At 46.6% G+C, this 72,089-nt stretch overlaps 1 protein-coding gene and 1 pseudogene across 1 annotated transcript; both read right to left on the bottom strand.

Moving 5' to 3' along the window:
- Positions 1–4,726: 4,726 nt before the first annotated feature.
- LOC138349536 (DNA-directed RNA polymerase II subunit RPB2-like) lies at positions 4,727–14,320 on the bottom strand (annotated as a pseudogene).
- Positions 14,321–18,140: 3,820 nt separating this feature from the next.
- Positions 18,141–23,475, bottom strand: LOC138363531 (protein NYNRIN-like). The gene is made up of 3 exons (XM_069322886.1): positions 22,771–23,475; positions 22,407–22,600; positions 18,141–18,639 (listed from the first exon to the last, which is right to left on the bottom strand). Exons 1-3 carry the CDS (start codon positions 23,473–23,475, stop codon positions 18,141–18,143), a joined length of 1,398 nt encoding a protein of 465 aa, XP_069178987.1.
- Between the last annotated feature and the right edge of the window lie 48,614 nt (positions 23,476–72,089).

Raw genomic sequence — 72,089 nt, forward strand, 5'->3', positions numbered from 1 at the left:
ATTAGTTCCCATGGGAAACTGAGTACACAAAGAAATAAAACAATCATTCCCACGATACGTTGGGCCTAACACCAACAATGTAACATGAAATTATTTTACATAGAACATATAAGTATATCAATATACATACATGTAATTTATACACAATTATAAAGGTACATATTCATTTATTTAATTACGTATCTTATAGGGGTACGTAACACTGGCCACATCCAAATATGGTCATCCCCCCCACACGGAGAAACCAACATAAAAATACTTGCACAAAAAAGCCTCATACAATATAATGCAACTCAGGCACACTACAGCCTGCTACACTAATTAACATACCGTATTCTATCATCATACAACTGGATACTATATTAATTATAGAACAAGACAGTAGAGTATATAAGCATCAGGAGTAATGTTAGAATCCTAGTAAGATTCGTAACATCCCTCCCGTCCCCTAAGAAAAAAATGAAATTAACTGAAGGTTGATCTCATTTTTTGACTGCATGAAATATAACATGAAAATACAACATGAAAATACTTCAACTAAAATCAAAGTACAAAGCAATGAAATTTCACACAGTAAAAAAATACAAAATTTACATACATCTTATGAATAAAGAACAATACATATTATGGCAGTGCAACAGGAAATCCTCTGGATAAGGCATCAGCAATAACATTTTGCCTCCCAGGAATATGACGAATTACAATATTGAATTCTTGTAGAATCAATGACCATCTAAGTATTCCCTGGTTTTTACACTTCGTAGAGTTGATAAATGTCAATGGATTATGATCTTTATATACTACCACTTGATTTCCTGACAAATATGTCTCAAATTTCTTCACTGCCAATATTAAACAAAGTGCTTCTTTCTCAACTACAGAGTAATTAATTTGTGTCCTGTCAAACTTACGAGAGAAATAATAAACAGGATGTTCTAACTCATCTGGTCCTACTTGGAACAAAACAGCACCTGCTCCTAGATCTGAAGCGTCTATGTGAAGAATAAAAGGTTTATCATACTGTGGACTAGCTAGCACAGGTGAAGTAGAGAGAATGCCTTTCAACTTCTGAAAAGAGTTCTGACACTCCTGCGTCCACTTAAATTTTACCTGTTTCCTTAGAAGATTTGTTATGGGTGCAGCAACAATGGAAAAGTTTTTACAATATCTCCTATAATATGCACACATTCCAATAAATCTCTGCACAGACTTCTTATTTGTTAGTACTGGGTACTCCACAATTGCCTGGATCTTGTCTTGCAATGGGACTATCCTTCCTTGTCCGACCTCATGTCCTAAGTACACTATAGTTCCTTTACCCCAACTACATTTCTTCATCTTGACAGTCAAATTAGCATGTTGTAACACATTAAACAATTTCTTTAAACTAGTCATATGATCTACCCAATTCTTACTGAAAATCACAATGTCATCCAAATATGCCCTACAATGTGGCACATCCTTCAACAAAGAAATCATTAATTTCTGAAAAGTGGCTGGAGCATTCCTTAATCCAAAAGGCATTACATTAAACTCGTAAGCTCTACCAAGAGTGATAAATGCTGTCACTCCCCTTGCAAAATCTGTAAGAGGTATCTGGTGATATCCCTTAGATAAGTCCAATTTCGATACAAACTTAGCATGACCAATAGTATCGACACAGTCCTCCAACAAAGGTAAAGGATATACATCAACTACAGTACCTGGTTGAGTTTTCTATAATCCACTACTAATCTCCACTTACCTTCTGGTTTTGGTAGTAATAGACACGGTGAACTCCAGGAACTCTGACTGGGTCTAATGAACCCATGTCGAAGAAGATTATCAACCTCATCCTGGATTATACGACGTTTCTCGGGTGTCACTCGATAAGGGTGCAGCCGAATTGGAGTTACATTTGTCAGGTTAATGTCGTGAGTAATGAGAGACGTCTGAGTGGGACCTCCCCAAACAAGTTAGAAGACATCTCCGAAAGGTCCTGGAACTCTGCTCTCTCCTCATCCTGCAAATGACACAACAATTCTTCCCCGGAACTGCTGGAATTAGAGAAACAAGAATTACCATCTTCCTCTACAACACTCAACTCTTCAGGATTTACCTCCTCAGCAACACAACGAGCCACAATACTAGGCACACAATAAGCCTTCAATCGGTTTACATGTACACTCATGGTCTGTCGTTTCTGCTTGGAATGGCAAACTTTGTAAGTAACTTCCCCAAGACGTTTTACTACTTGGTACGGTCCTGCAAATTTATGAGACGGACGTAACCATACGAAGCTTCAAGACCAATACCAAATCTCCTGGCTCAAAAACTCTGAGTTTGGCTTTGAACCTCTGGTCATGTTTCTGCTTCATTACCTGTTGTTGTTCACTTAGATGTCGTAAGGCCAACTCCCTTGTTCTGGACAGCTCTTTACATCCGTCAGGTAACGCTCACTCTGCCTGGCTGTAACATCTAACATTTTCTCATGTAACATTTTTAAAGGTCCTCTCACCTGATGTCCGAATACAAGCTCGAATGGAGAACAGCCTAGGGCACTGTGCAATCCATCTCTAGTCGCAAACAAAACAAATGGTAAATACCAATGTCTGGGTGAATCTTCCCCAGTTGCCTTCAACATTTTCTTGAGAGTTTGGTGGAACCGCTCGATTCCCCCTTGACTCTGAGGATGGTAAGGACTGGAAAAATTGTGCTTTATACCAAATGAATTACAAAAATGTTTAAAGGTGGTGGAACAAAAATTACTCCCATTATCAGTTTGAATTATACGGGGCATACCAAATAAGAAAAATCGTTCCAACTGCCTTATAATGGTAGAAGCTCTAATGTTACGTAATGCATATGCTTCAGGAAACCTGGTGGTCATACATAAAATTGTAAACATATACATATTTCCGGATTTCGTAAGGGGTAAAGGTCCGACACAATCCAGTACCACATGAGTAAAAGGCTCCTCTGGCACTACAATAGGGTATAATGGTGCTTGTGGCCCTGTCTGATTAGGCTTACCAACAGTTTGACACACAACACAATTGTGGCAATATCTGACCACATCTTTTTTAAGTTTTGGCCAATAGAAAAGTTTACAGATCTTATGATACATACTAGTAATGCCGTGGTGACCTCCCTTCAAGTCATCATGGGCAGCTTGCAATACCTGCTCCCTATACTCTGTTGGCACAACGAGCTAGATTTTAGACTCACAATTATCTGATAAGGGAGTTCCTGATGGTCTCCATCTTCTCATCAGACATCGATCCTTGAAATAACAACCCGTACTCTCCTCCAAAGTATCAATGGAGTCAGCTGCTTCTGCATAACACTCAGCTAGACTGGGATCAGTACTTTGCAACTCACTCAAGGTCTGGAACTCAACAGCTGGAGCGAGCGGGCAAGGAACTGGTACCTGGGCCACATCTTCCAGACCATCTGGGTCAGAATAAATTAGGGCTTTGGCACCGGTCTCACTCTTGACATCCACGTGAGCTAAAAATGTATCTTCAAGGTCCACCTCCACCTCCCTGTCTGAAGGGGTCATGGCCTCGAGAACATCCACCTTGGTAGAGGCAGGACTTACCACATTCTGGTTACCCATGGATCTGGTCGCAACACAGGCTCGATAAATGACACCATCATCCGCATCTGGTTGAGCCAGTACTGCACTAGGTTTAGTATACATAACAGCACAATCGGTCCCACTAACTTGACACTTGTTAAAATCATTACCTACAATGATATCTATCCCAGGAATGGGCAACTGCTCAGTGACTGCTACAGTGCACCAACCTGGTGTAATAGAAGAATTCAGGTTAGCCTTAATTAATGGTACACGTTGGATATGCCCTCCAAGTCCCTGCAATAACACTACCTCTCCAGTGTCTTCTGTGCATTTGTTTCCGCCACCACCGCGGATCGAACCCGGAACCTCAGGACTACGAATTCCGAGCACTGTCCACTTAGCTGTCAGGCCCCTACTAGCTACATTACTTCATCAGGTAATAAATGTTTTCTGTTTTAATAATTAGTGCACACATACATATGACTTTCATACACCATTAAGAAGCTGCTTATCACCCAAACTTGATCAAGATCATATTGTGATGTATATTCATAAGCCTATGAAATAATACAGGGTACAATACACCAATATTAAATAGTAAATACAAAAACAAGTACAGTACCATTCTGTATAATAATGTACAAAAGGATGTACTGTACTTTACTCCATTACAAAGAAAACACCATGTAAGAGTTTGCTAACTTTAATACCGTAAGCCACTGAAATAAATATTTTTCTCATAAATCTAAAAAAATATGCAAACTGTACTGTATAATTTTGTGTACTGTACCACTGTACTGTATAATTTTGTGTACAGTACCATTGTACTGTATAATTTTGTGTACAGTACCACTGTACTGTATAATTTTGTGTACAGTACCACTGTACTGGATAATTTTGTGTACAGTACCACTGTACTGGATAATTTTGTGTACAGTACCACTGTACTGGATAATTTTGTGTACAGTACCACTGTACTGGATAATTCTGTGTACAGTACCACTGTACTGGATAATTTTGTGTACAGTACCACTGTACTGTATAATTTTGTGTACAGTACCACTGTACTGGATAATTTTGTGTACAGTACCACTGTACTGGATAATTTTGTGTACAGTACCACTGTACTGGATAATTTTGTGTACAGTACCACTGTACTGGATAATTTTGTGTACAGTACCACTGTACTGGATAATTTTGTGTACAGTACCACTGTACTGTACCATGCCTTACTGTACTGTACTTCCAAAATTAAAACATGTTCACTTCATCACCATCATCCTGGGAGCAATGTTCATCGTAATCAATTCTTGGAAAAGTAATTGACATGCATAGGGACATAGGAAAGACGCATCTGGGATATCTGAGTTTTATTGCGGCATCCCTTACATTCAAAGGCATTGTTGCGTACAGTAGCAATAAGATCACACAAGTTGCACACATGAACAGAATATGGGTCACTGACTTCAGACAAACGCACACGGAGAAACTGTGCGGCGCCATGAGCAATATGGCAATCTTGTTCCATCTTACCGAATCGCAAGCTACCTTCCCTTGCACGACCTCCCATAGGCTACATAACCAAGACCTGCACAGGCCCTCTTGCACGGGAATGGATTTTATCATCTACCTTATGCTTCAAGTAAGTAATTATCAAAAGAAGGCACCAAACCGGGAAGGCTATGTAGCACCATCAAATACGCAAAATAATCAGAGGGCGCTAAAGATCACCAAGGATGCCAATACAAGAACAAAAACGCATAAGGCGAACGATATCAAAAGTATCCGAGTCACCAAGAATTCTATCGAGGGACAGGTGACCGCGAGGGGCGGTCGGAAAGCAAGACACACGCTCGTCCTGGAAGTCAGGACATTCAAGAAGGACATGCACGACCGTAAGAGGGACAATGCAACTAGGACAATAAGGAGCAGGGCGGCGCTCCATCAAGTGACCATGGGTTAAGCGAGTATGACCAATACGCAACCTCGCCAGAGCTGTTTCCCACCGCCGGTTACGGTGGAAGGAGGACGGCCACGAGGAAACACAACATTTAAGAGTACGTAGCTTGTTACCAGTAACAGACAACCAAGAAGCCTGCCAACAGGTAAGGACTGAGGAATGGATAACCGGGTAAAAGTCGGAATACGGAATGCCTTTACGAGAGATGGGACAAGAGCGGACAGCTTCCTTGGCGGCAGCATCCGCACGCTCATTTAAAGACACACCAATATGGCTGGGAACCCAACAAAACTCAACCGACTTAAATTTACTGTCAACGAGAAACAGCCAATGCTGGATCTCGACAACTACTGGATGAACCGGATTAAAGGACCCGAGAGCCATTAGGGCACTACGAGAGTCAACAACAACTACAAAGGAAGACTGACAACGAGAAAGCAGGAGACGAAGAGCATAGAGAATAGCATAAAGTTCCGCTGTAAAGATGCTAGTCTCCGGAGGCAAGCGACACATATAAGTGCGATCAGGAAAAACAACAGAGTAGCCAACACCGTCCGCTGACTTAGACCCATCGGTGAAGACAGAAACGGAGTGGGAGTGAGAAGAAAACTGCTCGAGGAAAAGGCGTTATAGAACCGTAGGAGGGGTAAAAGCTTTAGTGATTCGGGTCAAGGATGTACAAAACCGTGGAAGAGGGACCCTCCACGGGGGCAAAGATGGAACAACACGAGGAGAAACATCAGAAATACGAACGGAAAGAGAATCCTGTAGGCGAGATAACCAGACAGAAAGAGGGAGGTGGTAAAGAGGAACAGGAACCGCAGGAGGGGTAAAAGTTAAAGCACGACAGAGGCGAGAGGAAGGATGTTGCAAGGACCGCGCAAGATAGCGAAGACAGTAGCGATCACGGCGGTCCTGGAGAGACAGGAAGCCAGTGTCAACATACAAGCTAAGGATGGGAGTCGAACGAAAGGCACCAGAACTGAGGCGCAACCCAGTATGGTGCAAAGCATCAAGACGGCGAAGAGTAGAAGGAGAAGCAGACGAGTAAGCAGGGCAACCATAATCGAGCTTAGACAGGACGAGAGAGGAATGTAAAGCAAGGAGAGTTCGCCTATCTGCCCCTAAGAAGTATGGGACAAGACCCGAAGGAGGGTAAGGGCCTTAGAGCACTCAACACGGAGGTAAGAGATATGGGGAGACCAAGACAAATGAGTGTCAAGGAATAACCCCAAAAGCTTCGCGGAATCTTTGTATTCAAGGGGATGACCATAAAGGGACAAAGAGGGACGAAGAACAACCCGTTTCCGCGTAAAAGTCATGGCACAAGTCTTAGAAGTAGAGAACTTGAAGCCATGATCGGTGGCCCAAGACGACACGGCATCAATTACAAGTTGAAGCCGGCGTTGAAGGAGCGGCGAATCATCACCCTGACAACAAAGGGTATGATCATCGACATAGAGAGCGGAGAAGACACCAGAAGGAAGAGAGGAAAAGAAGACCATTGAGGGCAACCAGAAAAAGAGTAGTGCTCAGAACACTACCCTGGGGCACACCTTCGTATTGCTGAAAAGAGGGAGAGAGAGCGGTACCAAGGCGCACCCGAAAGGAACGACGAGAGAGGAAGCTGCGGAGAAAGAGAGGGAGATGACCACGAAGGCCAAAAGAATGAAGTTGAGATAGGATATGATATTGCCAAGTGGTGTCGTAAGCCTTTTCCAGGTCAAAAAGGACGGCAACAATGGAGGTCTTCGCAGCAAAAGCAGTACGAATATAGACCTCCAAGTTCACCAGGACATCTGTCGTGCTGCGGCACTTGCGGAAACCAAATTGAGAAGGGAAGAGGAGGTGATGGTGTTCCAGGAACCACATCAGACGAACGTTAACCATACGTTCAAAGAGTTTGCAGACACAACTTGTGAGAGCAATAGGGCGAAAGTCCTTAGGGGAAGTACCCAGAGACCCCGGTTTGCGAACAGGGAGGACAACGGCATCGAGCCAGTCCTCAGGGACTGACGACGACTCCCAGATCCGATTATACAGACTCAGTAAATACCTGAGACGTGCTCGGAGGGAGATGGCGAAGCATCTCATAATGAATACCATCGGAGCCCGCCGCCGTAGAACCGCAGAGGGCCAGGGCAGAACGAAGTTCAGAGAGAGAGAAGGGATCATTATAGGGAAGCTGAAGATGAGTGCAGAAATCTAAAGGACGAGACTCAAGGACAGGTTTACGAAGAAGGAAAGATTGGGGAAGATGAAGACCAGAGCTAACAGAAGAAAAGTGGGAACCCAGTTCGGAAGCGACCTGCAACGGGTCCGCCACAAGAGTATCATGGAGGTGAAGGATCGGTGAAACATCGGGAACGAACTTACCCGCTATCTTGCGGATACGCTTACAGATCTGGGCCAGAGGGGTTTCGGACGTAATCGTTGAGACATAAGATGCCCAACATTCACGTTTAGCCGTACGGATGGCCCTACGGGCCACCGCACTCGCTTTCCGAAAGAAAAGAAAAGAATCGGTCGTCTGCCTACGGCGGTGCCTCTTCCAGCTGCACGCTTACAGCGGACAGCCCGAGCATGGTCCGCATTCCACCAGGGAACGCACTTCCGTGGACCCCGGGAGGAAGAGCGAGGGATAGAGCAGAGGGCAGCGTTGAAGACAGTGTCATGAAAAAGGAGGAGAGCGCGAGAGAGAGGCAGAAGGGAGAGGTCAGAGAGAGTAGCACTGAGGGAAAATAGGGTCCAGTCCGCCTTAGCAAACTGCCACCTAGGGAAAGAGAGGGAAGGGCGAAAAGAGAAAAAGGAAACAAGGATGGGGAAATGATCACTTCCATGGAGGTCATCAAGAACCTGCCACGTGAAATCTAAGTAAAGAGAAGAAGAGCAGAGAGAAAGATCACAACAAGAAAGGGTGCGAGTCCGAGAGTCCAAATGAGTGGGCTCACCAGAATTCAGAAGAGACAGGGAAGAAGAGAGGAGAAACGGCTCAAGAAGGCGACCCCGGGTATTCATCAGAACGTCACCTCAAAGAGAATGACGACAATTGAAGTCACCCAGCAGGAGCACAGGCTCCGGCAAGGAGTCTAGGAGGTGTTTCAAATCAGGAAGAGAAAGCGGGACACTCGAGGGGAGATAAATGGAACAAACAGTGTACCATTTCCCCACAAAGACACGAGCAGCAGAACAATGGAGAGGTGAAGGAAAAAGTAAAGGAACAAAGGGAACATCAGTACGAATCAAAAGAGCAGAAGAATTAGAAGCCCCAGCAACAGCTGGGGGTGGGAGAGAAAGGAATAGCCACGAAAACGACCAGGACGAGCACCAAGCATCGGCTCCTAGAGACAGACACAAAGGGGCAAAAACCGCGAAATCAGAAGTTGGAGTTCGAGGAAATTAGCATAATAACCTCGAATGTTCCATTGAAGAATGGACAACGACGAGAAGAGAAAGGACAAAAACAGAGAACAAGGAAGAAACAAAGGCGAAAGAGCAACAGAGCACGTTAAAGAATATCAGGGTCGGGATCAGGGTCAGCAAAGTCAGGGTTAGGGGGCATGGGTAAACTGAGCAAAGACGGAGGGAAGGAAACGGGAGAACAGATCAGAGGTGGGCGGGCGGGGTCCGGAGGAGGAGGAGGAGGAAGAGGAGGAGACAATGGAGAGGAGCAGGCAAGGACAGCAGCAGGAAGAGGAGGGGTAGAAAGAGGGGAGCGCACCTCAGCAAGGGCAGCAACTGAGAGGGAAGCGGGGGCTAAAGAAACCTCCATAGCAGGAACAGGGGGCGCAACCACCGAAATGGGAGGGGAAGGAGCGAGAGAGGCAGAAGTAGGGGCCGAGGAAGAAAGCGAAACCTTCTTACCCGCCGGGGAGGAGGAAGGAGAGGAGCCAGGTTTACGCTTCTGACGTAAAGAGACAGGTGTTCCAGCAACCACGTACTGGGCAACGGATTCTAGCGTCTCAACATGAGAAGCTGAACGAGAGCACACATGACGGCCGTTTGGAGAGCGATGGACATCAGCCCGCACCAACAGGCGGCGGGGAGAGTCAAGAGACGGAGGGGAAGGATGGGAAGGAGGAACGGAGGGAGACGAGGAAGAAGACACAGGAGACACGACAGACCGGGTAGAAGGAAGGGGAACCCCAGACAGAAGACCAGGAGGAGGATCCTTCGGGAGAGAACCCAAAGGAACAGAGGAGGGGGCAGTGGGCGCATCAGGATCCAAGGCCCGGAAACGGTTGTGAGTCTGAGGAAGGCGGGAAGGACGAGGAGAGGAAGAGCGCAACACGCGAGCATAAGAGATATTAGCATAAGGCGGGAGCCGGCGAACCTGGCGTCTCGCCTCAGGAAAAGATAAACGCTCCCGGTGCTTCAAGTTGAGGACGGCTGCCTCAAGCTTGTAATGGACACACGCACGGGAGAAGGCAGGATGGGCTTCACCGCAGTTGAGGCAACGAGCCTGGGGAGAAGTGCACTCCGACTTAGAGTGACCTTCGCCACCACACAAAGGACAGAGAGAGACAGTCCCGGAACAGCGGAGGGCACCATGCCCAAACCTCCAGCACTTGTTGCAGAGCCGAGGAGAAGGAATGTACTCCTGGACAGAGCACCTGGCACCAGCAAGAATGACAGAGGGTGGAAGGGTCCTACCATCAAAGGTAATCTTCACAACCCAGAGGGGTTGACGGCGACTACCACGAGGGGGACGAGTAAACGTGTCCACCTGGAGAATAGAATGGCCCTGGGCAGCAAGGATATGTCGAATATCGTCGTGGCAGTCGCGCAGGTCCCGAACACCGGTCGCAACATGGGGCGGGAGCAAAATAGTGCCAACACTGTCATTCAACTGAGCGTTCTCCGAGACCCGAACAGGGGTCTCGCCAAGGCAGGATAAGGCAGCCAAGCGGGAAGCAGCATCCTGAGAAGGAGCAGCAACGACACGTGTACCGAGACGAGTGGGGTTGAAAGTAATGGAGGCATCCACGGAATCAACGAGATGTTGATGGAGGGAGAAATCGTCAGGAGGCGCAGAATCAAGAGGGAGGAGATCAAAATATTTGGCCCACGAAGTGGGACCAAACAAGGCTTGATAGGTATCAGAACTGGAAGGAATCGAGCGAGGGCGGCCGTGACGAGGACGGCGGTGAGAATCCCCAGAGAGAGAGGGGTTAAAAGGCGCAGTAGTTACAACTAGAGAAGGAGCCGCGCCAGGGGACGAGGTAGTCACCACTGGGGGCTTGGGGCTCGACCCAACCACAGAGGAGGGAGGGGAGCCAGGGGAAGGAGTCAGAGAGGCCAAAGGAGGAGCAAGGTCGGGGCCCAATGCAGCGGAGGCTACAGAGCCCGGTCTTCCAATACGGACCGACTCGGGGGCTTGGTCGCCCACCCCACGAGCCTGAGAAGGTAAACCAGAAGCAGCCGAAACAGGGGTTATCATCATTACGAAAAGAAGAATTCATTCACGAATGTGCCCCCACACCCACCATGGAGCCACAATTAAAGGCAGGACACCCAACAAGAAGCTATCGCCGATCTTGCCGGGGCCTCCTAGGGGTGCGTCGTGAGTATACGCCCCACAAACGCCACCTTAAGAAACCGACAGTCCGTCGAGATTGGGTTCAGTGACGAAAGGGGGATTGACAATAAAAGGTTCCCCTCGCTCTCGACGTCGGGTACTACAGTTCTACGGGTGCAAGAGTATGTCCTCCTCAAGCACCCGGGCGTGAAAATATAAGAAGTCCAAGTGAAGAACCAGAACGAGCAAAAGGTCGGCAGGAAACGGCAAGCAGATAGGAGAAGAGGGGGAAGAAAAACGAAACAGAAGAAAAAGGAAAAGATGCCCAGCAGAATTGGAGAGGACGACAGCAGGAGCACAAGGCTAGAAAAGGACAGAGGACTGTCCCAAGGAGCATCACACCATATGCTTCAAACGATGATAATATGTAGGAGTCAGGAAAATCTGAGCATTCATCTTCCGTCCAGTGTGACCACAATACATAATCTCATTGCCTCTTAATTGGTAGCCATACCCTTGTAACAAATTGTATTTTTCTGTACATTCACGGCATCACTGAAGGGCGTAGCATCACCAATTTCACCCTTGTTGGCACCAAGCTTTCCTCGTAAAGCTTCAATTAAATGGTCAATTGTCATTCGGGAGAGAATGGCATGAGGATTAATAATGGTGTCAGGAGTTATACCTTCTGCTGTAAAAGGCATATCCTCCACCCTGTACTGAATACTACAGATACCTTTTTGTCCATGACGGGAGGCAAATTAATCACCAATCTGGGGAATACGTACAGACCTTACACGAATCTTGATAAAATGATCACCATCTACGTTCACAGTCAGCATGACATGGTCCACAATGCCAGTTTCCGAGCCCCTCAAAAATACACTGGCATCTCTCTTCCTGAACCGTCTTGGATGACCATCTAATTCATCCTCATTTTCTGGCAGTGATGGTTTTGTCCAGTTACCCGTGGCCAGAGAATATCGCAGTCCATCAGAAATCAGCTTAGGCTTAACTGCAACATCCAACCTATACTCTTGACCTTTATCTAAGAGTTTCTGAGCGTGCATACGAACTTCTTTCATCAAGTTCCGGAATAATCCTCGGGAAAGTAAGGTCATGAGAGGACCGGCCAAATCTAGCCTCTTGTTTCCATAGTGATCATGATCATCTAGCTCTCGTCGACCTAAAGCGGCAAGCAAAAGCCAGTGAACCATGTACTCTAGAATGTATGCCTTCTTTGTCTCACAAAAATCTGATACACCAACGTGAGGTAACATTTCTTTCTGCAAAATCTCACGGGCAAATTTATGCGCTTCTCTTTTGTTACACCAAGTCGAATACCGAGTAAACCAATAAAGTTCAATGCAACATTCTGTTCCTGAATTATAAAGGCTTCGTCCATAGATGGCTTTACCATTTCCATCATCTCAGGATCATCAAAATCATAGACGATATGTTCAAAAATATCTCGATCTGCTACAAAGCCCAAAGCACGAAACACAACAAACAAAGCAGATTTATTAGCACTACTTCCACCCCTAGCCATCATGTTGATCCAAAGAGTGGGTACAGGTAGTGCAGAGTGCTCAATACACGAGCGGGTTTCGCACTTGTAAGCATATTTACTTTCCTTCATACTGGACACGTACACGGTGTTTGTCGCCATCTTCTCCTGGGTAATCAGCATTTTCTCTGAGCCGTTGATAATGAATTAAGGATCAAGAGGACATTCGTTAACCTCGTGAAGTTATACAAGAGTATAACATATATTGTGTATAACATAAAAGAAGTATGCATATTTAGGATGCAGTAGGTTGTGAACTGAGGAGTGAGCAGCAACCTAGTACGATTATAGGATGAAGACTAAAGGGGAATATTGGGCTGCTACCAACTGATAAGCAGCCTAAGGAGTTGCATAGTAATATAACTGTTCTTGTATATGTGTGCATTAAATGTCTCTTATGTTGGCTGGTTTTTACTCTAGTTCTGGTGAGGCTTCCTGGCAAGTGAGAGAGAGAAAGACACGGCTATAACTTGGGTGATAGTGGACTATAACTACTAAGGGGGATTGAGAGATCATCCCACAGTAAGGAGAGTGCTGGGAATCACGGCTTCTTGAGAGCGGGTGTGTACTCATGACAACTAGGCAGTGTGAGCCGAACCCCTGTATAAAGGTGCCGTTGAACCCCCTCTCCCTGAACCAGACGCTTACCACTGTGATCCCCCAAATAATTGCAAGCCCTCCAGTGTCCATTGCTGGTCGACTGACGGCAGCAGAAGCGAGGCTGTCGTGGTCGGTCATTTATCTGTCAGGGCGTGGTTGGGTTTCTCTGTTCGACGATAAGACAGTATCAGGAGGGGTCAAATAGCCAAGATTCATTATATAAAACACCCAACACCCCCCACACGCTCTGATACTGAACAAAATGTTATCGTGGTGCACTAAACAATGCTCTCAAGATATTACATCCAATGATCTCATGGTACTGTATAATTTGTTTTAATAGTGTTGTATACAATGTTCTTAATTTAAGGTGGTGTAAGTAAGTAAGTAATTATCAAAAGAAGGCACCAAACCGGGAAGGCTATGTAGCACCATCAAATGCGCAGAATAATCAGAGGGTGCTAAATATCACCAAGGATGCCAATACGAGAACAAAAACGCACAAGGCGAACGATATCAAAAGTATCCGAGTCACCAAGAATTCTATTGAGGGACAGGTGATCGTGAGGGGCGGTCGGAAAGTAAGACATGCGCTCGTCCAGGAAGTCAGGACATTCACGAAGGACATGCACGACCATAAGAAGGACAATGCAATTAAGTAAGTAATTATCAAAAGAAGGCACCAAACCAGGAAGGCTATGTAGCACCATCAAATATGCAAAATAATCAGAGGGCGCTAAATATCACCAAGGATGCCAATACGAGAACAAAAACGCATAAGGCGAACGATATCAAAAGTATCCGAGTCACTAAGAATTCTATCGAGGGACAGGCGACCGCGAGGGGCGGTCGGAAAGCAAGACACACGCTCGTCCTGGAAGTCAGGACATTCAAGAAGGACATGCACGACCGTAAGAGGGACAATGTTACTAGGACAATAAGGAGGAGGGCGGCGCTCCATCAAGTGACCATGGGTTAAGCGAGTATGGCCAATACGCAACCTCGCCAGAGCTGTTTCCCACCGCTGGTTACGGTGGAAGGAGGACGGCCACGAGGAAACACAACATTTAAGAGTACGTAGCTTGTTACCAGTAACAGACAACCAAGAAGCCTGCCAACGGGTAAGGACTGAGGAATGGATAACCGGGTAAAAGTCGGAATACGGAATGCCTTTACGAGAGATGGGACAAGAGCGGACAGCTTCCTTGGTGGCAGCATCCGCACGCTCATTTAAAGACACACCAATATGGCTGGGAACCCAACAAAACTCAACCGACTTAAATTTACTGTGAACGAGAAACAGCCAATGCTGGATCTCGACAACTACTGGATGAACCGGATTAAAAGACCCGAGAGCCATTAGGGCACTACGAGAGTCAACAACAACTACAAAGGAAGACTGACAACGAGAAAGCAGGAGACGAAGAGCATAGAGAATAGCATAAAGTTCCGCTGTAAAGATGCTAGTCTCCGGAGGGAAGCGACACATATAAGTGCGATCAGGAAAAACAACAGAGTAGCCAACACCGTCCGCTGACTTAGACCCATCGGTGAAGACAGAAACGGAGCGGGAGTGAGAAGAAAAGTGCTCGAGGAAAAGGCGTTTTAGAACCGTAGGAGGGGTAAAAGCTTTAGTGATAAGGGTCAAGGATGTACAAAACCGCGGAAGAGGGACCCTCCATGGGGGCAAAGAAGGAACAACACGAGGAGAAACATCAGAAATACGAACGGAAAGAGAATCCTGTAGGCGAGATAACCGTGTGAGATTTTCTTCCTTGACAGGTTATCAAAAGAATTAAGTCCTATTGATGTTACGTTAATTGCAACTACCTCGCAAGAGAGGCAGACATTAAACAGCAAGAGCTGCCAGTGGCAGATATTTAATCTTAAAGCCTAAGATCATAGGACCGCGGGAGCAAACCGCCAGGCGAAACCACTCGGGTAACACCTGTCAATTAGGTCGCTGGCTCCTCCTAGTTAACAAACTAATAAAGGATAGCCGACGGATTCTCACCTCTTATTTATAGAAGTGTGGTGCTGTGCAATGGACTCGAGCTTTAGATACAGACTTGATATGAACATAAGCAGGCAAAGCATTGCAGAACATGAAATGTGGGGCAGTAATATTGGAAGGTTTAACGTAAACGACCGTTTCTATAACAAAACAATTTATTCACAAAACAAAACTAAAACTACTACACAGTGAATTTACGTTACTTTACTGTCACTCCAGTGGCACATTAAAGGACAGCTAATCAACAGCCTGATGGACCCACGGTCTCCTTATCCTGTCGTCGCTGACTGAACAATGACACTAACTGAACAAAGTGGTGCCCACTGGTGACGCAAGCTTGCAATCAATATTGTCACGGCTTCACGGTGACCAATACTATAATCACAAAGACTTGACTGGCGCTCGCTGCCCACAACGAGATACCAAGTAACAAGGCGGTTAATCCAAGAATGATAACCCCTTATAAAAAATCTTACGTTAACACTTCTCTCAGGACAATCAAAACAAAAGTTACTCTAATTGAATTTAAACAATTACGTTAACACACACGTGTCACAACGACACTCAAATGGCAGCAATAACTCGTAAATCAATTAATTACATCAACTTGAAAGTCAAGCATTCGGTGAGTAATTCCCAATTAATTACTGAATACAATAGCCTATTAATACAGACGAGTATTGACAAAGCCTACTGTCTCTCAACTGACAGTTCACTTCCGGTCTTACGACAAGATTACCTTAACGAGGGTAGACTACTGTACCACACACAATGTTCCAATACTCCGTGTAAACAACAACATCAACACCTGGTGAATTCACTAAGTGGTGATTACTAATTATCTTTAATTAGCTACGAGTGCTTAATAACTCTGTCCGCCGACAGAGCTGATCAGTCCTACGAATTACGGAAGCTTAATTACAGCGCAATTGACTCCGATCATAGCAGACCGTCAACCCCTTACGTTAATCCCTCAATTAACGAAGGCTCGTTAAATCGTTAGTCTTCACTTGACAATTCCTCCACTGCGTGAACTTCACTGTGACTGTTGCCTTTACACGTCCCTACGTTAATCACAACAATGTTCAACGAACAAGTGACCTCGTTAAGTAAATCGTGACCCCCGGTGACGTTAACTTACTTTAATTCTCACGGAATCCTTCACAGTACACAACGCCTTCCACCAAGGTCAAACTTGTCTACGGTGTACAACACAGTACAACACAGTACATCACAGTACAACACAGTACATCCTTGCCACTCACGGCAAAACTTGTAAATGACTTCCCCCAGTAAATTATCCACCAATAATTCACACTTTACCACAACACAACAGTAAAATATATAACCAAGGGAAATCTCCCTGTTACCACTTTTCACTGCTGAAAAAGGGAATCAAATTACAGCGAATACATACACGACACGTAGAAAAATAATAGAAGTAAATAACTCACTTTACCCTACCTCTGAATGTGCCACTAGGTGTCTTCACACACGTCAAAAATCACAGTTGGGCCCAATCCTCAACTTGATGACAAACAGGGTAGACTCACACGTCTCCAATTCCCATTCACCTCCCCAGGTGGTCCCAGGGACAGAGGACAGACGGAACACTGGGGGCGAACCCAGCTTCAGAGTTTTATTACCCAAACGGAAACAGTGTACTTACATTAATGATGTGGGGCCCCTCTTTCACTCACACATACACGTCAATCACACTCCCACTGCTGCTGCTGGATGATGACGTAGGCGTCCTCACTTTCTACACGTGGTCAGGTGGAGCACAGGGTCCTAGACCACGGGGTGTTAGCTCTACACACACACAGAGACCAGGATAGCGCAGACACACCGGCACAGGCAGGCACAGTTGCGCACAACAGCAAGGATGCGGTACCACGCCCCTTCCACTTGACACGGTACCCCAGGATACGATGGTACACGGTGTTATGACGGTATACGAGACCCGAGATGAAGTCCTTCACTGTTCCTCCGAATTATAACATTTAAGGTTTCTCTCATAACACTGAAACCTTTTCTGGCACGTCTCACAGCAGTATCTTCAAGCACAGATACGATCGACGGCGGATGTCGTTTTTGTAGCCCGATAATTAACGCCTCACACTCAGTCCAGTTCCTCTAAGATGGCGTCCCACAATTACGCGGCTAGATGACAAGTTCACACGGCTCGATACAAGCCCCTTTCCGATTACCGGATTCTTACGCACGGCACACGGAAAGATAGCAAGATGTAGGCGTGACTTTAGTAACGTTGCAGGCGGTATTTCCCGATGCTTGGCCTAGCACGGGAAATGTCGGCCTCACTATGCAGCGTCTTAGGTAAGAATGTCGTTCCCGCCAATACTATGCCTGGAGGTACCATGCGGTACCCCTCAGCGTCTTGGCCAATCACGGTTCAGCATTTCTGAGGCCCCAGACCCTCAGCCAATCGCGCACCTGCCCCATGACGCTACCCCCCCTCACACGAGGTGGACACGTGATAGGGGGGGTGGTCTACGGCCGTTAATCCCCCATACCTCCCTCTCTACACTTGACTTGTACAAAAATTTCTCTGAAATCAACTCCCTCCTGTAATTTCCTTCACAGACCTGATACAGCGATCAGAATGACATCAATGGCTAGCAAATGTCATGGGCTGTCCAACGACACCCAACACGACTGTGGAAAAGTTATATTCAGAAAGTTGAATCACGGTGCACTATGCAATTTCGTACTTAATTCAGTGCACGAGAGAGCAGGGAAAATATGTCTCCTGACATCAACCTCCCACTAAGGGTTTATTTCACTGGAAGCGAAATACACCCCACCATTTTACCAGCTCGATGGTGCACTGTGCACGAGCTGTCACACACACTGACAGCTCACTTCCGGCTGGGTAGTGGTGGGTGGAGACTCCGTTTTCTATGCGTCGTCGCCCTGAGAGACTTGGGGTGACTCCTCCGATTCGTCCTGGGTAGTGTTACCTGACTTAGGCGCAGAGTGCTCGGCTCCAGGGCCAGGCTCTAGCCGGCTCGACGCCTCGAAGCTAGGCTGAACCCCAAGCTCTGCAGCTCCGGCTTCAGTCTGTGTCATACCGGACACACTAGCAACACCCTGGGATGGACTACCCGGAGAGACACTATCTTCACTCTCCTCCGACCTTGATGACGCATCATCGCGTTCCTCATAGCGTTTTAACATGTTAACATGGTACTTCTTATTGACCCCCCTTATGCATACGACGTACGTCAATGAGTGACTGCACTCAGTGATGGTGAAGGGTCCCTTCCACTGTAGCAGGAGCTTGTTCCTGCTTGTAGGGAGGAGTAGGAGTACTTTATCTCCCACCTTAAACTTCCTCTCCCTGGCCTTCTGGTCGTACCTGCTCTTCTGGTACTCCTTAGCCTTGGCGAGTTCCTCCCTGGCCAACAATTGAGTGCATAAATAGTTCTTCAGGTCTTATTAATTATACAGTCATAACTGAACTATTTATAGTTAATAATCATTAGCTTAAATTTGCCTATGCTTATTATTCAACTTTTCTTTGATTCCATTTATTACCTAGGTTGCCTAGCCTCGCCATGCTCCCTTACTCCATTGTACCCCTGGCTTTGCCTGCATCTCAAATTGCAAATTGTTACTTACAGTGTACCTGAGAGTACTTGTAAGCAATCTACCTCATTTTTCATTTTTGCTCAATTTGTTTTTGTATTGCTTAGTCTTGTTTATATTTTTGTTTTGTATTTCTATATCTTGTGTTTTGTATAGTCCATGTTTATATGTTTTTTCGTTAATCTCATTTATTACCTAGGTTGCCTAGCCTAGCCATACTCCCTTACTCCATTGTACCCCTGTAAGCCCCTTTTGAGTTTGCTTTGTACTGTATTGTGTACATTTTTTCCCCTATTTTATAGCTTATTTCTACCTTGTTATTTGCCTTTCTTCCCTTGTTTTTCCTGCAATCAGCTTTTTTTATGCAGACAAGTATAGACCCTGAACTTAACCTCTTATCCACTATCTATGACAATTATCACTTTAATGATCTAAATTGCAGATATTTTGCAGCACATGATGTAAACAATGTATTAACTCATAATCACAATATCTCTGTAATCAATTTGAACGTTAGATCCCTAGGTAAACACTTCGATGATGTTAGTGCCTTGATTGAAGCTATTGACAACAAATTCTCTTTTATTATACTTACTGAAACATGGTTGAAAGAGGATACTACTCAGCTCTTTAACATGCCTAACTACTCAGCAATTCACAACTGTCGTCAACTTCAGAGAGGTGGTGGCACTGCTCTTTACTACCACCAAGAACTAACATGCTTAAAAGAAATTAGAACCAGAGACTGCTAAGGGGAGTATATCTTCGCCAGCTTCAGAGTCAAGGGTGCCGAGTCTGTCCTGACTGTGGGTGCAGTTTATAGAATTCCTAACACTGATGTGTCCGAATTCGACTCAAACCTTAGAAATCTAATACTTGATAACAGACTGAACAAAAACCACCTAATTATCGCAGGGGACTTTAATATTGACCTCTGCGAGCCTGAACACCCCACTGCTGTTAGCTTCCTCAACTGTATGAATTCCTGCTTCCTCATACCCTTAATCACTAGACCTATTAGAATCACTGATAGCACTGCCACGACGCTCGATCACATCTGGACAAACATAACCTCTCCGCTTACTTCAGGTATAATCACCGATAGCACTACAGATCATTACCCCACATTTCTCTTAACTAACATTAGCAAACCACCTTTTGAGTCAAGAGTGATACGTTTTAGACTACACAATGAAACTGCTATAGACAATTTTATAACTGCTGCTGATAATGTCAACTGGGAGTCCGAGTTAGGTAACATAGTGGACATCAACCTAGCAGTGCAATCTTTTCTTCAAAAAACTCTTAGCCTTTATAATACCCACTGTCCTATGCTTACAAAACAAGTCACAACCAAAAGGCTTAACAATCCCTGGCTTACAAAGGGAATACTTAAATCTATTAATAAAAAACATGACCTTGAGAAGAAGTATAGGTTAGGAATTGTCTCCAAAGAATTCTCAAAGAATTACTCATTATTGCTGTCCAAGATAATTAGACGAGCCAAAACTAAATACTACGAAGATAAATTTACCCAAATAAAGAGCAACATTAAACAAACTTGGAGAACAATTTCTCAAATATTGGGATCAAAGAAGTCTTTAAATAACAAACCGACTCTCCTGTCTAATAACGATGGTCAGCTTTCAGCCTCTGATTCTGCTATTGAGTTCAATAGGTTCTTCTCTTCCATTGGTTCATCCCTTGCAAATGATATTCCATCTTCCAGTACAGACATTAATGACTATCTTTCAGGTAACTATCCACAGTCTCTGTACCTAAAGCCTATTAATTCCACTGACGTCAATGAGATAATCCTTTCCCTTAAAACCAAGTCTGGTGCCCTTGAGGAGATACCAACTTTAATTTACAAAAAAGCCTCCAGATCTTTAGCCCCTGCTATTGCTTTGCTCTTCAACAAGTCACTTGAACTCCAAACCTTCCCAGATATTCTAAAAAAAGCGAGAGTAACGCCTGTCCACAAATGTGGTAATCTCACAGATGTTAACAACTACAGACCTATATCTATCCTGCCAAACTTGTCAAAAATTTTTGAAAAACTAATCTATAAGCAGCTTTACTCATATCTAGCCAAACTCAATATACTTAGCCCTTGCCAATATGGCTTCAGACCCAAAAAAAGCACTAACGATGCACTTATTAGTATGCTTAACTCGATTCATACAGCTCTTGATAAAAATGAGTTCCCTGTTGGTTTGTTTGTGGACCTGCGTAAAGCTTTTGATACTGTCAACCACCAAAACTTTCTACGTAAATTACATCATTATGGAGTCAGAGGACACTCCCTACAATACCTCAAATCCTACCTTACTGACAGGCTCCAATATGTTTCTGTGAATAATACAATTTCTCCCACCCTACCCATCAACATTGGTGTTCCCCAGGGCAGCATACTTGGCCCTCTCCTCTTTCTCATCTACATTAATGACCTTCCAAATGCCTCCCAACACCTCAAACCAATTCTATTTGCTGACGACACAACCTTCATTTACTCCAGTCCTGATCCCCTTGCTCTAAATGCCACAGTAAATACTGAGCTAAATAAAGTCCATCTGTGGCTAACTGCCAACAAACTCACCCTTAACATTGACAAAACCTTCTATATTCTGTTTGGCAATAAATCCTCTAATCAAATAAATCTCAAAATAAACAATACCCAAATTTGTAACAAATTAGATGGCAAATTCCTTGGCATTCTCATTGACCACAAGCTGAATTTCCAGGGACACATTCTAAACATATCAAAAAAAGTTTCAAAAACTGTGGGCATTCTTTCTAAGATCAGATATTATGTACCACGCCCTGCCCTGGTGACTCTCTATTACTCCCTTATCTATCCATATCTCAACTATGGTATTTGTGCTTGGGGCTCTACTACCCAAAATCACTTACGTCCTCTAATTACTCAACACAAAGCTGCTATTAGGACAATATCCAATTCTGGCCCCAGACATCACTCGGTACCCCTACTTAAATCTCTGAATATGTTAGACATTAAGTCACTGCACATTCTCTCATGTGTATTATACATATATAAAACGCTAAACTATAATGCCAATCCTGATCTCAAAAGCTTCATAGAAGGTTGTATCAGAACCCATGAGCATCACACCAGAAATAAATACAGTTTTGATATTCCTAGAGTACGACTTAATCAAACTAGAAATGCTCTACAAATCAAGGGGCCCAGAATGTGGAATGACCTTCCCAACCATGTTAAAGACTGTACCTCTCTCAACCAGTTTAAGTTAAAAGTGAAGCTATACCTAATAAATTCCCTGTAACCTACCTTACCCTTCTATTGTCAACCAATGTCTGTTTTTTTCTTTAAAAAGCGCTGTTTGTCGACATAATTGTATTTGTGCTGCTTTTTCATCTATGTTTTCATTTCTTGTTTTCATTCTACTCATTATGCTCAATTAGTATTAAGCTTGTCATTTAAGTTTATCATGCCCGAAACGCTTTGCGTAATAGTGGCTTTAGGCATTGTATGTACTAGCTCTACCTATAAGTCAAACAATCCTTGTAAAAATTTATTGTATGCATGTACCTTACCTAAATAAAATTGTATTGTATTGTATTGTATTGTATAACTGACACGTCTCTTCTAGACGGTTCCTCAAATCTATGACGTACTCATACGTCGTCTTGGTTTCTGGGGTACAGTCTTCCTCCTCCCATAGATTCTTCAACACATGCAGCGGAGGAGCTCGAACGGTGAGAACCGGGTACTTGCCTGGGGTACTTCCCTGTAGGCAAACAGTACCGGGTTAATGTACTTTGGCCACTCTTTGGGTTGCTCTATGCACATCTTCCTGAGCATTCTCTTTAGGGTACCATTAAACCGTTCTACCAACCCATTTCCCATAGCATGATAAGGTGTGGTGAATTATGGCTGCAACATGAGTAGCCTAGCTACTTCCGCCATCATCTCACTGGTGAACTGTGCCCCCCTGTCGCTGTGTATCTTCTCCAGTATACCTAAGCGACTGAAGAATCCAACCAATGCTTCCGCCACTGTGACGGTCTCGATATTCTTCAAAGGTGCCGCCTCTGGATACCGAGTAGCATGATCTACCATGGTCAGGATATATCTACTGCCGTCTGATGCCCTCGGCTCAATCGGGCCAATTATATCTACACTGACCATCTTAAATGGTTGATCAATGATGGGGAAAGGCTTCAGCTTCCCTGGCTGCACCTTACCTCTGTCAGCGGTGCGTTGACAGGCGTCACACGACCGAGTGTACCGCTGTATGTCCCCAGTCATCCCTGGCCAATAGAACGATGACTGAATTCGTTCACTGGTCTTAGCATGTCCCATGTGGCCCCCCATTACTCCCTCATGACCGAGAGTAAACACAGCTAGGCGATGCTCTTTGGGGACCAGTAATTGTTCCCAAGTGTCCTGGGGTGTTTCCACCCTGCGCACTAGCTTACCCTTAACCTCCAAGTATTTATACTTGCGCTTATTCATGGTGAAGACCCTACCCTCTGCGGCATGTTCTCTCATCTTCCTGAGTGTGGGGTCTTTCCTTTGGGCTTCCTGGAATTCTTTAGTGCTTACTCCTTTCAAAGAATGTAGTTTCAGCGGCTTGACCACTTTGGTGGGTTGCGCACTCATTGCGCGTGTGGTCACCGCGGCTACTAAAGCCTTGTTCCCCCTTGGAGCAGCAGTGACACCTACAGTCACCAGGGGTCTTCCCCCTCTCCTCTTATCTACCTCCGAGGCGGTGACCCTTGCCCACCCCCGGGGTTGGCGGGACCTGGCTGGATCAGCTAATCGAGCCCCCACCCACCTCCTTGAGTTTCTTCCCGTTTTCTGTTGGCAGAAAGGAGCAGGCTTTCCCCGTTTTCCTTGCGCCTGCTGCCTCTGTTCCTTAGCTGGGGAGGCAGCCATGGCTTGGCTACCAGCTGACTGGCGCGTGACGTCACCTCCAGCTGGTGTGAGTCCCGTTCTCTGTGAGTCACTTCCACAGGACCGACTCTTACTATTTGACACTCCAGGGGCGTTTCCCAACAACAACCCGTATACAGCGTCCTTGCATTTCACCGCTCGTATTTTACCTTTTACATATGGTGTGTCAACAGTCAGGGATACCTCGATCATATTCATCTGTGTACCATCAGGGTATCTTACATGAATGGTTCTGCCTGTCTCGTTCCCAGGCTCGACAAGGCTCTCTCGGACCATATGAGTAGTAGCTCCCCTGTCTCGAAAGACCTTGGTCCACTTACCATTAACTAAACCTTTTGCTGTCTCCAGGGTGTGCTCCAGAGGATCACCTCCCTCGTGGGCACCCAGACCAGCAATTTGTGCGTGTGTTCCCCCCTTTTCTGCACGCTTGCTCTTCTTACACTGTGCTGCCTTGTGACCTGGCTGGCCGCAAGTAAAACAGCGGGGTCCACTGACCTTGTGTGGCTTATGGCTTACTCTAGACTTACTGTCTTTAGGCCTATCCCCGCTCCCTGAGGCTTGGTCATGACGTCGGTTCACTGCACAACTATATTCTACCCACTTCAAGACTCCGCTCCAATATAAAAGCATCAAGAAATATGGGCCAATAGGCCCTCTGCAATTACTTCCATTCTTACCTTCAATACCCATTGTTTCGTGTTCTGTCTTGTGTTGAAAGTTTGTTTTCACCTCATCCAAAACTGTTGTAACATCACCTCACCCAAATGCAGGTATAAAAAATCGAAGATGTTTAAGCTCTATTCAGTTATTGTTGTGTGTGTGTAAACTAAAGACTTTGAAAATGTAATAAGTTTTACGAAACTCGCTCAAGTGTCGTGTCAAACTAGAAATAAAATGAATTTTGGAGAATTGATTTTTCAATTACCATCAACAGTGAAAAGAAACATAAGAAAGATCGAGAAAATTTGTGTTAGAATTATTAATCTTACTTTTTCGGTCATATTGAATAAAATATGTCTACAGGAAAGACTGCTAAGACAATAATATATGTCTACAGGAAAGACTATATTTTTCTTCACTGTTGATAGTAACTGAAAAATCAATTCTCCAAAATTCATTTTTATTTCTAGTCTGACGCGACACTTGAGCGCGTTTCGTAAAACTTATTACATTTTCAAAGACTTTAGTTTACAGAGACACAACTATAACTGAACAGGGCTTAAACATCTTCGATTTTATATCTGCATTTGGGTGAGGTGATATGTTACAACAGTTTTGGATGAGGTGAAAACAAACTTTCAACACAAGACAGAACACGAAACAATGGGTATAATATTTTGTAAGTTAAAGGGAAGAATGGAAGTAACTGCAAAGGGCCTTTTGGCCCATATTTCTTGATGCTTCTTTATTGGTGCGGAGTCTTGAAGTGGGTAGAATATAGTTGTGCATTAATTGGCAGTTGATTGCTGGTGTCTACTTCTTAATGTGTAGTGCCTCGCAGATATCTAGCCGCCTGCTATCGCTGTATCTATCGATGATTTCCGTGTTTTTTGTTAAGACTTCTCTGGTGATGGTTTGGTTGTGGGAAGAGATTATATGTTCCTTAATGGAGCCCTGTTGCTTATGCATCGTTAATCGCCTGGAAAGAGATGATGTTGTCTTGCCTATAGAATTCAGTATATAGGCAAGACAACAACATCTCTTTCCAGGCAAAACCCGAGCTGTTTTGGCTTCAGCATGTTGGCCGCTGCATCACTAACTGTTCTTGCAGCAGCCTTTGCGACGAGACGCCTGATCCCTCAATCCTTTTTCTGTAGAGCACAGAGAGATGCTCCAAAAAAGATAGGTTGTATGGTCGCTGGTATGTTGCCAGCTAGACATGTGTTGGTGAATCTGGTTAGTTCCACCAAGAGGTTCTTTGCAATGTCACCCAGTGCAGGGTTGAGCATTTGCTTGAGGTGGTTGGGTTTTAGTCCTGTGAACCCACCTGCTGATCCTGTTGGGAAGGACAAGGCTGCTTTATGGACCACAGATTCAGCTACCCAGAGAGGTTCTGCTCTGGTAGCCCCCACTTGTATAATGTCGTCCTCACGCGGAGCCCTGGGTGGGTGTTTCTCCCTTAGGGCTTGAGCTGTTATGGCATCTCTGTCGGCAATTCAGTCATATATATATATATATATATATATATATATATATATATATATATATATATATATATATGTATGTATGTATGTATGTATGTATGTATGTATGTATGTGTGTATGTATGTGTGTATGTGTGTATGTGTGTATGTGTGTATGTATGTATGTATGTGTGTATGTATGTATGTATGTATGTATGTATGTGTGTGTGTATGTATGTATGTATGTATGTATGTGTGTGTGTATGTATGTATGTGTGTGTGTATGTATGTATGTATGTATGTATGTATGTATGTGTGTGTGTGTGTGTCTGTGTGTGTGTAACTGAAAACTCACACCCCAGAAGTGACTCGAACCCATACTGCCAGGAGCACAATGCAACTGATGTGTACAGGACACCTTATCCACTCGACCATCACGACCGGACAAAAGCCGATGGTAGCCGAGGCTATTTGCCCATCAGCCCGCCGGCACTCTGATGGTAATCTTGGGCATAGTATTTTATCAAATCACCTCATTCTTTGGGGCTCACATGAGGAACACAAATGGGAACAAGACTGATTAGTCCCCAGGACTATATGCAACTGAAAACTCACACTCCAGAAGTGACTCGGATCCTTTGAGATCTTGTATGTAGTGATCATGTCCCCCCTAATTCTTTTGTCTCTCAGTGACGTGAGGTTTAATTCCCGTAGTCTCTCCTCGTAGCTGATACCCTTTCAGTTCAGGTACTAGCCTGGTGGCAAACCTTTGAACCTTTTCCAATGTAAAACTAGTGTGTGTGTGTGTGTGTGTGTATACTTACCAATTTGTACTCATCTATTTGTGCTTGCGGGGGTTGAGCTTTGGCTCGTTGGTCCCGCTTCTCAACTGTTGATCAACTGGTGTACAGATTCCTGAGCCTCCTGGGCTCTATCATATCTACATTTGAAACTGTGTATGGAGTCAGCCTCCACCACATCACTGCCTAATGCATTCCATCTGTTAACTACTCTGACACTGAAAAAGTTTCTTGTAATGTCCCTGTGGCTCATGTGGGTACTCAGATTCCACCTGTGTCTCATTGTTTGCGTACCACCAGTGTTGAATAGTTTATCCTTACCTACCCGGTCGATTCCCCTGAGGATTTTGTAGGTTGTGATCATGTCGACTCCCCTTACTCTTCTGTCTTCCAGTGTCATAAGGTGCATTTCCCGCAGCCTTTCCTCGTAACTCATGCCTCTTAGTTCTGGGACTAGTCTAATGGCATACTTTTGAACTTTTTCCAGCTTCGTCTTGTGCTTGTCAAGGTACGGGCTCCATGCTGGGGCCGCATACCAGAATTGGTCTTACATATGTGGTATGCAAGATTCTGAATGATTCCTTACACAGGTTCCTGAACGCTGTTTTGACGTTAGCCAGCCTCACATATGCCGCAGACGTTATTCTTTTTATGTGGGCTTCAGGAGGCAGATTTGGTGTGATATCAACTCCTAGATCTTTCTCTCTGTCCGTTTCATTAAGTACTTCATCTCCTATTCTGTATCCTGTGTCTGGCCTCCTGTTTCCACTGCCTAGTTTCATTACTTTGCATTTACTCGGTTGAACTTCAACAGCCATTTGTTGGACCATTCACTCAGTCTGTCTATGTAATCTTGTAGCCTCCTATCATCCTCTGTTTCAATCCTCCTCATAATTTTTGCATCATCAGCAAACATTGAGAGAAACGATTCTATACCCTCTGGGAGATCATTTACATATATCAGAAACAGTATAGATCCAAGGACTGACCCCCTGCGGGACTCCACTTGTAACTTCTCGCCAATCTGAGACCTCACCCCTCACACTGACTCGTTGTCTCCTGTTACTTAGGTACTCATTTATCCAATGGAGTACCTTCCCTTTCATTCCAGCCTGCATCTCCAGCTTTTTCACTAGCCTCTTGTGTGGTACTGTATCAAAGGCTTTCTGACAATCCAAAAATATGCAGTCTGCCCACCCTTCTCTTTCTTGCCTGATTTTTGTGGCCTGCTCATAGAATTCAAGTAACCCTGTGAGGCAGGACCTGCCATCCCTGAACCCATGTTGATGCTGTGTTACAAAGTTATTTCGCTCCAGATGTTCCATTAGCTTTCTTAGCACAATCTTCTCCATCAGCTTGCATGGTATGCAGGTTAGGGACACTGGCCTGTAGTTCAGTGCCTCCTGTCTATCCCCTTTCTTGTATATCGGGACTACGTTAGCTGCTTTCCAAATTTCTGGCAGTTCCCCTGTTACCAGTGAATTGTTGTACAATATGGAGAGTGGCAGGCACAGTTCTTCTGCTCCTTCCTCTAGTATCCAAGGGGAGATTCCATCTGAGCCTATAGACTTTGTCACATCCAACTCTAGTAAACACTTCCATACTTCCCGCTGTGTGTTTGTGTGTGTGTGTGTGTGTGTGTGTGTAATTATGAAAGGGAGCAGCCATAGTAAACAGTTTATGGGTTCTGCTTATACCAGTCAGGCGCTACTCCAGTTAACCTATATTATTTAGCTTTCGACTACTAGATATTTGAGAGAGAGAGAGAGAGAGAGAGAGAGAGAGAGAGAGAGAGAGAGAGAGAGAGAGAGAGAGAGAGAGAGAGAGAGAGAGAGAGAGAGAGAGAGAGAGACAGACAGACAGAGACAGACAGAGAGAGACAGAGACAAAGGTAGACACCTCCACCACAAATTCACTTAGTCCTCTCTCTCGCATTTACCATGGTAAATCAGTCAGTCTACCGACTGAGGCCTCCCACCTCCACCGCTCTAACCACACCGCCCTCACAAGCTAATTGTCGACACACACACATACACATAGTACACACGCATAAGTACTGCATAAGAGGCTGGTACATAAGCTGGAGAGACAGGCAGGTGTAGCTGGTAAGGAGCTCCAGTGGATAAGGGAGTACCTAATGTTATGATCTCAGCCTACAGGAGAAATGAGTCTCCCCCTTGAGAGTTATTCAACAAACCTGACCTAACTAGAAAGTATAGGAAATATAGAGGCGATAACACAGATGTAAAATAGCTTGATGGGTTCAATGAACAATTTGAGATTATGGGCAGTAAATAAGGAAATAGATAAATGACTGGTTAGGAGATGTTGATATTTTGCTGGAGGCATGAGGCTCGCTTCTGGAGGGGTTTGACCTCACTTGAGGCCAGACATAGCAGGGGGAAATCCGCGCTCCGTTTGAACTCCCATCAGGAAGGGACCCCTAGTGATATATCTCCAAGAGAAGAGAAGTGTGTAGACATGCCAGCTGTGGAATTGAGCTGAGAACGTTGTGGTCTCAAGTCCTGGATGGCGAGGAGAGTTTATTAAGCCGCCCAGAGACATTTTCGTGGGCTGTGTGGAGCGCCCTGACCAGGCTCCGTCAGAGGGATAGCGCCCTCGACTAGACAATCTGTGGTAAGCACGATTTAAGCCAGTTCATAGTGATTGCTTGTAGTTGGTGTGCCCAGCGACAGTAGCAATGTTTATTTATAAGTTAGAAATGTTTTGGTAAGGCAGGAAGCCTAAATGAGAGGACGGAGATGAGAGCGACAGCTGGAGGGACGAGCAGCGTGTCCTCTCCTATCGACAGCCTGAAGCCAACTGACGGAGCCCAGCTCCTGGCGGCGGAGGACCCTCCCTGAGTGAGTGAGGCCCGGACCCTCCCTGAGTGAGTGAGGCCCGGACCCTCCCTGAGTGAGTGAGGCCCGGACCCACCCTGAGTGAGTGAGGTCCGGACCCTCCCTGAGTGAGTGAGGCCCGGACCCTCCCTGAGTGAGTGAGGCCCGGACCCTCCCTGAGTGAGTGAGGCCCGGACCCTCCCTGAGTGAGTGAGGCCCGCCGGACGAGGTGGAGCATGGACCAGCCCAACGGGGGAGTCCACACTCACTGCATGTAGAGAGCGGATAGATGTTAGATGCAAACATATTGTGTGGATTATTTCGTCTATGCGTTTATAAGGAAACATTTTTATTGGAGTGTCGATGGGTTGCAGGTTTGTCTTTGGGAAGAAGTTGCTGAGAACTTTGAAGCCAGCACAGAGGGAGTAGTTAATGAGACTCCAAGGTAGGGGAGGAGAGGACCTCGAGCTGTGAGCAGAAGCAGTGAAAAGGAGTGTCACGTGCTTCTGTAGAGGTGGTGAAGCACCATAGTTGCTCGAGGGAACTTCATGGTGTAGCAGCCAGAAGAGCTGTGGAGGACCCTAGCAGAAGGATGAAGCACCGTAGTTGCTCAAGAAAAACTTCATGGTAGCAGCCTGGAGGAGCTGCAGAGGATCCTGGTAGTTAAACCCGGAAGAACCTGAAGAGATCAGGGTAGTGAACTTCCAGATGTGGAAGGGAAGTTCTAAATGATCACTTGTAGGGAGTTGATAGTGTTTGGTTGTTATTAGCGTGCAAGACGCAGTGAACGGTGAGTGATTGTTTACATTCTTATGTCAAGGAGTGTTTTATACTGAAGTTTAGAGTTACAATCGTAGGCTGGATTATCTACAGATGTATGTGTTATAGGACTGATAGGGTGATCGACTGATCATTGTTGTGTATCAAGGAACATTTATACTGATATATTTATGTTATTGCAATCATATGCTGATTTTCCTTGTACATGTTCATAGATATATATATTCTCTTGCCGATAGTGCAACATTGAAATATAAGACTTGTCCCACTTGAGGAGGTTGGTAATATTAGGTGGTGAATCAGGAGATAGGATACCACTGATAAGCTGATGATAATTCTGATGGTGTTGGAGTGCAACCTGATTGTAATAGTATAGAGTATAGGGTTCATTATTATTATATGTGTTTATGTATTGTGTATGTGCTCTGTCCAGTAAATGTATTCAAATTTGCTGGTAATTGACCTTGTCCTAGTGAGGCTTCCCATGAAATAGTACAAAAGGAGAGAGAGAGAGAAAGAACCAAGAACCACCGCTGTGGACAGGGTAGGACGGAAAACTAGCAAGTTAAAGGGGATCGAGATCATATCACATAAGGAGAGTGGCGAGTCACAGCGGCTCGAGTGGGTGTGTGCACGTGACAACGAGGCTAAGTGTTGGAGCCGCATCCCCTAATCGTGTGACGTTGAGCCCCTCTCCAAGAGCCAGAAGCGCCTAGTGTGATCTCCTAGTGATGTATAAACACTCTACCGAGTTGTGGGTTGGGTTGTCTGTAAAGAAGGATCAACGGCGACAAAACCACCAACACACAACTACAACACTAAGCAATAGGAAGCCGAGAGTTACGGTGAGGGGTGAGACCTCCGACTGGCGTTAAGTTACCAGTGGAGTCCCACAGGGCTCTGTACTCGGTCCTATCTTGTTTCTGATATATGTAAATTATCTCTCGGAGGGTATCGATTCATTTCTCTCAATGTTTGCGGACGATGTCAAAATTATGAGAAGGATTAAGACAGAAGAGGACTGTTTGAGGCTTCAAGAAGACCTAGACAAGCTGAAGGAATGATCAAACAAATGGTTGTTAGAGTTTAACCCAACCAAATGTAATGTAATGAAGATAGGTGTAGGGAGCAGGAGGCCAGATACAAGGTATCATCTGGGAGAGGAAATTCTTCAAGAGTCAGAGAAAGAAAAAGACTTGGGGGTTGATATCACCCCAGACCTGTCTCCTGCAGCACATTAAGAGGATAACATCAGCAGCATATGCCAGGTTGGCCAACATACGAACGGCATTCAGAAACTTGTGTAAAGAATCATTCTGAACTTTATATACCACATATGTCAGGCAAATCCTGGAGTATGCAGCCCCAGCATGGAGTCCATATCTAGTCAAGGATAAGACTAAACTGGAAAAGGTTCAAAGTTTTGCCACCAGACTAGTACCCGAGCCGAGAGGTATGAGCTACGAGGAGAGACTACGGGAATTAAACCTCACTTCGCTGGAAGACAGAAGAGTTAGGGGGGACATGATCACCACATTCAAGATTCTCAAGGGAATTGATAAGGTAGATAAAGACAGGCTACTTAACACAAGGGGCACACGCACAAGGGGACACAGGTGGAAACTGAATCCCCAAATGAGCCACAGAGATATTAGAAAGAACTTTTTTAGTGTCAGAGTGGTTGATAAATGGAATGTATTAGGAAGTGATGTGGTAGAGGCTGCCTCCATACACAGTTTCAAGTAAGTAAGTAAGTAATTATCAAAAGAAGGCACCAAACCGGGAAGGCTATGTAGCACCATCAAATACGCAAAATAATCAGAGGGCGCTAAATATCACCAAGGATGCCAATACGAGAACAAAAACGCATAAGGCGAACGATATCAAAAGTATCCGAGTCACCAAGAATTCTACTGAGGGACAGGTGACCGCGAGGGGCGGTCAGAAAGCAAGACACACGCTCGTTCTGGAAGTCAGGACATTCAAGAAGGACATGCACGACCGTAAGAGGGACAATGCAACTAGGACAATAAGGAGCAGAGCGGTGCTCCATCAAGTGACCATGGGTTAAGTGAGTATGGCCAATACGCAACCTCGCCAGAGCTGTTTCCCACCGCCGGTTACGGTGGAAGGAGGACGGCCACGAGGAAACACAACATTTAAGAGTACGGAGCTTGTTACCAGTAACAGACAACCAAGAAGCCTGCCAACGGGTAAGGACTGAGGAATGGATAACCGGGTAAAAGTCGGAATACGGAATGCCTTTACGAGAGATGGGACAAGAGCGGACAGCTTCCTTGGCGGCAGCATCCGCACGCTCATTTAAAGACACACCAATATGGCTGGGAACCCAACAAAACTCAACCGACTTAAATTTACTGTGAACGAGAAACAGCCAATGCTGGATCTCGACAACTACTGGATGAACCGGATTAAAGGACCCGAGAGCCATGAGGGCACTACGAGAGTCAACAACAACTACAAAGGAAGACTGACAACGAGAAAGCAGGAGACGAATAGCATAAAGTTCCGCTGTAAAGATGCAAGTCTCCGGAGGCAAGCGACACATATAAGTGCGATCAGGAAAAACAACAGAGTAGCCAACACCGTCCGCTGACTTAGACCCATCGGTGAAGAAAGAAACTGAGCGGGAGTGAGAAGAAAAGTGCTCGAGGAAAAGGCGTTTTAGAACCGTAGGAGGGGTAAAAGCTTTAGTGATACGGGTCAAGGATGTACAAAACCGCGGAAGAGGGACCCTCCACGGGGGCAAAGAAGGAACAACACGAGGAGAAACATCAGAAATACGAACGGAAAGAGAATCCTGTAGGCGAGATAACCGGACAAAAAGAGGGAGGTGGTGAAGAGGAACAGGAACCGCAGGAGGGGTGAAAGTTAAAGCACGACAGAGGCGAGAGGAAGGATGTTGCAAGGACCGCGCAAGATAGCGAAGACAGTAGCGATCACGGCGGTCCTGGAGAGACAGGAAGCCAGTGTCAACATACAAGCTAAGGATGGGAGTCGAACGAAAGGCACCAGAACTGAGGCGCAACCCAGTATGGTGCAAAGCATCAAGACGGCGAAGAGTAGAAGGAGAAGCAGACGAGTAAGCAGGGCAACCATAATCGAGCTTAGACAGGACGAGAGAGGAATGTAAAGCAAGGAGAGTGCGCCTATCTGCCCCCCAAGAAGTATGGGACAAGACCCGAAGCTGGGTAAGGGCCTTAGAGCACTCAACACGGAGGTAAGAGATATGGGGAGACCAAGACAAACGAGTGTCAAGGAATAACCCCAAAAGCTTCGCGGAATCTTTGTATTCAAGGGGATGACCATAAAGGGACAAAGAGGGACGAAGAACAACCCGTTTCCGCGTAAAAGTCATGGCACAAGTCTTAGAAGTAGAGAACTTGAAGCCATGATCTGTGGCCCAAGACGACACGGCATCAATTGCAAGTTGAAGCCGGCGTTGAAGGAGAGGCGAATCATCACCCTGACAACAAAGGGTAAGATCATCGACATAGAGAGCGGAGAAGACACCAGAAGGAAGAGAGGAAAGAAGACCATTGAGGGCAGCCAGAAAAAGAGTAGTGCTCAGAACACTACCCTGGGTCACACCTTCGTATTGCTAAAAAGAGGGAGAGCGCGCGGTACCAAGGCGCACCCGAAAGGAACGATGAGAGAGGAAGCTGCGGAGAAAGAGAGGGAGATGACCACGAAGGCCAAAAGAATGAAGTTGAGATAGGATATGATAACGCCAAGTGGTGTCGTAAGCCTTTTCCAGGTGAAAAAGGACGGCAACAACGGAGGTCTTCGCAGCAAAAGCAGTACGAATATAGACCTCCAAGTTCACCAGGACATCTGTCGTGCTGCGGCACTTGCGGAAACCAAATTGAGAAGGGGAGAGGAGGTGATGGTGTTCCAGGAACCACATCAGACGAACGTTAACCATACGTTCAAAGAGTTTGCAGACAACTTGTGAGAGCAATAGGGCGAAAGTCCTTAGGGGAAGTACCCAGAGACCCCGGTTTGCGAACAGGGAGGACAACGGCATCGAGCCAGTCCTCAGGGACTGACGACGACTCCCAGATCCGATTATACAGACTCAGTAAACACTGAGACGTGCTCGGAGGGAGATGGCGAAGCATCTCATAATGAATACCATCGGAGCCCGCCGCCGTAGAACCGCAGAGGGCCAGGGCAGAACGAAGTTCAGAGAGAGAGAAGGGATCATTATAGGGAAGCTGAAGATGAGTGCAGAAATCTAAAGGACGAGACTCAAGGACAGGTTTACGAAGAAGGAAAGATTGGGGAAGATGAAGACCAGAGCTAACAGAAGAAAAGTGGGAACCCAGTTCGGAAGCGACCTGCAACGGGTCCGCCACAAGAGTATCATGGAGGTGAAGGACCGGTGAAACATCGGGAACGAACTTACCCGCTATCTTGCGGATACGCTTCCAGATCTGGGCCAGAGGGGTTTCGACCGTAATTGTTGAGACATAAGATGCCCAACATTCACGTTTAGCCGTACGGATGGCCCTACGGGCCACCGCACTCGCTTTCCGAAAGAAAAGAAAAGAATCGGACGTCTGCCTACGGCGGTGCCTCTTCCAGGCTGCACGCTTACAGCGGACAGCGCGAGCACAGTCCGCATTCCACCAGGGAATGCACTTCCGCGGACCCCGAGAGGAAGAGCGAGGAATAGAGCGGAGGGCAGCGTTGAAGACAGTGTCATGAAAAAGGAGGAGAGCGCGAGAGAGAGGCAGAAGGGAGAGGTCAGAGAGAGTAGCACTAAGGGTAAATAGGGTCCAGTCTGCCTTAGCAAACTGCCACCTAGGGAAAGAGAGGGAAGGGCGAAAAATGAAAGGAAAGAAGGATGGGGAAATGATCACTTCTATGGAGGTCATCAAGAACCTGCCACGTGAAATCTAAGTAAAGAGAAGAAGAGCAGAGAGAAAGATCAAGACAAGAAAGGGTGCGAGTCCGAGAGTCCAAATGAGTGGGCTCACCAGAATTCAGAAGAGACAGGGAAGAAGAGAGGAGAAACGGCTCAAGGAGGCGACCCCGGGTATTCGTCAGAACGTCACCCCAAAGGGAATGACGACAATTGAAGTCACCCAGCAGGAGCACAGGCTCCGGCAAGGAGTCTAGGAGGTGTTTCAAATCAGGAAGAGAGAGCGGGACACTCTGGGGGAGATAAATGGAACAAACTGTGTACCATTTCCCCACAAAGATACGAGCAGCAGAACAATGGAGAGGCGAAGTTAAAAGTAAAGGAATAAAGGGAACATCAGCACGAATCAAGAGAGCAGAAGAATTAGAAGCCCCAGCAATGGCTGGGGGGGGGGGGGAGAGAAACGAGTAGCCACGAAAACGACCAGGACGAGCACCAAGCATTGGCTCCTGGAGACAGACACAAAGGGGGCGAAACCCGCGAAATCAGAAGTTGGAGTTCGAAGAAATTGGCGTAATAACCTCGAACGTTCCATTGAAGAATGGACGACGACGAGAAGAGAAAGGACAAAACCAGAGAACAAGGAAGAAACCAAGGCGAAAGAGCAACAGAGCACGTTAAAGAATATCAGGGTCGGGATCAGGGTCAGCAAAGTCAGGGTTAGGGGGCATGGGTAAACTGAGCAAAGACGGAGGGAAGGAAACGGGAGAACAGATCAGAGGTGGGCGGGCGGGGTCCGGAGGAGGAGGAGGAGGAGGAAGAGGAGGAGACAACGGAGAGGAGCAGTCAAGGACAGCAGCAGGAAGAGGGGGAATAGAAAGAGGGGAGCGCACCCCAGCAAGAGCAGCAACCGAAAGGGAAGCAGGAGCCAAAGAAACCTCCATAGTAGGAACAGGCGGCGCAATCACTGAAACGGGAGGGGAAGGAGCAACAGAACCAGACGTAGGAGCCGAGGAAGAAAGCGAAGCCTTCTTACCCGCCGGGGAAGAGGAAGGAGAGGAGCCAGGCTTACGCTTCTGACTTAAAGAGACCGGTGTCCCAGCAACTACGTACCGGGCAACGGATTCCAGTGTCTCAACAGGAGAAGCCGAACGAGAGCACACACGACGGCCGCTAGGAGAGCGATGGACATCCGCTCGCACCGACAGGCGGTGGGGAGAGCCGATAGATGGAGGAAGAGGATGGGAAGGAGGATCGGAGGGGGACGAGGAAGAAGACACAGGAGACACGACAGACCGGGTAGAAGGAACGGGAACCCCGGACAGAGAACCAGGAGGAGGATCCTTCGGGAGAGAACCCAAAGGAACAGAGGAGGGGGCAGTGGGGGCATCAGGGTCCAAGGCCCGGAAACGGTTGCGAGTCTGAGGAAGGCGGGAAGGACGAGGAGAGGAAGAGCGCAACACGCGAGCATAAGAGATATGAGCATAAGGCGGGAGCCGGCGAACCTGGCGTCTCGCCTCAGGAAAAGATAAACGCTCCCGGTGCTTCAAGTTGAGGACGGCTGCCTCAAGCTTGTAATGGACACACGCAAGGGAGAAGGTAGGATGGGCCTCACCGCAGTTGAGGCAACGAGACTGGGGAGAAGTGCACTCCGACTTAGAGTGACCTTCGCCACCACACAAAGGACAGAGAGAGACAGTCCCGGAGCTGCGGAGGGCACCATGCCCAAACCTCCAGCACTTGTTACAGAGCCGAGGAGAAGGAATGTACTCCTGGACAGAGCACCTGGCACCAGCAAGAATGACAGAGGGTGGAAGGGTCGTACCATCAAAGGTAATCTTCACAACCCGGAGGGGTTGACGGCGACTACCACGAGGGGGACGAGTAAACGTGTCCACCTGGAGAATAGAATGGCCCTGGGCAGCAAGGATATGTCGAATAGCGTCGTGGCAGTCGCGCAGGTCCCGAACACTGGTCGCAACATGGGGCGGGAGCAAAATAGTGCCAACACTGTCATTCAACTGAGCGTTCTTCGAGACCCGAACAGGGGTCTCGCCAAGGCAGGATAAGGCAGCCAAGCGGGAAGCAGCATCCTGAGAAGGAGCAGCAACGACACGTGTACCGAGACGAGTGGGGTTGAAAGTAATGGAGGCATCCACGGAATCAACGAGATGTCGATGGAGGGAGAAATCGTCAGGAGGCGCAGAATCAAGAGGGAGGAGATCAAAATATTTGGCCCACGAAGCCGGACCAAACAAGGCTTGATAGGTAGCAGAACTGGAAGGAATCGAGCGAGGGCGGCCGTGACGAGGACGGCGGTGAGAACCCCCAGAGAGAGAGGGGTTAAAAGGCGCAGTAGTTACAACTAGAGAAGGAGCCGCGCCAGGGGACGAGGTAGTCACCACTGGGGGCCTGGGGCTCGACCCAACCACAGAGGAGGGAGGGGAGCCAGGGGAAGGAGTCAGAGAGGCCAAAGGAGGAGCAAGGTCGGGGCCCAATGCAGCGGAGGCTACAGAGCCCGGTCTTCCAATACGGACCGACTCGGGGGCTTGGTCGCCCACCCCACGAGCCTGAGAAGGTACACCAGAAGCAGCCGAAACAGGGGTTATCATCATTACGAAAAGTAGAATTCATTCACGAATGTGCCCCCACACCCACCATGGAGCCACAATTAAAGGCAGGACACCCAACAAGAAGCTATCGCCGATCTTGCCGGGGCCTCCTAGGGGTGCGTCGCGAGTATACGCCCCACAAACGCCACCTTAAGAAACCGACAGTCCGTCGAGATCGGGTTCAGTGACGAAAGGGGGATTGACAATAAAAGGTTCCCTTCGCTCTCGACGTCGGGTACTACAGTTCTACGGGTGCAAGAGTATGCCTCCTCAAGCACCCGGGCGTCAAAATAGAAGAAGTCCAAGGGAAGAACCAGAACGAGCAAAAGGTCGGCAGGAAACGGCAAGCAGATAGGAGAAGAGGGGGGAGAAAAACGAAACAGAAGGAAAAGGAAAAGATGCCCAGCAGAATTGGAGAGGACGGCAGCAGGAGCACAAGGCTAGAAACGGACAGAGGACTGTCCCAAGGAGCATCACACTCCGGCAGACGCCCACTACGCCCCCACACGGCGACAACGAGCTGAGCGGGGAGGGGGTTACTGTGAACAAGGAACAGCCAATGCTGGATCTCGACAACTACTGGATGAACCGGATTAAAGGACCCGAGAGCCATGAGGGCACTACGAGAGTCAACAACAACTACAAAGGAAAACTGACAACGAGAAAGCAGGAGACGAAGAGCAGAGAGAATAGCATAAAGTTCCGCTGTAAAGATGCTAGTCTCCGGAAGTAAGCGACACATATAAGTGCGATCAGGAAAAACACCGTCCGCCGACTTAGACCCATCGGTGAAGACAGAAACGGAGTGGGAGTGAGAAGAAAAGTGCTCAAGGAAAAGGCGTTTTAGAACCGTAGGAGGGGTAAAAGCTTTAGTGATACGGGTCAAGGAAGTACAAAACCGCGGAAGAGGGACTCTCCATGGGGGCAAAGAAGGAACAACTCGAGGAGAAACATTAGAAATACGAACGGAAAGAGAATCCTGGAGGCGAGATAACCGGACAGGAAGAGGGAGGTGGTGAAGAGGAACAGGAACCGCAGGAGGGGTAAAAGTTAAAGCACGACAGAGGCGAGAGGAAGGATGTTGCATGGACCGCGCAAGATAGTGAAGACAGTAGCGATCACGGCGGTCCTGGAGAGACAGGAAGCCAGTGTCAACGTTCAAGCTAAGGACGGGAGTCGAACGAAAGGCACCAGAACTGAGGCGCAACCCAGTATGGTGCAAAGCATCAAGACGGCGAAGAGTAGAAGGAGAAGCAGACGAGTAAGCAGGGCAACCATAATCGAGCTTAGACAGGACGAGAGAGGAATGTAAAGTAAGGAGAGTACGCCTATCTGCCCCCCAAGAAGTATGGGACAAGACCCGAAGGAGGGTAAGGGCCTTAGAGCACTCAACACGGAGGTAAGAGATATGGGGAGACCAAGACAAACGAGTGTCAAGGAATAACCCCAAAAGCTTCGCGGAATCTTTGTATTCAAGGGGATGACCATAAAGTGACAAAGAGGGACGAAGAACAACCCGTTTCCGCGTAAAAGTCATGGCACAAGTCTTAGAAGTAGAGAAACTTGAAGCCATGATCGGTGGCCCAAGACGACACGGCATCAATTGCAAATTGAAGCCGGCGTTGAAGGAGAGGCGAATCATCACCCTGACAGCAAAGGGTAAGATCATCAACATAGAGAGAAGGAAGACACCAGAAGGAAGAGAGGAGAGAAGACCTGGTTGATACCTGGTTGATGGGGTTCTGGGAGTTCTTCTACTCCCCTAGCCCGGCCCGAGGCCAGGCTCGACTTGTGAGAGTTTGGTCCACCAGGCTGTTGCTTGGAGCGGCCCGCAGGCCCACATACCCACCACAGCCCGGTTGGTCCGGCACTCCTTGGAGGAATAAATCTAGTTTCCTCTTGAAAATGTCCACGGTTGTTCCGGCAATATTTCTTATGCTTGCTGGGAGGACGTTGAACAACCGCGGACCTCTGATGTTTATACAGTGTTCTCTGATTGTGCCTATGGCACCTTTGCTCTTCACTGGTTCTATTCTACATTTTCTTCCATGTCGTTCACTCCAGTACGTTATTTCACTGTGTAGATTTGGTACTTGGCCCTCCAGTATCTTCCAGGTGTATATTATTTGATATCTCTCTCGTCTTCTTTCTAGTGAGTACATTTGGAGGGCTTTGAGACGATCCCAATAATTTAGGTGCTTTATTGCATCTATGCGTGCCGTATATGTTCTCTGTATTCCCTCTATTTCAGCAATCTCTCCTGCTCTGAAGGGGGAAGTGAGTACTGAGCAGTACTCAAGACGGGACAACACAAGTGACTTTAAGAGTACAACCATTGTGATGGGATCCCTGGATTTGAAAGTTCTTGTAATCCATCCTATCATTTTTCTGGCTGTCGCAATATTTGCTTGGTTATGCTCCTTAAACGTTAGGTCGTCAGACATTATTATTCCCAAATCCTTTACATGCTGTTTTCCTACTATGGGTACATTTGATTGTGTTTTGTACTCTGTATTATGTTTAAGGTCCTCATTTTTACCGTACCTGAGTACCTGGAATTTATCACTGTTAAACAACATGTTATTTTCTGATGCCCAGTCGAAAACTTTATTAATATCAGCTTGAAGTTTTTCAATGTCCTCAGCCGAGGTAATTTTCATACTGATTTTTGTGTCATCTGCAAAGGATGATACGAAGCTGTGACTTGTATTTTTGTCTATATCTGACCATTGAGGGCAACCAGAAAAAGTAGTGCTCAGAACACTACCCTGGGGCACACCTTCGTAATGCTGAAAAGAGGCAGAGAGAGTGGTACCAAGGCGCACCCGAAAGGAACGACGGGAGAGGAAGCTGCGAAGAAAGAGAAGGAGATGACCACGAAGGCCAAAAGAATGAAGTTGAGATAGAATATGATATCGCCAAGTGGTGTCGTAAGCCTTTTCCAGGTCAAAAAGGACGGCAACAACGGAGGTCTTCGCAGCAAAAGCAGTACGAATATAGACCTCCAAGTTCACCGGGACATCTGTTATGTTGCGGCACTTGCGGAAACCTAATTTAGAAGGGAAGAGGTGGTGATAATGTTCTAAGAACCACATCAGACGAACGTTAACCATACGTTCAAAGAGTTTGCAGACAACTTGTGAGAGCAATAGGGCGAAAGTCCTTAGGGGAAGTACCCAGAGACCCTGGTTTGCGAACAGGGAGGACAACGGCATCGAGCCAGTCCTCAGGGACTGACGACGACTCCCAGATCCGATTATACAGACTCAGTAAATACTGAGACGTGCACGGAGGGAGATGGCGAAGCATCTCATAATGAATACCATCGGAGCCCGCCGCCGTAGAACCGCAGAGGGCCAGGGCAGAACGAAGTTCAGAGAGAGAGAGAAGGGATCATTATAGTGAAGTTGAAGACGAGTGGAGAAATCTAAAGGACGTGATTCAAGGACAGGTTTACGAAGAGGGAAAGATTGGGGAAGATGAAGACCAGAGCTAACTGAAGAAAAGTGGGAACCTAGTTCGGTAGCGACCTGAAACGGGTCTGCCACAAAAGTATCATGGAGGTGAAGGACCGGTTAAACATCGGGAACGAACTTACCCGCAATCTTGCAGATATGCTTCCAGATCTGTGGCAGAGGAGTTTCGGACGTAATGGTGGAGACACAAGATGCCCAACATTCACGTTTAGCCACTCTCTTTCCTCGCACTCGCTTTCCAAAAGAAAAGAATCGGCCATCTGCCGATGGCGGTGTCTCTTCCTGGCTGCACTCTTACAGCGGATAGCCAGAGCACAGTCTGCACTCCACCAGGGAACGCACTTCCATGGACCCCAAATGAAAGAACGAGGAATAGAGCAGAGGGCAGCGTCAAAAACAGTGTCATGAAAAAGGAGGAGAGAGCGAGGGAGAGGTCAGAGAGAGCAGCACCGAGGGTAAATACGTTCCAGTCCGCTTTAGCAAACTGCCACCTAAGGAAGGAGAGGGGAGGGCGAAAAGAGAAAAAGGTGCCACAAGGATGTGGAAATGGTCACTGCCATGGAGGTCATCAAGAACCTGCCACGTGAAATCTAAGTAAAGAGAAGATGATCAAAGAGAAAGATCAAGAGAGGAAAGGGAGAGAGTCCGAGAGTCCAAATGCGTGGGCTCACCACAATTCAGAAGAGACAGGGAGGAAGAAAGGATAAACGGCTCAAGAAGGCGACCTCGGGTGTTCGTCAGAACATCACCCCAAAGGGAAAGACGACAATTAAAATCACCCAGCAGGAGCACAGGCTCCGGCAAGGAGTCATTAGATGTTTCAGATCAGGAAGAGAAAGCAGGACACTCGGGAGGAGATAAATGAAACAAACTGTGTACCATTTCTCCACAAAGATACGAGCAGCAGAACAATGGAGAGGCAAAGGAAAATGTAAGGGGACAAAGGGAACATCAGCCCGAATCAAGAGAGCAGAAGAATTAGGAGCTCCAGCAACAGTTGGGGGGGGGGGGGGTAAAGAAAGGAATAGCCACGAAAGCGACCAGGACGAGCACCAAGCATCGGCTCCTGGAGACAGACACAAAAGGGCGAAAACCGCGAAATCAGAAGTTGAAGTTCGAGGAAATTTGCGTAATAACCTCGAACGTTCCATTGAAGAACAGACATCGACGAGAAGAGAAAGAACAGAGGACAAGGAAGAAACAAAGGCGAAAGAAAAACATAGCACGTTAAAGAAGATCAGGGTTGGGATCAGGGTCAGCAAAGTCAGGGATAGGGGGCATGGGTAAACTGAGCAAAGACGGAGGGAAGGAAATGGGAGAAAAGACCAGAGGTGGGCGGGCTGGGTCCGGAGGAGAAGGAAGAGACAACGGAGAGGAGCAGTCAAGGACAGCAGCAAGAAAAGGGGGAGTAGAAAGAGGGGAGTACACCTCAGCAAGAGCAGTAACCGAGAGGGAAGCAGAGGCCAAAGAAACCTCCATAGCAGGAACAGGGGGCACAACCACCAAAACGGGAGAGGAAGGAGCAATAGAGTCAGTAGTAGGGGCCGAGGAAGAAAGCGAAGCCTTCTTACCCGCCGGGGAGGAGGAAGGAGAGGAGCCAAGCTTACACTTCTGAATTAGAGACACTGGTGTCCCAGCAACTACGTACCGGGCAACGGATTCCAGCGTCTCAACAGGAGAAGCTGGACGAGAGCACACACGACGGCCGTTAGGAGAGAGATGGACATCAGCCCGCACTGACAGGCGGCGGGTAGAGTCAATAGACGAAGAAGGATGGAAAGGAGTATTGGAGGGCGACGAGGAAGAAGACACAGGAGACATGAAAGACCGGGTAGAAAGAACGGGACCCAAGACAGAGAACCCGGAGGGGGACCCTTCAGGACAACTCAAAGGAACAGAGGAGGGGGCAGTGGGCGTATCAGGGTCCAAGGCCCGGAAACAGTTGAGAGTCTGAGGAAGGTGGGAAGGACGAGGAGAGGAAGAGCGCAACACGTGAGCATAAGAGACGTTAGCATAAGGCAGGAGCCGGCGAACCTGGCGCCTCGCCTCAGGAAAGGATAAACGCTCCCGGTGCTTCAAGTTGAGGACGGCTGCCTCAAGCTTGTAATGGATACACGCACGGGAGAAGGTAGGATGGGCCTCACCGCAGTCGAGGTAGCGAGCCTGGGGAGAAGTGCACTCTGTCTTAGTGTGACCTTTGCCCCCAGACAAAGGACAGAGAGAGAGTTCCAGAGCAGTGGAGGGCACCATGCCCAAACCTCCAGCATTTGTTACAGAGCCTAGGAGAAGGAATGTACTTCTGGACAGAGTACCTGGCACCAGCAAGAATGTCAGGGGGAAGGGGGGGGGAAGGGTCCTACCATCAAAGGTAATCTTCACAACCCGAAGGGGTTGACAGCGACGACCACGAGGGGGACGAGTAAACGTGTCCACCTAGAGGATAGAATAGCCCTGGGCATCGAGGATATGCCGAATATCATCGTGGCAGTCCTGCAGATTCCGAACACCGGTCACAACATGGGGCGGGAGGAGAATAGTGTCAACACTGGCATTCAACTGAGCATTCTTCGAGACCCGAACAGGGGTCTCGCCAAGGCAGGATAAGGCAGCCAAGCAATCCTGGGAAGGAGCAGCAACCACACATGTACCGAGATGAATGGGGTTGAAGATAATAGAGGCATCCACGGAATCAACAAGATGTCGATGGAGGGAGAAATCGTCAGGAGGCACAGAATCAAGAGGGAGGAGATCAAAGTATTTGGCCCACGAAGCGGGACCAAACAAGGCTTGACAGGCATCATAACGGGAAGGAACCGAGCGACTGCAGCCGTGTCGAGGATGGCGTTGAGAACCCCCAGAGAGGGGTTAAAAGGCGCAGTAGTTACAACTTGAGATTGTGCCATGCCAGGGGACGAGGTAGTCACCACTGGGGGCTTGGGGCTCGACCCAACCACAGAGGGAGGGGAGTAGTCAGAAGCCAAAGGAGGAGCTAGGTCGGGGCCCCAATGCAGCAGGGTCTACAGAGCCCGGTTTTCCAACACTGACCGACTCGGGGGCTTGGTCGCCCACCCCCACGAGCCTGAGAAGGAAAAGGAGGAACAGAATACAACATAGATACGAAAAAGAAACATTCATTCCCGAATATGCCCCCACACCTACCATGGAGCCACAATTAGAGGCAGGACACCCAACAACAAGCTATCGCCGATCTTGCCGGGGTCCCCCCAGGGGTGCGTCGTGAGTATACGCCCCACAAACGCCACCTTAAGAACCGCGAGTCCGTCGAGATCGGGCTCAGTGACGAAAGGGGGTTTGACAATAAAAGGGTCTACTCGCTCGAGACGTTGGGTACTACAGTTCTACGGGTGCAAGAGTATGCCTCCCCAAACACCCGGGCGTCAGAAAAGAAAGTCGAAAGAATAATCAAAACAGGCAAAAGGTCGGCAGAAAATTACAATATGATAGAAGAGGGGGGAGAACAATGAAACACGAGGAAAAGGATAAGGTTAATGGCAAAATGGGTAAAGACAGCAGCAGGAGCATAAGGCTGCAAAAGGACAGGACTGACCCATGGAGCTTCACACCCCGGCAACTGCCCACCAAGCCCCCTCACGGCAACAACAGGCCAGACAGTGAGGGGGCACACGAGCATAAGATATGCTAGTGAAAGAGGAGAGATGGCGGACTTTGCGTCTCGCCTCAGGAAAAGAAACTATTGCGGTGTTTCAAATTGAAGTCTTCCTAACATTTGTAGTTTATACACGTGCAGAAGGTAGGGTGGGCGTCACGGCAATTGAGGTAGTGAGCCTGGAAAGAAGAGCACTCTCTTAGTGACCAGAGTCACCCCTCATGGGGCATACACTGCAATTGTGCATTTGAGGGCACCATGCTCAAATTTCCAGCACTTGTTGCAAAGTCTAGGAGAGGGAATGTACTCCTAAGTGGAGCATCTGGCACCAACAAGAATTATAGTAGGTGGAAAGGTTTAACTATCAAAAGTGATCTTCACAATGTGTAGAAGCTGATGACCATGAGGGGGTCGAGTGAACATAACCTGTAGGACTGAATGACCTTAGGCTTCAAGGATATGTTTAATATCCTCGTGGCAGTCTTTCAGGTCCCTAACACCAGTCGCAACATAGTGCAGTAGGATAACTGCCAACACTGGCATTTAACCGGGTATTTTTGGAGGCCCCTAACTGAGGTGGGGAGGGTGGGGGGGGGGGGTCTTCTCAATGCCGGACAATATGGCTAAGCAGGTAGCTGCATCCTGAGGAGCAGCAGCAATGACACTTGTACCAGTACAGGTGGGGTTAAAAGTAAGAGGCATCCACCTAATCCACGAGATGTTAATGAAGGAAGAAATATTCAGGACGTGTAGAATCCGGATGGTTGAGATAAAAATATTTAGTCCATGTAGCAGGAATAAATAAGGTGTGGAACGTATTAGCACTGGAGCGAATCTTATGAGCGAGTCTTAAAAAGGGGGGGGGGGAGGTTAGTGCCAAACACCCAACGAGAGTGGGGGGGGGGGGGAGGTAAAAGGCGCAGTTGTCACAATGAAAGAAGTAGCCACTCCAGGTGATAAGGTGGTCACCAATGGAGGCTTGGGGGCTCAACCTACCACAGAGGGAGGGTGAGTGAAGGGAGTAGTCAGGAGGGTCAAAGGAGTAGCTTTGTCTGGGCCCAATGTAGTGAGGGCTACAGAGCCTGGTCTTCCAACAGTTCGACTCGGGGGTTGGGGGTGCGCCTGGTCGCCCACCCGACGAGCCTGGGGAGTTATACAAGGATCATTCAGCAGCAGCAGAAACTAGTATGTAATAATTACATTCCATGGTGGTTATGGGGGCTTATTCGTGAGCCACAATTAGAGGATAGGACACCTACGTACATATATACGGCGCACATACGGCACACACAGACGAGATAAAGCACCTGAATTATTGGGATCGTCTCAAAGCTCTCCAAATGTATTCACTAGAAAGGAGACGAGAGAGATACCAAATAATACACACATGGAAAATACTGGAGGGCCAGGTCCCAAATTTGCACAGTAAAATAACAACGTACTGGAGTGAACGACATGGAAGAAAATGCAGAATAGAACCAGTGAAGAGTAGGTGCGCCATGGGCACAATCAGAGAACAATGTATGAACATCAGAGGTCCACGGTTGTTCAGCGTCCTACCAGCGAGCATCAGAAATATTACAGGAACAACCGTGGACATTTTCAAGAGGAAACTAGATTGTTTCCTTCAAGGAGTGCTGGACCAACCGGGCTGTGGTGGGTATATGGGCCTGCGGGCCGCTCCGAGCAACAGCCAAACTCTCACAAGTCAATTCTGGCCTCGGGCCGGACTTGGAGAGAAGAACAACTCCCAGAACCCCATCAACGACTTGGAAAGTAGAAGAACTCCCAGAACCCCATCAACCAGGTATCAACCAGGTGCCTGACAAGACAGACCCCCGCCCCACCCCCAGGGGTGCATCGTGAGTATACGCCCTGCAATTGGCAAACGCCACCTTAAGAATCATCAGTCCGTCGAGATCGAGTTCAGTAACGTCGGGTACCACGGTTTCATGGGCGAGTGCCTCCCCAAACACCTGGCATAAAAATAGATGGCAAAGAATAATTAAGAATGTCAAAAGGTCGGCGGGAAAGAATTAGTTGAAGAGTGGTGGTGGTGGTGGGGGGGGGGGGGGGTCGGGTGAAGAAAAAGGGAACTTCAGAGGAAATAGCAACCAGCACAAATAGTGAAGACGGCAGCAGGAGCACAAGGCTTCAAAGGGACACAGGACCGTCCCATTGAGCATCACAGCTCGGCAGCCGCCCACTAAGCCGCCTCATGACAACAGGCTGGAAAGGGAGGGGGCAACTTGTTTTTAACTGCCGATATCCGCTATGTATAACGAAGAAAATTGTAGTCTAGTAAAATTACTTTTGCCGTTCCGTTTCAATTTTTCGTTCTATCCATTACTATTTTTTTTCCTTCTCAATTCAATTTATGCTTTGATCTCTTAGTTTTAAATTTTAGTCTGTTTCCCACATATTGCTTGAAACTGCACATTGGTGTCTTTAGGCATATTATGTACCTGCTCAAAATCCAACATTTTAACATCTTTTATGTATGCACTTTTACCTGAATAAATTATATTATATACCTTATACATAAATCATGCATTTAACAAAGATTAAAAAAATTAGCAGTTTGTAAAGGTACACACATTTCCCGTCCAGCCTGAGCCCGTTGCCAGTTTTGCACGGCTCTGGCAGGAGCCGAGGGATACCACTTACCGGGCCTGCAAAGGCGCCAAATACATGTTGGTGCACTTGAGCACTGCTTCGGGCAACACCCTTCTCTTTTTAAACAGTTCAACGATATTGTACATTCTCTCAGGCCGGTGCAAAGTCTTCATCTCGCACCATAGATGGTGCATCATTCACAAGTACAACACCCAGAGCAGGCATGAGGTCGGGGGGCCGAGCCAACCCCAGCAGCTCCAGGCGGCCACTTAACACGGCAATGAGCCCTCTGCGGAGGGATTGACAAACTTGCACCTTTATCTAGCAAATAATCAACTTTTGTATTTAAAAACTTACTACCACTATACTTAGTTGCTAATAGCCTATGAAATAAACAGACTTTCTAGAGGTTATTAACAAGGAAAATTTATGAAATCTTTATTTATACACGACTAGTGCACAAGTGCTAACATTCACAAAAGCATTAAAGATAATTCAGATATTCATCTTGGCAATCACTTCCATCTTGTCGAGAGCAGCAGTGAAGGTGTCGAAAGCCGCAGCAGCATGCGACTCGAGGCCAGTCCCTACTTCACGCCGCCGCCTCACTGATCTCTCACCAAAGGCATGGTCGAAGAACTTTACGACCGGTTTTCTAGTGGGATCGAACAACGACACGAAGAGCAGCACACCACCGAGTAGGAAGCCAGCCACACTAAAACAATCAGGGGGATGAGTAAATTAACATACCTGGTTGATACCTGGTTGATGGGGTTCTGGGAGTTCTTCTACTCCCCTAGCCCGGCCCGAGGCCAGGCTCGACTTGTGAGAGTTTGGTCCACCAGGCTGTTGCTTGGAGCGGCCCGCAGGCCCACATACCCACCACAGCCCGGTTGGTCCGGCACTCCTTGGAGGAATAAATCTAGTTTCCTCTTGAAAATGTCCACGGTTGTTCCGGCAATATTTCTTATGCTTGCTGGGAGGACGTTGAACAACCGCGGACCTCTGATGTTTATACAGTGTTCTCTGATTGTGCCTATGGCACCTCTGCTCTTCATTGGTTTTATTCTACATTTTCTTCCATGTCGTTTACTCCAGTACGTTGTTATTTTACTGTGTAGATTTGGTACTTGGCCCTCCAGTATCTTCCAGGTGTATATTATTTAATATCTCTCTCGTCTTCTTTCTAGTGAGTACATTTGGAGGGCTTTGAGACGATCCCAATAATTTAGGTGCTTTATTGCATCTATGCGTGCCGTATATGTTCTCTGTATTCCCTCTATTTCAGCAATCTCTCCTGCTCTGAAGGGGGAAGTGAGTACTGAGCAGTACTCAAGACGGGACAACACAAGTGACTTGAAGAGTACAACCATTGTGATGGGATCCCTGGATTTGAAAGTTCTCGTAATCCATCCTATCATTTTTCTGGCTGTCGCAATATTTGCTTGGTTATGCTCCTTAAACGTTAGGTCGTCAGACATTATTATTCCCAAATCCTTTACATGCTGTTTTCCTACTATGGGTACATTTGATTGTGTTTTGTACTCTGTATTATGTTTAAGGTCCTCATTTTTACCGTACCTGAGTACCTGGAATTTATCACTGTTAAACATCATGTTTTCTGATGCCCAGTCGAAAACTTTGTTAATATCAGCTTGAAGTTTTTCAATGTCCTCAGCCGAGGTAATATTCATACTGATTTTTGTGTCATCTGCAAAGGATGATACGAAGCTGTGACTTGTATTTTTGTCTATATCTGATATGAGAATAAGGAAAAGCAGCGGTGCAAGGACTGTACCCTGAGGTACAGAGCTTTTCACTGCACTTGGACTAGATTTTATATGGTTGACAGTTACTCGCTGAGTCCTGTTTGACAGAAAACTGAGTATCCAGCGTCCTACTTTACCGGTTATTCCCATTGACTTCATTTTGTGTGCTATCACGCCATGGCCACGTTTATCGAAAGCCTTTGCGAAGTCCGTGTATATCACATCAGCATTCTATTTCTCTTCTAATGCCTCAGTGACTTTGTCGTAGTGCTCAAGTAGCTGTGAGAGGCACGATCTTCCCGCTCGAAATCCATGTTGGCCTGGGTTGTGAAGGTCATTGATCTCCATGAAATTGGTGACCTGACTCCTAATCACTCTCTCAAATACTTTTATGATGTGCGATGTTAGTGCAACTGGTCTATAATGTTTTGCCAATGCTTTGCTCCCTCCCTTGTGTAGAGGGGCTATGTCTGCTACTTTAAGTGCATCTGGTATCTCCCCCGTGTCCAGGCTCTTCCTCCACACTATACTGAGTGCCTGTGCTACCGGCACTTTGCATTTCTTTATAAATATTGAATTCCATGAGTCTGGACCTGGGGTCGAGTGCATGGGCATGTTTTCAATTTCTTTCAAAATTTAGTGCGCTCGTGTTTATATCAGTTATATTTACAGGGGTTTGAATATCCCGCATAAAGAAATTGTCTGGATCTTCCACCTTCATGTTGTTTATTGGAGTGCTAACACATCAGCAAAGCTACATTGCTTAAAATGTTCTTACACTAAAATGGTAATAATATCAAAAGTGTGGACGATAGTCACTTTGAACTGTTTTATAAGATAAATATGAGCATGGCAGTAGTTTAAGGCTGTGTGTAAACAGTAGGAACACATTTAGCCTGGGAAAGGGGGAAGGGGATTGATTGTAAAACATCCAAACGTACTTCACTTTTGCAGTTGTCTAGAATCTAGATCACACTAATCTGTGCATTATACATAGGGTGTATGATTTTGTAGTTAAATTAATAATTTGTAGAGTTGCGCCAATAGTGTACAGCATTTCGGCCAAACCTAAAAAAGATTAATATTTTGGTAACTTATCAAGTAATCCTTAAACGTAACTAGAAATTTAACAATTTGAACTCTTGATAATGCTGAAGTAGACTACTACTTTTAGACATCATAGCTTTAAGTGAACTATCCAAGTGACAATGTTTAAGTGACCACGATAAAGCCAAAACCTGAAGCCCGATTAAGTGACCACGATAAAGCCCGAAAAACATGCCCAAATTTCTTGGCCGAAACGCTATTCATATTATTAGCTTTAGGTATTTTATGTACAAGCTCTTTATATCCTACATTATGTTTGTATCATCTATGTATGTACTTTGTCCTGAATAAAACGTTTAATTCAATTTAAAACGTGCATGAACACGCTGGCTTCCTGTCCCGACAATTGAAATTGAAATAAGTTTATTGAGGTAACACACACAAAAGGGATGAGGTAGCTCAAGCTATTCTCACCCTGTTCAGTACAACGTGTTCTTACATATGTAGACACATCAAACATATTGCCGAACATTCTGCAAGATAAACATACATTTCCTCCTTTACACAAGTAGTATGGTATCAAACGTACACACAAATACTTTTATGACTTAGGTATACTGTATAGACATTTTGCAAGACATAATTTAACAAAAGTTTACAGTCTTGGTGCAAAGTTCTTTTATCTCTCCAGAATATCAACCTTTCCGTTGTGACACATCCAGGCTATTTGTTCAGGAACAATCCTTCTCTGTTTCTATATACATTAATAAACTGACAATCAAGAACATAATGGGAAAGGGCGTGAGACCTTAACATACCACATAGTTTACACTTCGTGTCATTACCATGAACACCTATCCCATATTCCCACTAATATTTGTACCAAAGCCTGAGCCGCATGTGCACAGTAACTCCAAGCATTTCTCCTTTTACCATAAGTAAAATGGGTGTTTTGACTCGCATGTAGTGTTGCATGGTTTGACTTTCCTCATACATGATACCTCTCCTCGCCACTTCTGCATGTGCCTCTCCCGACAATGATTTATTATTATTATTAAGAGTAAATGAAAAGTATGGGCGTCATTTGGTACACAAGTCCGATTCGACGAAGCTAGTTTTCCCCCTTAGTCCTTAGTTTAAAAATAATTATGTTGTTAGGCTAGGAAGTATTCGTTTAGGTTGCATTAGAATGTTGGTCTAGGTTTTGCTTATTTACTTAAACCACAATTGGGAGACAATTCCACAATATTGGTTCCTTTTATTTGCTTTGGATAAGTGACAAAATTTCAGGGGCTTTGAGTGACTAGTTCCATTTCACCCCTTTAAGTAGCATTTCAGTTTGTAATTAAGAACTTTTAAAGTGAACTGCAGAAACGTTATGGATTTTGCAAGACGGTTATTTATACCCACTCTTAATAAAGAGCAAAGTTTTAATTTTTCAGAGTGCGTCAATTAAATAGCCTATGAAGTTATACTATTACAAGCTTGGTTCTGCTCAACCCTTTACGATGCCTTAACCCTATTCTTCTACAATACTGTGTAGGCTCTAACAGCTCTGAGTAGCTATTAGAGAGTAGGCTCAAGCAATCATCGTTAATGTCATCTGCAGTTTATTCATTCCTACAAACATTGTTGGCAGACAAACTAAAGCATAATTGAAGCCTTTCACAGCCTAAATGGAATGAAGATTCCGTCACTTACACTAATATAGACCACCAAAGGTCAACGTTATAAAATTGCAAATAAAAATAAATCTTAAGGATTATCATCAAATTTTAACAAATTAAAAATATACCAACAACACTTCAAGTATGTTTATTGAGACAAGAAAAAAATACATCTCAAAGGGATAGAGTAGCTTAGGCTATTTCTACCGCCCCCCCCCCCCCCCACTGCCCAACAGCACTTACTGTACCCGTGTAGACTATCAGTACTTTAAAATGCTATGTGTACATTAATAAATTACCAGAAAATTTTAACCTTCAATCACTGTGGCACAAATTGCTTCGCAATAACTTGCGATCCTCGTTTCCAATCTTTCAGAACTTCTGCTTTATATAATTTTTTACCTTTCCTTGTTACAGCAAGGGAAGATTTTAATGCTTTAACTTATTCAATATACTGTACTGACCAGCCACAAATTGCAGGGCATTGATGCGCTGCTTCATTTACATTAATTATCCTGCCGGGAGTCAAGATTTAAAGCTGACTGCTTAATATAAAAGCTTAGCTTGGAATGTTACAAAATCTGCACATTTACCAGGTATTACTAAAATAATTTAACTTGAAAACTAGGTTATAATCTAACCTAGAAATTATTTTAATACGAGTTTCTCAGAGCCGAACAGTTAAAAAACTGCTTACCTGTACACAACGTTGCCGACTGTGGAGTCTGATCTAGCCAAGGGGACGTCTGTCCGCAACCTTTCCAACTCCACCTTCGTCTTGGTTGCTCCGTGCTCGTCAAGAGGAACACCCATACCCTAGGCATCCCCAATCACCATTAGTAGTACACTGAAAAAAAATTACCTTTTGAAAGTTACAGCTCAAACCAATCTACACCCAAGTTATTAGGTATTTTGAATCCTATTAAACCCCTGTATATTCTTTACAGGTTTTAAATAAAAATCATTAATTATTATTATTGTTTCAGAGCAATCCTGGTGGGTTTGATGCTCCCTGGATACTAGTCTGGGAGATGTTGAAAGAAAAATTAAGAACTAGTGCAGACTAACGTCTGAATTTTCAGCCACATACTAAAAGCTATAAATTGAGTAATTGCTGCACAGAATAAAGGGTTTCGAATCTCCTTGGTATGGGTATCAAATATAACCCATCATAATGACAGACATTGTTCTATCTGCGGTTGGCTAGCCGCTCCCTGCCACGTACTTACCGGGCGTGTAAAATGGTGCTGATTCCTAAGATTTCTAGGCCAGGAAACACTCCCCCCCCCCCCCACCCACCTCACACTATTGCCTCATTACCGATTCTTCTACGATAGTGCAGCCGTTTCATTAGACCGTAAACAGACTTTCAAGCTATCAGGATCGACGAGAGACAGAAGGCATTCATTCCTGTGGATGGATGCGCTGAAAACCTTTAGATCCTAGATGTTCTTCTGGCTGAGGTCCAAGTGCTGAAATTCCTGCGCACCTTGACATTGAGGAGACTTTCGACAGCGTCCCTCATGCAGCCATCGATCGGCCCATGGAGCGCAAGGAAATCACCAAGCCCTTAGGGATATTATGTCGGGCTATGATGGCGCCTCGACAGTCATAACGAGAAATCTAAGGTAATCCCTGTGACTAAGGGAGTCAAACAGGGATTGTCCCTTTCTTTTCAATTTGGCGATTGATGAGGCACTTACCAATATGAAGAAACTGAGCCTGGGGATTCGTCTGGGGGGAGTAAAAGGTGTCTGTACTAGCGTTTGCAGATGAGCTGGTCCTGGCAGCAGAGATGCCGACCAGCCTTCAGGTATTGATATGTGTGATACGTTGAGTGGCGCTGTCTTGAGGGTCAACGCGGGAAACTGCCGATCACCGAGCCTACAAATTTATGGCAAACGCAAGAATGGTATCTTCACAAACGAGGTTCCATGTCGAGGGCACAGCCATGGACTATTGGTATCACTGACGAGTACAAGTACCTTGGTATTCTTGTTGGTGACTGTCAGGGGCATCTCCTCTGTCTCACTGAGGAGGGTCTTATCACGCAGGCCCCCCTCAAACCTCAGAGGTTATACGTGCTAAAACACCACCTCGTTCATAAACGACGACCGTCTTATTCTGGGCGTGGTGTACAAAACTGAGCTAGCAAGAATCAAATGGAGGATGAGGCAAGCTATCCGTAGCTGGCTTCGTTCACCGCACGACAATAGTAGTAGGCTTCCATCAGTCTCTGGAGACCATGGAGTTGCGCTCTGGTGTCGGTCTGGTCTGAAGTGGTCTCACCAGGGCGCAAAGCCAGGGTAGGTTGATTTGGGGAAGCTGTTACCCAGGCAGCAGGTCTCCCCCTTTTCCCCCCCTCTCCATGGCGTTGAAAGTCTCCAATGGAATGGCACACACCAATACGATTGGTTCCAGCGCCGTCGCAGGAACTGAGTTCCGGGGATAACCTCGAAGTAGTTGAAAAAGGGCAGAGGGACCTCCAACACCAGAGACCGCCGTGGACGTGGCCGGAGAAGAACCACCCCATCAAGGGTATGAACGACCCCAGCCTCTTTAAGCAGAGCCTGGGCCGCACGACCCTCGGGAGGTGGACGTTCCGATCCTGCACCTACGTGTTCCAGACAAAGATCGTCACAGCCCTCTTTCACCCGAGGCTTGCCTTTTTCAAGACCAAGAAGAAGGAAGAGTAATTATTATAATATAAATATTTAATAATTATTATAATAGTAATAATTATAATGGCTCCGTTCACCGCACAATGCAATAATATGCAGGATAAGATACCCATTAGGTCGAGCCTTGAAGTGCGGACAGCTGAAGAGAAGTCAGCGAGAGGAAATGCTGAAGTTGTAGAGAAAGTGCCAGGGCTTGACCTAGCTGCATGTCTTAAGTCGATGCTGAAACAACCCCACAACTGGCAAGGCTTCGAGTCGGGTCAGGAAGAGCGGCAGTGGCGGTGCTTCATTCTAGGTGGTGACTGTCTTCGGTGGTGTCTTAGTTTTCTTTCTTCACCTATTTCTTCTTGCTTCGTGTTATCATTTGATGTTTATTCTTTTACTCAGCATAGTCCTGGGGAAAAAGTTCGGATACCAGTGTGGATTTATCGCATACCGAGAAGATTGCGTCGTTGTCAACCATTTCACATTAGCTCCTAGAGAGTGTTCTTCATACCTTGTGTATAATATACGGCTGGTGAGAAATCTGAATTCGGGAGATCCAAATGCAGTGTTGTCACGTTGTTAATATATTTCAGTTACTGCTGGAGAATCAATCATGGTATCTTACGAGTCTGGGGTGGTGAGTGTTTCAATGTCAACAGAGGCAGTAGAATCAGAAGACAGGTGGAGGTCTGCAGGAGTAACTGATATTGGTGCCGATGCAGGTGATGTAGTCGCCGGTATAACTGGAGTAATATGTGGTTGGTCTGGAGTGGCAGTTTGCAGAGGTAATGGAGCTGTAGCAGGTTGCAGAGGGTGGGCGCCGGCAGAGATCTGCCAGTGCAGCCACTGCCACCGCTACGTCTGCCAGTGCAGACGTAGCGGTGGCAGTGGCTGGAGCTGTAGTTGTGAAGAGTTCCTCAGAAATATTAAATGTTGGTAGACCATTGGAAGCATATAGTATGTTTAGAATTCGTGCGAATTCCTTGCAGTTCGTGCCTACCACCATTTCAACCAGGTGGACGAGTCCGAAGATGGTACTATGATCGATGTTGGGGAACAACTGGTGTGGTGAAGGCTGGCTTGTTGATTGGCCAGAGGCTGTGGCTGTTGCGGCCGAGTCGATGATTGGTTGGCGGACTGGGAGCTAGACCCCCATTGGCTTGCAGGTTGTGCAGACGCTCTGCCTCCGACTGGAATTTCAGGGGAATTGGCGGCTTGCACGTTGAAATTTGATGGTGCACGGGGAGTGGTGTTGGTCTGCCTGGCGTCGAACATCTGTATTTCTTCGTCTTCGGGGGCACTCTGCGGCGACGGCAGTATGTTCGCCATCGCAGAGAAGGCAGTGAAGATATTCGTTCATGCAATTTTTTGAAGTGGTGGTTCCCAGTGCACTTGCTGCACCGTTGGTCCCGAGATGTACAGTTCTTTGTGAAGTGATCGTTGCTAACACTTGAAGCATTGCCGAAGCCGTTAATAGTGTACTTTGGTCATTACACAGACATTGCAATTGCGTGATGCATTAAATGAACACATCCACAAGGGCCGTGACGAAGATTCGAACCTACATCTGAGAGCATCCCAGACGCTTCTTTTATCGAATGAGCTACAACATGGTCAAAAGAATTTCAACCAGAAGTTCTACTGACCTTACTGGACCCTGCAGCCTCTCAGACAAACCAGGATTTTACAAATTTCCCCCCCCCCCCTCTGCACTCTAGCTATGTCAACAGGCCGTTATACGTCTTTCGCCATTACTTCATTACGCAAGTCACAATAGCGTGATGCTTCGAATGAACAAATCCACTAGGGCCGTTATGAGGATTCGAACATGGGGGAATTTCGTAAAATCCTGGTTTGTGTCCGAGAGGCTGCAGGGTCCAGTAAGGTCAGTAGAACTTCTGGTTGAAATTCTTTTGACCATGTCGTAGCTCATTCGATAAAGGCAGCGTCGGATGCTCTCAGACGTAGGTTCGAATCATCGTCACAGCCCTTGTGGATTTGTTTCTTTGGTGATCTGTCCGGGGGGGGGGGGGTGTTAGCGATTCCAAAGCACCAGAAGCCGTTGGTAGTAGCAAAGGTAGCTTCCTTAGGCGATGTGGAGGTGACCTTCATGGTGGAGAGGTGGCTGTCATGTATAGATTGATTGATTTAGATTAAGCCACCCAAAAGGAGGCACGGGCATGAATAGCCCATAAGTGGAGGCCCTTTGGAGTCATTACTAGTACCAATAGCTGGTTCTTGGGATCTGTGGATGGATGGCATCTTCATGGTCGCTTGCAGTTTATGACCCGCAGGAAGCTTAGTCGCCAGGTTGCAGTTTAATGTGCTAAGCGACGCTTTATATCTGAACAGAGCAACGTCGGCAGTTTGGTACCATCAGGATCGTCGTCCTTTGAGGAATTGCATTTGTCCATCAGGGAATTTGCGGTGAAATTCTGGTATTCTTTTTTCAGTATTGTGAGATTATTGTAAGCGTTCATAGAGTGGGCTTGGACATACTTGGGGTGCGGGTATTTGTTCTGGCTGATTAACTTGTTACGTCTGTGGGCCAATTATCGTCTGGTGTGTGTGCCATTGAGCTCACTATGTGCTGTTCTTTCCGATCAGCAAGTATTTTTGTTTTCTTAGTCGTCTTCGGTCGCAAGGCCATTCTCGTCAACGTCGGCTCTGGGGAGCCTCGGTGCTGGTTGTGGGAGTTTCGCGTGGTCCGTTGTTTTTCGATGTGGTGTCTTCGTTGGCAGGGGTAGCCAGTGTGGGTGGCGTCCCTGTTACCGGACTGGTTGTGGGTACTTTTGCAGGGTCGGACACCGGGCCGGCCCCAGGTGGAGGAGCTGGGAGAAGGTCGTCTGGTACTGTCACCGTCGGAAGTCCATTTGCAGTGAGCAACCTCTTCTTCTTGTTTTAGATTTAGCTACTCAGAACGAAGTGTCCATGTAGCACGGGCTATGGTGAGCCCGTAAGGAGCTTGTTGATAATGTGGATGTATAGGTTGATTTCGTTGCCTGCCAATTTGTCGGCAAGGTGTAGAAGCACCGGTAGGAGGGTGTTGTTGGTGGCAACTGCAGCAGCTTCCCCAGCGTTCTCGGGCAAGGCCGGGAAAGCAGACGTAGGCGGTTTGGCTAGCCGAGTTGAGGTGGTGCTTGCCATCATTTTTATTTCTTCCTGACGGTGGAGACAGTTGGGTGAAACTTCAGTGTGCGGGCCATTGCAGAGTAGGCAGCGTCAGTGGGAGGATGTGCAGGCTTTGTAGTGATGCTCCTGGGCGCAAATACTGCATTTCTGCACTTACTCGGTGCACTTACTGGTGTAGTGGGAGTATCGGTAGCACTTGAAGCACTGGCGGAGCTCTGTGTATCGTTCCTTGGTCATGTGGGCAGGTGGAATCCTAATTCCGGCGCACTAAAGGCCGTGTTCTTTGACGTGGGTTGCTGCAATGACCGTGAAGGTCACTTTCAGTGTGGGTCTACGGGTGTTGGAGTTGGTGCTGATCTTGGCCACTACCGTGGTCAGCGTCAAGTTCAGGAAATTGATGCTGGCGAGGATTTCGTCGTCGCTGCGGTCAGAGATCCATGCGCTGATGTGTCTGGCAAACAGTCCTGTCCGCCAGGTGGCATCTAGGAGGAGTGAGGGTGAGGCCGACGTCTAGCAGCGTGGTCGTGGAGGAGGCGGCGAATAGTTTCTCCAGGTCATTGTCGCTGGAGAAGAGAAGGTGAACACCTCTGGTCTCCACGATGTCAGGTGGTGAGATATTTTTGATGGTAGAGACCTTTTCTAAGATCCCAGCCGTAGTGACAATAAGGTCCTCTTGGAGGCAAACCTTGACTGTGCAACATGGTACAGGTACCATAGATGCCACGGTCTGTGCACTATCTGTGCACGCGTGGTGGAAAAATACCAGGGGGGGGGGGGTGGTAATGTATAGGAATGAACTTTACCGTGACAGCAGTCAAGGAAAGGTGTTGTTCGTTTATTCTTGTGACGTCTTTGGCAGCTTTCAGAAAATAGGGAGCTCACTCTCCGGACAAACACCGTCCTGGCTGCGAGGTAGTGTCATGGTGGGGTGAGGATCATGTGTGCCGCCTAAAGAGCAGAGGGGGTGGTGGGGTCGAACAGACCCTGTAATGTTGCAGCACCGTCAAACAGCAGTTTGGGGTTCTCCGTCGTTGAGGACTACGTCTAGTGGTGCAACAGGTGTTATAGTGGTGATCAGGTCCAGGATCTCTAACCGGGTAACGGTCCGGTCCCCTCTGAATCGCACCTTGATCCGGTAGATCATGGTATACATGCTTAGTACCAGAGGGTTGCACATTACTGAAGAGGCCTCCCATCTCTTTCCGGTATAATGCACTGGTTTAGGATGGGGTCTGACCTAGAGTAAAGCGCTCTGAATGTGCACGACACGGCCGAATGCGTTCTTTTATACTGACTGGAAGGACGGTTGTCTGGGGGATGCCCGAATTTGCCTCTTCGATCCGGCTGCACAAGAACAAGCATTTCGGTAGTCTATTTGAGTCGGCTGACCCAACGGGCAAGGAAGCAGCCCTTCTACCAGCATTCCCCTCCCTGTTCGGCCCATTGTTGCCATGAGGGGGCTTGGTGGGTGGCTTCCAGAGAATGATGCTCCATGGGACAGTCCTCTGTCCTTTTGAAACCATATGCTCCTGCTGCTGTCTAAGTTTGCCGATCGCTTTTCCTTATGTTTCGTTTTTCTCCCGCCTCTTTCTAATTGTCATTTCCTGCCGACCGTTAGCCTGTTTTGATTATTCTTTTGGACTACTTTTTGACGCCTGGGTGATTGAGGAGGCATACTCTTGCACCCGTAGAACTATACTACCCGACGTCTAGAGCGAGGGGAAGCCTTTTAGTGTCAATCCTCCTTTCGTCACTGAACCCAATATCGACAAACTGACGGTCCTTATTAAGGTGGCGTTTGTGGGGCGTATACTCATGATGCACCTCGGCATGATCAGCGATAGCTTCTTGTTGGGTGTCCTGCCTCTATTTGTTGCTCCATGGTGGGTATGTGGGCACATTCGTGAATGAAAGTCTGACGTCTCGTCCTTATGTCAAATTCTGTTCCTCTTCTACCTTCTCGGGCTCGTGGGGTGGGCGACCAAGCCCCCGAGTTGGACCGTGTTGGAAGACCGGGCTCTGTAGCCCCCGCTACATTGGGCCCCACCCTTGATCCTCCTCTAACCATTCAGACTACTTCCCTCGGCTCCCCTCCCTCCCTCCCTCCGAGGTTGGGTCGAGCCCCAAGCCCCCAGTGGTGACAACCATGTCCCTTGGCACGGCTCTGTCTCTGACTACTGCGCCTTTCAACCCCCCCCCCCCCTACCTCTCTCTGGGGGTTCTCTCTGCCGTCCACGCCACGGCTGTGCTTGCTCGATTCCTTCCCGACTGATGCGTTACAAGCCTTGTTTGGTCACACTTTGTGGGCCCAATACTTTGATTTCCTTCCTCTTGATTCTATGTCTGACGATTTATCCCTCCATAGGCACCTTGTTGATTCAGTAGATGCCCGTTACCTTGAACCCCACCCTTCTCGGTACACGTGTTGTTGTTGCTGCTGCTGCTGCTCCTCAGGATGCAGCCTCCCGCTTGGTTGCCTTATCCTGCCTTGGCAAGACCCCTGTTAGGGTCTCTAAGAACGCTCGATTGAATGCCAGTGTTGGCACTATTCTCCTCCCGCCCCATGTTGCTACCGGTGTTCAGAATCTAAAGGGCTGCCACAAAGTTATTCGGCATATCCTCGAAGCCCAGGGCCATTCTGTTCTCCAGGTGGACTTTTACTCGTCCCCCTCGTGGTCTTCGCCATCAACCCCTTCGGCTTGTGAAGAGAAGAATACCTTTGATGGAAGGACCCTTCCGCCCTTTGTCATTCTTGCTGGTGCCAGGTGCTCCGTCCAGAGTACATTCCCTCTCCTCGGCTCTGTAGTAAGTGCTGGAGGTTTGGGCATGGAGCCCTCCACTGCTCCAATACTGTGTCTGTCCTGTGTGTGGGGACGAAGGTCACCAAGTCGGAGTGAACTTCTCCCCAGGCTCGCTGCCTCAATTGCAGTAAGGCCCACCCTACCTTCTCCTGCTCTTGTATACATTAAAAGCTTGACGCAGCCGTCCTCAACCTGAAGCACCAGGAACGTTTGTTTTTTATCGAGGCGAGGCACCAAGTTCGCCGTCTCCCCCCTTATGCTAACGTCTCTTATTCTCACGTGTTGTGCTCCTCCTCTCCGCGTCTTTCGCGCCTTCCTCAGTCTCGCAACAGTTTCTGGGCCTTAGACCCAGACATGCCCACCGCCGCTTCCTCTGTTCTTTTGCGTTCTGTCCCAGAGGGTCCCCCTCCTGTCTGTGTCTGGTGTTCCCCTTCTTTGAACCCAGTCTGTCATGTCTCCTGTGTCTTCCTCGTTTCCCTCCAATCCTCCTTCCCTTCCTTCTCCTCCATCTCTTAACTCTCCACACCACACCACACCTGTCAGTGCGGGTTGATGTCCATCACTCTCCCATCGGCCAATGTAAGCCTTGCTCCTCTCCTCTCTCCAGCAGGTAAGAAGGCTTCGCTTTCTTCCTCGCCCCCTACCTCTGACACTCGCTCCATCCTGTCCTATCCATCCTATCGCTGGTTCCGCCCCCTGTTCCTGCTTTGGAGGTTTCTTTGGCCCCCCACTTCCCTCTCGGTTGCTACCCTTGCGTAGGTGCACTCCCTGGTTTATGCCCCTCCTGCTGCTGTCCTTCACCCTCGGTTCCCTTCCCTCCTTTTCTCCAGACCCTGCTCGTCCGCCCCTGGTCTGTCCTCCAGCTCCCTTCCCTCTTCCTATACTCAGTTTACCCATGCCCCGTAACCCTGACCCTGATCCTGCGCTTCTTTAATGTGCTGTGTTCCCTTTTCACCTTTGTTTCTTCATTGTTCTCTGTTGCTGTCCTTTCTCTTCTTGTCGATGTCTATTCTTCAGTGGAACATTCGTGGTTATTACGCCAATTTCCTTTAACTCCAACTTCTGCTTTCACGATTTTCGCTCCTTTGTGTGTCTCCAGGAGCCGATGCTCGATGCTCGTCCTGGTCGCTTTCGTGGATATTCCTTTCTCTTCCCCCCCCCCCCTTCCCTTAGCTGTTGCTGGAGCTCCTAACTCTTCTGCTCTCTTGATTCGCTCTGATGTTCCCTTTGTCCCCTTACTTTTTCCTTCGCCTCTCCATTGTTCTGCTGCTCGAATCTTCGTGAGGAAATTGGACACTTTCATCTATCTCCCCCCCCCCCCCCAGTGTTTCACTTTCTCTTCCCGATCTTAAACACCTACTCGACTTCTTGCTGGAGCCTGTGCTCCTGCTGGGTGATTTCAATTGTCGACATACCCTTTGGGGTGGTGATCTGACGGACACCCGAGGTTGCCTTCTCTAACCATTCATCCTCCTCTTCTGTCTTCTGAATTCTGGCGAGCCCACTCATTTAGACACTGACTAGCACCCTTACCTGTATTGATCTTCCTCTGCTCGTCTTCCCTTTACTTAGATTTTGAGTGGAGGGTTTTTGATGCCCTCCATGGTAGTGACCATTTTCCCATCCTTGTTTCCTTTTTTCTTTTCACCTTCCCTTTTCCTTCCCTAGGTGGCAGTCTGCCGAGGCTGATTGGCTCCTCCTTACCCTCCGTGCTACTATCTCCAACCTCTCCATTCTGACTCACCCTCGTGCCCTCCTCTTTCATGACACCGTCTTCGACACTGCCCTCCGCTCTATTCCTCGCTCTTCCTTTTGGGTAACGCGGAAGTGAGTTCCCTGGTAAAATGTCGACTGTGCTCGACATCATCCGACATTAGCCGGACCATCCGTACGGCTAAACGTGCATGTCGGATGTCTTATGTCTCCATGTCCGAAACTCCTCTACTGCTGATCTGGAAGCGTATCCACAAGATAGTGGCCAAGTTCGTTCCCAATGTCTCGCCAGTCCTTCACCTCTGTGGTACTCTTGTCAGACCCGTTGCAGGTTGCGACTGAATTGGGTTCCCACTTTTCGTCTGTTAGTTCTGGTTCTCTTCTTCAATCCTGCCTTCCTTCGTAGGTCTCTTCTTGAATCTCGTCCTTTGAATTTCTGTACCCATCTTAACCTTCCTATAACGATCCCTTCTGAGCTTCAGTCTGCCCCTGGCCCTCTGCGGTTCTATGGCGGCAGGCTCCGATGGCATTCATTACGAGATGCTTCGACATCTCCCTCCGTGCTCGTCTCAGTATTTACGGAGTCTGTTTAATCGGGTCTGGGAGTCTTCGTCAGTCCGAGGACTGGCTCGAAACCGTTGTCCTTCCTGTTTGGAAACCAGGGTCTCTGGGATCATCCCCTAAGGACTTCCGCCCTATTGCCCTCACGAGTTGTGTCAGCAAACTCCCTGAACCAGGTTAACGTTCGTCTGATGTGGTTCTTAGAGCACTACCACCACCTCTTCCCTTCTCAATTTGGTTTTCGCAAGTGCTGCAGCACAACGGATGTCCTGATGAACTTGGAGGTCTATATTCGTACTGCTTTTGCTGCGAAGACCTCTGTTGCCATCCTTTTTGACCTGGAAAAGAGTCATGACTACCTGGCGGTATCATTCTGTCCCAACTTAATTCTTTTGGCCTTCGTGGGAATCGACCTCTTCCTCCAGAGTTTCCTCTCTCGTCGTTCCTTTCGAGTGAGGCTTGGTACTACTCTGCTCCTTTTAGGCAATATGAGGGTGTGCCCCAATGTAGTGTTTTAAGTACTGCTGTTGTTGATCTCAATGGTCTTCCTTCTTCCCTTCCTTTTGGCGTCTTCTCCGCACTATGTAGAGAATCCTACCTTGCCGTCAGAGGTGATGATTCGCCTCTCCTTCAATGGCGGCTTCAACTTGTGATTGATGCCGTAGGCCACCGATCATGGCTCCAGGTTCTCTCCGTCCAAGACTTTTGCTATGACTTACTCGAAAGCGTGTCATTCTTCGTCCCTCTTGTCACTTTATGGTCATCCCCTTGTTTACAAGGATTACGCTAAGCTTCTGGGGTTAATCTTTGACACTCTTTCTTGGTCGGCCCATCTCTCTTACCTCCACGCTTAATGCTCTAAGGCCCTTTCCCTCAAGGTTTTGTCCCATACTTCTTGGGGGGGGGGGGGGCATACAGGCGTCTTTACTTTCCTCACTCGTCCTGTCTAAACTATTATGGTTGCCCTGCTTACTAGTCCGCTGCTGCTTCTCTTCGCCGTTTTGATGTTTTGCACCATACTGGGTTGTGCCTCAGCTCTGGTGCCTTTTGTTTGACTCCCGCCCTCAGCTTATATGTTGACATTGGCTTCCTATCTCTTCAGGACTGCTATGATCACTACCGTCTTCGCACTCTGGCGCTGTCCTTGCAACATGCTTCCTCTCGCCTCTGTCGTGCCTTTACTTTAATCCCTCCTGTAGTTCTTGTTCCTCTTCATCACCTCCCTCTTTCTGTCCAGCTATCTCGCTTACAGGACTTTCCATTCGTCTCATATTTCTCCTCGTATTGTTCCCTCCTTGCCCCTGTGGAGGGTCGCCCTTCCGAAGTTTTGTACATCGTTGATCCACGTTGCTAAGTCTTTAACTCCTATGGTTCTGAAGCGCCTTTTTCTTGAGCACTTTTCTTCACACTCCCGCTCCATTTTCATCTTCACCGATGGGTGCAAGTCTGCGGACGATATGGGCTACTCCTGACTGTCCTTGTGTGTGTCGCCTCCCTTCCGAGACTAGCATCTTCACAGCGGAACTTTATGCTATTCTCTCTGCTCTCCGTCTCCTGCTTTCTCGTTGTCTATCCTCGTTTGTGATTGTAGTCGACTCAGTGCCCTCGTGGCTCTAGGGTCCTTTAATCCTGTCCATCCGGTAGTCGTCGAGATTCAACATTGACCGTTTCTTATCTAGTAAACTTAAATCCGTAGAGTTTTGCTGGGTTCCCAGCCATATTGGTGTTTCTTTAAAAGAGCGTGTGGATGCTGCCACTAGAGTCGCTATCTGCTCTTGTCCCATTTCCCGTAAAGGTATTCCTTTTTCCGAATTTTACCCTGTTATTCATTCCTCCATCCTTGCCCATTGGCAGGGGTGTTGGTAACAAACTACGTACTCTTAAGCATTGTGTCCCCATGGCCTTTCTCCTGTCACCATAACCGGTGGTTGGAAACGGCTCTAGCTAGGCTGCGTCATGGCCATCTCGCTTAACTCATGGACACTTAATGGAGATTTGAAATCTGTTTCGTGAAAGCCCTGACCTTGACATTCCATATATCAAATGTGGTTCAAGAGCACAGTAACGAAAGTTGATAATGATCACCCCTGGACATGGGTGGTCTTACCCTTGTGCCCCGAATAACCATGAAACTAGGGCGAGTTAACTCTGGCTAATGAGTCGTACATCTTGGGGTACCACTTTCCCCATGGCTATTCTGGAAATGGATGGCCTGACCGAACCTGTGAGAGGATAAGCTATGGCTGGAGGGACGTGTGCATGGTCCTTTTACTCTACTGGGGACTTTACTAGTGCAAGCCAGGCATGCCACCCCCGTGATATTTTACATGTGTGCATGCCAAGCAAGGCGATCATCTCTTCTACATGTCTGAATACCCAACGCCATTTACTAATACAAACACTATGCAGGTAATATATCTGCTTTTGTATATATAAATTCACTCATAGAAGACGTGGCACAGTGGAATTTTCCGTCAATAAAAACTGAGATCATTGCCACAGCGCTATAAATTCACCAGCTATTCTGTTGGGAATTACTTAATACAGCAATCTTTGGACTCGAGTCAAATGAGATGTACTTATAATAATTGTCAGTACCAAAATAGTAAATGTGACCTGTCTACTACTTGTTGACATCTGGACAAGAGCCAGGGCGTCAGTTGTGGAAGTGGTCAGCCATTATTGCTGACGCAAGTAGCAGAAGCAAAACACCTTAGAATTCTCCCTTGGACAGCTGTGTCACAGGAGTAAAGTACTTATGATATCAACAGACAACTACGTCTACTATAAGGAAAATATTACCCAAACCCGTTTATGTTTTTTTTACATTCCTAGCCAGTAATGTTAGGTAGATATAGGGCAAACAGTTTTCGCGCTTGCGGCGTTCTGGAAAAAAAAAACATCAGCCCTGGGCTTTCGGCGTTTCGCACGCCTAAGCGGGAAGGCCGAAAAGTGTATACTCTTTTGAATGTCCTGACACTAATTGTAGGCGTACGTATTTAAATTTGGTATCACTGAAATCTCAATAAAATTCTCTACACGGACATATGCATATAAATATAGATTCAATGTCGTAGCCCACCCAAAACAGTGGGGGAAGTTTCCGAAGTGTTACCCGCGGCGGCATATCGGTGAAACCCGCTTTGAAAAGTGTATATTCAATTCACTGTCCTGACATTATTTTTCGATGTGTTTCATTTTTGTTCCAATGTGTTCGCAATAGAATGTTCTATAAGAACATAAGTATAAAAGGTCACATAAGAATGCGTTCGACCGGCAACATATAAAAACTACGTCGATTATACTCGTCGTGTCAATAATACAATTGTTTTACCACGATAAATTCACTGCCACGCCGTTCTCTTTAATAAGCTGTCCGGCTATTAGAAAAAACGTAAATTTCATGGCAAACATTTGTAAACTATCCCCAAGTTGATCGGATAATAAATGGATTTTATACAAATATTTTTTCTTGTGACTCGCGAGCGCGGCACGCCAGCGTAGTCAGTAGGAAAATTGGTGATGACACTTGTCACCAAAGCGCGAAAGTGTTTAATAATACAGGCAATTATTCCTTGGTCCTTATCTAACTAATAATATTTCCTCTGATATTGCTGTCATACACATACACACACACATGCACATACATACAATATGTACACACACACATTGTACACACACACATTATACACACACATACATTATACACACATATATTATATGTGAGAAAGGAACATGAACGTGCAAGCCATAGATCACTAAGAACTCTTACCCGGCCAGGATTCGAACCCATGCCGTCCAGGATCACCCCTAAACATACACAGTACCATGACCACCGCACCAATGATCATCTTTCATTAGACGATCATTGGTGCAGTGGTCACGTACTATGTACGTTTAGGGGTGATCCAGGACAGCATGGGTTCGAATCCTGGTCGGGTCAAAGTTCTTGGTGAGATTATATTATATATATATATATATAATTCCTGCTTTATAGCAAGTGTCCTTTGACAGGAACAATTTAAGAGGAAGCAAGAATTAATCCTAGTAAACCAGTATATGGGGCTGATGCTAACCTCAACGAGGATTATTTTGTCATCATCCGTGTTTATACCTGGTGGACCAGGCCTACCGTACAATAAGGTAAGACCTCACAATTTTCATTATTTATATATGTAGATTAATACTTTAGTTTTATTAGCTGCATATATAAATTTAATATAACCCCCTCCCCCCCTAATGTGCAAGGAGTCGATTTATGAGAATATTGCAGAAATAGTCAGGTAAACAGCATACAAATGGCTACTGAAAGATTTAATCAGCGTAAATATAAGCACTAAATATCAAATAATTAAATATAAATCTCACAGGTCGGTTTACCACACTACAGAATATTATTTGGCATGCCTGCGATTTTGTGTTATTGGATATTTTAATATTTCTATGTATTGTTTATGTCTCCACTATTTTGATGTACCATCTATTGTAACATACATGTTTAGTTTTTAGGATGTAATTTTTTAGGGTTACTGCTGAGGGGCCTATGCGACCCATGCCTTGTGGCTGGGCCGCTGGACCCCAAAGCCAGAGCAACACCCTTAAACCCCCCCCCCCCCACCACCACCACCAAAGTGGCAAGAGTTAGGGGACAAAAAAAAAAACACCTCCCAATCCTGAGCACTACGTACAAACTGAACAGGAACTGCGGTATGATCTCCCACACTACATTACCGCAAGCCTAGTTATCAGACCCGTTGGCAAGAGGTACCTGGAGCTTTGCAATTACTTTATTTACTTTGTCAATAATGATATCCTCAATGCAACCAGAGTTTGCCGGTGCAGACTACTGATCACATGCCTTTGTATGACTAACCATCTTGTGTGATGGGGATTTTTAGCATCACGTAGCTAGTTTTTTGATATGCTGTACTCCTTTCATATAGTCTAGGGCAGCTGCACAAATGCAGTTGTACCTAAATGTGTTAATAAAAAGTGGTGTGCGCACCATTGGATCTGAAGGACCTTCCACAGATCATGGCAGTGTGTGTGTGTGCCGTCTTTCGGACACTTGCAGGCCTCCGGGGTCCTACCCTCAGCCGTGGGACCGATTGCACCATTGCAGATTCGTACCCCATGTCATTGGCGATCCTGGACAGCTTTGGTCAAGTATTTGACCACCGTCAAAGCAGCTTACTGGGCCATGATTTCATGAAGACCGACAAAAACTGCCTTTTCATATGGGTCGTCCTTTTAACAGATCAGAATGCCATACGACTCTGGACTAATACCTGCTACCTTACAACAAGCCATGAACTCTAAATTGTGCTAGATAAACTCACCGGTTCTGACTATTCTGCAACCTTTCATAGTAACATTCAGAACTCCCAAAAAAACTCTTGAGGAATAATGCTGGATTTACACTAAACTCCAATATATGCAACTTTGCTTCACGAGACTTCATTTCTAAGTTTTCATGCAACTCCTTACTTCACCTCTACTGGCATTTCGCCAATGGGAAAGAGTCTTTAACAATTTGGGATTTTTCCTTTAGATTTTAAACAGGGCTTATCGATGAATCGACTGAGCTATGACAGGGTTAAAAAGGCAGTGTCTGGGATGCTACCGGATGCAGGTTCGAATCCTCGTCACGGCCCTTGTGGATTTGTTCATTTGATGCATCACGTTAGTGTGATCTGTGTGTAGTGTTTATGGATACTTTAGGCACCACATTCGTAACCTTTTGAGGAATGTCTCGCTAATGTCCTTTTTTTACTAGTATGCTAAATTCGTCTGGACATTTGAAACTTTAAAAAGCTTTCAAATTTAATTAATCGTGACTACCCTGTCTTAAGGGTCTCGTACTTTAATGTTCTAAATCCAATAGTGTGTTTGCATCAGCAATGCCTATACTGCTGTCCCAATGTGACCAAGAAAACTTTTCCCCACGTCTTATTTCACCTAAAAGCTAAAAAGGTGTCTTACTTTCTAGGTGAAATAGGTAACTAAAAAAAAAAGTGTTCTACAAATCAAGGGCCCCAGAATGTGGAATGTCTTTCCCAATCATGTCAAGCTGGTCGAGAGGTACAGCCTTTAAGATAAAGTACTACCTAATAAACTATGTAACCTACCTTACCCCCTAAATGTCAACCCATGTCTTGCTATTTTCAACAATGCTGTTTATTGACCAATTTGTAAAATTGCCGATTTCTGCCATAAACCCTTTGTATTACTTTTTTTCAACAATTTTTATTTTAATCTCTTACCATTAAGTTTTAGTCTTTTGTTCCCCCCCCCCCCCTCCACACCTTGCCCTAAACGTTATGGGGTATTAGTGGCTTTAGGTATTATATGTACTAGCGCTATCTATAAATCCAACTGTTTTGTAACTCTTCCCAAGTATGTACTTTCACCTGAATAAAAAATGAAATTATATCAACATTAGTGAATCAAAAAATGCATAGGGTCAATGAAAGTGCTACTGGAGCTTTGGGCTTAAGGGCAACTACAGCACACTGGCGTATGTACCCCGCCATGCCGATACGTCGGAAAATACGCGAAATTCAGGAAAATGAGAGTTCCATGTTGGCAGAAAATCAGCTGCACCTCAGCGGGAAGACTAGAGCAGGCACTTTGCTACAGCCTGGCATCTGCCGGGGCGGTGAGATCCAAAACCCTCAAAGAACCTACCGGAAGACTGATCACTATCACAGAACTCTTGTGCGCGCTCGTCACGCTAACCGACGTTAGCTCTCGACCAGTTAAGAGCTAATTGACGTTAGCTCCACCGTAACTGGGGTTGCAACCTTTCTGGACCCGGTGTTTGTTCGTGGTGAAGCCCTTAGGCCAGGTCCTAGACCTGTGTGTAGGCAAGGTCTTTGACCTGGCCTACACACTGACCCTCGCTGAGCTTTATGGATTCGTAGTGATTGGCACAAACACAGGACTGTCTGCAGATAGTGAGTCACAATGGCTCACTGTCTGGATGAACTACACTAGCACTACACCCATGGATACTATTGATTGCATCACTACTTTCTTCAATACCACTGGAACACCTGCCACTAATCTTATCAAACATGTCAATACCAACAGCATCAAATTCCTCATTGCCTCTGAAGACATGCTCTAAATGCTCTGCAGAAGGCCATTTTCATATTCTGCTCTGCCCACACCCTAAAATGCACTAATTGCCATGGTGCTCATTCAGCAGTTGATAAATCTTGCCCTATGGAGAAAAACTCAAAACTCTTCGTACTAACCAACCTCGCACTCATGCACACCCTCACTCTTCCTCAAACTCCCTTAACCCATCCCATTACCAAACAGCATCAGCCAACTATATTCATGCCAGAGTCAATGCTACCCCTCACTACCATCACCACAACCCTACTACTGCACAATTTTTTTTTTTTTGGGGGGGGGGGGGAGGGGGGAATATATACAAGAGTTGTTACATTCTTGTACAGCCACAAGTACTCTTAACGTTTCGGGCAGGTCCCTGGAATACGGTCCCCGCCGCGAAGAATCTTTTTTACAACCAAGTACAAATTTTACTGTTGAGTTAAACAAAGGCTACAGTTAAGGATTTGCGCCCAGTAAATCCTCCCCGGCCTGGATATGAATCCATGACAAAGCGCTCGCGGAATGCCAGGCGAGTGTCTTACCACTACACTACGGAGAAACTCTGTCCTCTCCACCTCTCTTCCCTCACCCACCATCACCTTATTCTCCTCTTCAGAACCTTTCATATGAAAGTCACTGCCTGTGTACAAGCTGCTTACCTGAAAGCCAAGGATCGTGACTTTGCTGACTATCTTCCTCACAATGGTCTTCCTAGTATCTCTGTCCCTCCTCCTCGGATCTTGCTCTGCTCCATTCTCTCCTACAGTTCTCTCCAAAAACACTACAACTTCAGCTGAGGAAAATACCATACTTCCCCCAGAACCTCCAACTAATCCAATCCTGACACAGAAAACTGAACCACTGACCAGACTGCAGACCCTGTACTTGAAGTTGCTCGCCCACAGCGACCAATTTTGTGATAGTTGGCAGGGCGCATTACACTAGGTCAGCCCCACTCATCCTAAACATACCTTGGAGAAGATGGATGGCCTCCGAATAATTAGCATTGTCGGGTAAAGCACTAGCAAGCTAAAGTCACTGCACAAAGATCGCAGGAAAGTAATCAAGACAGATCACAAGCCTGCCCACCGTCACTGCGACCCATCAAGGGGTGGCAATGCGCCATAAACACTTCAAAGTCTAGACTAACCCCCGTCGACGACATTGTATTAAAGATCAACCTCCTAAAGATCCCCAAGACATCGAAGTTACACCCATCGATATTGGCCGAGACTTTTGTACTTTTTACGAATCAATGCTCGATTCTGACATTTATCACTATAAAGCATTTATGTTCATATATTCTTTCCTCAGTTACTGGGAGATTAACATAGAACAAATGGACAGACTTAAATGTAGCATGCTGTAGTGTGCTTTTATAAGATATTTTTGTTATGCTATTGCATGTATGGTCATGGGGGGGGGGGGGGGGGGGGGGGGGGGGGGGGGGGGGGGGGGAATGATAACCATATATGGCTGTTCCAATGATGCGTGCAGAGTACCCAATAGAGCGTCACCGATTTGGTCCTATAATTCAGTTTTCTTGTGTGTACATTTCTTTTAATTACACCTTATTAGTGTTAAATGTATATTAGTGTATTTACAAATATGTTCATAAGTATTACTCTCAGACAGCAGAGCATCTAGAGATTGTGTGTTCCTTAGTTGGTAATGTGTAGACCCCACAATAGACCTCAACAACTAACCCCTCGCAACAAACCCCAACCCTAAGGCAAGCTTAGGTTCTGAACTCCTAGCATTTGCCCATATCACATTTCCAAACAACCCGGTGAAGCTGCTGGCCCAGCAAACACAAATGGTATAGAAAACGTTCATCTATCTCTTCCCATAGGTGTAGGAATGACTTTCATTGAGAATGGTGCAGGAGAGCCTTTGAGAAACTTTTAATCCAAAAATCCAAACACACAGGTTTTATAATATTGTTTTTCTACAACTATTTTGTTCCTAATGTATTACAAATAGTTTCTACATGTTTAAATAAAATTTTTTTTTTTTTTGTAAAATTCATTAATAAATTGTGAATGATATTTAATGGCTGAATGAAACCTTCAAAATACA

The sequence above is a fragment of the Procambarus clarkii genome, chromosome 11 (assembly GCF_040958095.1).
Source record: "Procambarus clarkii isolate CNS0578487 chromosome 11, FALCON_Pclarkii_2.0, whole genome shotgun sequence".
Classification (NCBI taxonomy): domain Eukaryota; kingdom Metazoa; phylum Arthropoda; class Malacostraca; order Decapoda; family Cambaridae; genus Procambarus; species Procambarus clarkii.

Excerpts from the sequence above, each read along its gene's own strand:
- LOC138363531 (XM_069322886.1), bottom strand. The coding sequence starts at position 23,475 with ATGAGTGCGCAACCCACCAAAGTGGTCAAGCCGCTGAAACTACATTCT. Across the intron at positions 22,601-22,770 it reads CCAGTGAGATGATGGCGGAA|GGAAGTACCCCAGGCAAGTA; the intron begins GTAGCTAGGCTA and ends GTTTGCCTACAG. Across the intron at positions 18,640-22,406 it reads TACAATACAATTTTATTTAG|GGAGGAACTCGCCAAGGCTA; the intron begins GTAAGGTACATG and ends ATTGTTGGCCAG.